The sequence below is a fragment of the Tetrao urogallus genome, assembly GCF_951394365.1.
Source record: "Tetrao urogallus genome assembly, chromosome: 6".
NCBI classification, from domain to species: domain Eukaryota; kingdom Metazoa; phylum Chordata; class Aves; order Galliformes; family Phasianidae; genus Tetrao; species Tetrao urogallus.
Genome location: NC_136819.1, coordinates 17,217,390 through 17,289,187, shown reverse-complemented (window position 1 = coordinate 17,289,187; position 71,798 = coordinate 17,217,390). Strand labels below are relative to the sequence as shown.

Sequence of the window (71,798 nt, the reverse complement as noted above, 5' to 3'; positions counted from 1 at the left end):
ATACAAACCTCAAATTTTATCCAGTTACATTAATTGTCATGATTTATACAGTTATTGTGCAAGACTTGTGGTCATTTACATCTTTCAGTACAACTGCCATTAGATTTAATATTAACTTCTAATTAAATTTCCCATCCATTACACAGCTGTGAAACATGAACAAGACTAAGACTATTCCCTTCAGAGAGCCTTCTTCACCCCATGCAGATGTGAAGACTGCATTGCAGGGGCACTGGTGATGATAATTCCACACCAATTCATGTTGCTTTGGTAGATTATGGTGGAACGTAACTGACAAAGAAAAATCTTGAGAACAAATAAAACAAAACAGGATTGAAGCTTGCAAGCCAATAGGAAATGGTCACCAACTTTCTGGCCAGGTAAAGTGGCTTCCACAAGTATTCAGAAAAGTCCAAAATGAAAACGATTGAGTAAAAAGGTCAGCAGAGCATAACTCCATTAACAGTGCCAATAAATTGGTGCCTGTGATTAAATCAAGCTCGAAAAAGCAGAAGTCATCCTGACAAAACCAAAATCAAATACAGAAATGTGGTGGTGTTTTTTATCTACTCGCTATAATCTGTGTTCTAAGTTCGCAATAGAATATAAGCATGGTAATGCCCCCAAAAACCTGTGCAATCAAGTTACTCATTGGATTATTAAGGAATTGAGACGAGTAAAAAAGACAACAGCATGGCTTGAGGTGCAGAATTACAGAAGTAAAGAAAAATTGCTGTGTGGCATAGAGCTCAGCTGAGACCTGTCACATAAATATGCAAACAAGATACGCACTTTGTCTAAAGCACAAGGAAAATTAGTGATAAAGAAACAGACAAGGACTGCCAAATAACTTTTAAATAGTGCAATAATGCAAAAATACACTTCTGAGCTTGTTGTACCATTGTCCCAGATTCTCTCCTGTATTATTAGGGAGAGGAAACTAGAAAAAAAAAAAACCTGACAAAACAAGAGGAAAAAGTAAATAGGATGACTACTTGGCACTTTTTAGATAACAAAACATTATAGAAAGTATCAAATAACTCCTATGTTCATAGGCATTTTAGAGCCATTTACCTTCCCCAGGCCTTTGCCAGGTGCAGAGAATCACTGTTCATTTTAGCGACAAGTGACTCAATGAAAATTCAGTGCCTCAAAGTAGAGTTTCATTTTCACATATAAAAATTTAAATTGGGAACGAGGGTATTTGTGACTGCGATTTACTAGTTATGTGACAAAGAATCAAACTTAAGCACCATTTTTAGAGAAATACTAAGGGGTAATGAGAAGCACGTAAACATAACTTACTGTTAATTCTCAACTTTAGATACACTGACCAAGGTACTTACACAGGACAAATTACTCTGGTACAAAGCAAGTGGCCACAAAGCCACAGCAACACTCAGAGGAAAATCTGAACTGCTATGCACTTTGATTACCCCACTCAGCCTTTTTTCACCCCCTTTAAAAGGGAGACTCACAGTGATCACGATGCTACATCTGGCCAAAGTTCATCCCCTCAGCTTTTTTATGGAACACGATACATTATAAAACAGGATTTAGAAGATAAAGTTAAAAAGAAGAGTTCACTAAAAAGCAACATGAAAATATTTACCCTAAAGGTGAGCTCAGTCTTATCACACTGAAAACCACAAATGTAATTTTTCCATTCACACTTACTATTGCTCTCAAGGCAACCAGCATGGTGCAACCAGCACAAACCCTCGATCAAATAGAAGAGGTGTGAAGTAGGCACTCCACATGATTAAGTTCAACCACAGTTGAACTTAATTGTGTTCTGAAGTGATTAACACCTGTAAATTTAGTAAGACAGGCTGGTGACATGTTTCAGTGAAAACAGTGTTTCAGTCTCCCTACAGAAAAATGAAGGATTTTGTTCTGGCCCTGCCTAAACCATTCACCAACTGCAGGGTGCAGCCCTCTCCACACTCCCCTTCTAGGAAAGGCAGCTCCATTTTCTTGTGCTTTTCAAAATAGTAGGCTTAGTGGTTACAGAGTCCATATTTTAAAGTGCACTGTCCTTTTAACACACTTTCCCTTCTTAAAAAAGAAAATAAAACTTTCTGATACCAACAGTTTATAAAAATAATAGCTGCAATACTCCTCTAAAATTGCAACTTAAAATCAAGTTGGAATAGCAAGGATTCAAATATGAACAATTAAAAACATTCTTTCGGCAGAGAATTGCCAAGCAAAGCCTTACATATTGCCTTGCAAGCCTCTCCCAGCAGCACCTCACAGAAAATCCATTCTATTTCTTCCAGCTGACAACCTCAAAAAACAGAGGTCTAAATAAGTCCATCCTTCCCACCAGTCACCTACATAAGTGCAGGTGTGGATGTTGGTGCAGCTTTTCCATCAGCTCTTCCTCTGTTGGTTCTTCCAAAACATCTCTACAAAGAGAAAGCATGGGTTGTTAGGGACAACAAAGGGAACTTCTCAGCAGTTGTTGCATCTCAGTGTCCACACTGCGAGAACACGTGCTCGTTTCATTCTTGAAAAGTGGAATTAAAATTACAATAAGTTGATGCTCCCTAAAGATGCATCTACTTGCCAGTGATCCATCCTTTACAGATGTGTCATGGAAACCAGCAGCTGTTTTCCCATAAGGAGCAGGGAAACAATTTCCTGCACATAGTGCAATACAACTGAAGGTCAGTAAGTTTGTTTTCCTGAAAAAGCTCCCAAATGAGAACATGTTCCCAACACTACTATTGAATATCCAATGTGCACCAGAAGTTCTACGTGTTCATGATCATCGAGTATCAGCCCACCACCCACAGTTTCACAATAAGCCAAGAATGTGCATCAGTTTCCTCATCTTCAATTTCTTCTCCCCCTCAGCACAGCTCCCCCTACTTCCAATCCCTCTTCTCCCACCACAGTCTTGGCAGAAAGCATATAAAGGTTAGGCTCACAAGTCAGCTTAAAACAAGTCCAACTAGAGCACGTACTGAGATTCACCAAGGTAAAAGATGATACAGTTTACTTCTGAGGAAGGAAATTAAGAGAAGTCTTGTACCATCTCACAACGAGCACCAAGAGAGAAACAGAATAATCTAAATCAATCACCATGCCCAATTTAATTTACCTGAACATTAGTTCTACTGTCCTCTGGTATTCAATATCTGAGAGAGACTCCCGATGACAGCGACGGTCCCACTTGTGAATAAAGTTCTGGAAGACAAAAGCAATGCAAAAAAACTGACACCATAACACATCTTCATAGTGAATCAGCTGTAATGGACAAACATTCACATCCAACAAAATGCGGTCAGGCTTGTGACAAAGTTTCAAAATAAAGAAATGCACAATTGTCTGGGGAAAAGAAAATGCTTCCTGAACATCTGGGGGAAAAAGGACAGGGAAAAAAGATCAAGTAGACATGCAAAACCAAACCAAATTTCCCAGAAGGTTTTCTGGGCTCTTTTCATTTCCCATGAAGATCATAACCTTTTATCAGGATTTAACATCAAATAATACTCCTTCTTACCTCTAGAAGTAAAGCTATGAAGAGATTAACCCATATGACAGAGGAGATCAACCACCAGGCTACAAAATAGATCTTTGCCCACCTGCAGATCAGATTAAAGGAAATAAATGAGTCTGTGGGTCTATGATAAAGTAGACAGCAAATAAACTCAGCCTGGAAGTAACCAAAGCCAGAATGAAATCACATTTTTCCTTCAAAGATTATACTACTAATGTAAAAGAAGATCTGGATCTAACAACAATCTTGACTTTTCATTCAGTTAGCCTAACAGATTTTGTTCCCCAACTTAACATACCTAAAGAAACCACGAAAAGAGGGGGGGGGGAGGGGGGGGGGAAAAAAAACAGACTAGGAAAGGATGTTATGGATCACAGAAAGATCTACCTAGGATGGTATGGTATCCTTTGAGTGGCCAACAGCAGCAGGGAATGGAACAATTGCAAAAACACAGCAAAATACCTACAAGGCTACCCCTTAAGTACTCTTCATCTCCAACCACTTGCACTTCAGAAATTTATTGAGCTAGAGGTGGATTCTGTTCATTTCAGATCCCAACAGACTTCTCTCATGACTTCTCCAATCATCACCAGACCACATTTAATACTTAACACACCTAACAGCTTGTAAAAAAATGCTCCATCTTAACCACATGCTGGGTGAAGAATCGCTTCCTTCTGCTTGATTCAAACTGCAATATTTGATATGTGGATGAAACCATGACTCCACAGAAATCAAACAGCAAAACTCCCAGGTTACTGCATTGAAATGTGACCAGTCAAGGATTGCTGCAGCAAGCCAACTCAGAGGCTATCCTGCTAACTCAAAATTCCCACAAAACAGTGCAATACAAATGAAAGATATGCCCAAGATTCTAAGCCTACCAAAAGTTATTTACCCACAGAGTAAATACAAAAGCAACCTCAAATAAGTTACTGTGATTCACTTACATCTCTTCTGCACAATTGACTCTACAGCGAGAGCCACCCAGCGAATGTATGTTGCAAACCTGTTTATAATTCACTTTTTTTGGAACAAGAGAACTATCAAACCAGTTTAGAATACCTTCTAAACATGATCATAGTTTTTGCAGCAGCAAGTCATTGAGTTACACAGTTAATAGTTTTTCCTACAAGCCTGGAATTACCCAAAAGAAAAGTAAGAAGCACCTCTCTTTATAAGATTATAGGAACTGTGCTATCTGTGCAATTCTCATTTGTTTACAAGCCAAATTGATACGACACTGTATCAGTTTTATTACTGCTACTTACGGACTTGAGTATCTCGAAAATGCTTCCAAAAAGACTTGCCAGTTGTTCACTACCATCACATCCCAAAGAGTCACTAACGCTGCCTAAAGAGAATGAGGAAAAGAGAAGCTGAGCAAATGCATCACATACTTCAAAGCCTCGGAAAAAGAAGGACACCATCAGGCAGAGAGAGAAGGAGAGCTAAGACTGACTCACAGCAAAGTCATCAAAGTTGTTTGGCCAATATTCCAGTTGCTCATAGGTCCCACACTGCAAAGTGCCATTGTTATACGTTGTATTAACAAGACTGTAAGAGAATGATAGTCTGATATGAGCATAGCTATCTACATACTATACCTCAAAAACAAGATTCCTGTGAGTACCTTGTAGAAATTTAAAAATCTCATTTGGGCAGAAAACAGAGGAAATCGTTAAACTAAGCATTAAAGCTACAGCAGGTTAAAAATTTTGAGCTACAGGTGAGCTTTCTGCAATTCCAATACAGTAAGAAAAACTGACAGAGTAACAAATGAAAAAAGTCTGTGTGATTAATGCAAAGACAGCTTCAAACACAAGGATAAAATAAAAACTCAACTATCCAGTACTACTTTGAATAGTAATATTACCTGACATTTCCCAGAGGAACCACAGCACCTTTAAACAGCATTATGCCAGTTATAGCAAATGCATAGAAAACCACCTGGAAGGAATACATTTAAGCATTAGTTTTGAATATTTCTGTCACTAAATAAGAAAACAGTGCAATTAATACAGAATTCACCTTAGCATCGCAGGCAAAGGGCAACAGTCAAGAAAAATGCCTGAACTTTTTGAAATAAAAATACTTAATACCTATACTTTTTATATATTATATATATATTTTTATATATAATATATTTTTATATATTATATATATATATATAAAATTGTTGCTCTTACTTTTTAAAATCCCATTTAACTTTCAGTTAAATATAAGTAAGGAGCCCTATGTTTTACAACCGCTTAAGACAAGATGAGTTTATAGACTGAGGTGTCTTTAGTCACATCTCTGTGTTTTGCTAGAAAACTAAAGTGGAGAAGTCCACAAAGAGAAGGAAGACTGCACGGCTCTTTTTAGACATTACTGGAGTTAAGTTGAAGCTGTCGTTCCACAGCCTACCAGAAGATGGGGCATATGGCCTTGCAATGAAGTTGACTTTTGTCTTTGATATTTTATCTAAGCACATGGATCATCTGAGAAAGTAGCTAATGAGTTATATTACTTCACCAGCACAAGCTTCAGGAGAAAATTTGTTAAAACTTTTAGCATCAGCTGATAATATACCCAGACGTCAACACGACAGAAGCTCAGTGGCAGCTCCTAGTGCCTCAAGTAAAAGCAAGTGAAATTAATGGAAGTGGCAAATGCTATGGCACAACTGCCTCATGATTAGTGAAAAATTACAGTTCACACTCCTGGCATGATGGACATTTTTGCAGTGGATAAGAACCACTTCATAAGCATTACGTCTTACATGCATGAGTAGGGACACCAGACTGAAACACTAAGGGATAACCACTAAAGAAGAACTTGACTCTGTAAGTACAAGCTCCCGCCATTGTAATTATGACTGTCAGGAATCAAAGGATCTTCCAGCAGAACATTAAGGCCAAGTACAGCCGTAGCAGTAGCAGCATAGCTTTGGGATCCTGCAGTAAAGCACAACAGAGCTCACCCAAAGACTGCAACTCCACAGGGCTCTGACATTTGGCAACTCAGCTCCTGAAATATACTTTGACCTCTCATAAAAACACAGAATGGCTTGGGTTGGAAGGGACCTCAAGGATCATCATCTCCAACCCCCTTGCCACAAGCAGGGCCACCAACCTCCCCATTTAATACTAGACCAACAGGCTGCCCAGCGCCCCATCCAACCTGGCCTTGAACACCTCCAGGACGGGGCATCCACAACCTCTTTGGCAGCCTGTTCCAGCACCTCACCACTCTCCCTGTGAAGAACTTCCCCCTGACATCCAACCTAAATCTTCTCTCCTCCAACTTAAAACCAGTTCCCCTTGTCCTGCCTCTATCTACCCTTGTAAAGAGTCTTCACCCTTTTCTAGTCTCCCTTTAGATACTGGAAAAAAATATATATATATATTAAAAAAAAAAAAAAAACTATAAAAGCTAACATCTCAGTTGGCACACTCCTGAAGCATCTCTCAGTTTTATGCATAGGTCCCAACAGGATATATGACTTGCATAGCAGAATGAAGCTGTTACTAATTTATCTTTGCACAAGACAACATTATTTTAAATTGCAACATAAGCCTCTCCAGGACACAACTGAAGATAAAAACCAAGATTAGCAATGACAGTAATTATTCTAGGATAAAATGAGTGACAAGCCAGTTTTTATTTTGATATACAAAAAAACTTCTAAGACAATACCTAACATACAGCAAATCCTTGGTCTTTAACCATTAAATTTAAGTATCTTAACAAAATAAAACTAAAATATTATAAAAATAATGCCCCACAAACTCATTTGCTCTGCCAGGAAGACAGTTGCAAATCCAGAAACTCAGGAGTTAGGAAATGCAGCCATGAACATCATGTGCTGTGACACAACCTTTAATCACACATTACACACATCACACACTCTTTGAGCATGACAGCATGGACTTTCACAAATCCCCATGTCCAAACACACAATATCTCAAGATCTTTCCAACTCAAAGTGATTTTAAAGTTGTTATGCTATCTAATTTTAAGATAAGCAGATCAGTGTAAGGAAAACCAGGCTGCTTCTAGAAAACAGGCGATTTTTTCAAACTGAAGTATCCAACCTGAGACAAGTACTTCAGAAAAGTCTTAAATAACCTTTTTAAGTGTGATCCTAAGAGACACTGGTAGCTGAAGTTGAGGCACACTTTGTGCAGGCCAGAACAAAACAGCAGCTCGTTACAATACTGAAGAACTGCCTGATTTCAGTGAAATGTTAGAAGTCACAGAAACTGACATCCAAAGGCCCTGGTTTACTTCCTCACTGCCCTTTTTACAGATACCAGCGTAATAAAGAGAATGTGCTTGACACTTCTGCATCATGACTTACCACCAGGATTCCTGCAAAGGCTCTCAAGTTTTTTACCAGGTCCAGCAACGTAGTAACAACCAAAGACATGAACTGAAACAAAGCAGAATTTTATACATATTACATTTATCATGCCACCAACCTGCACAAAATTATTTTTACTAGACGGAAAACTGAGATCTGTCTGAATGCAGACAATCCTTAAAGCGATAACTGCGTGATTTATGAACAGAGCCATGCTCCTTTCCATAAAGGGATATCAAGCTAAATTTTAGGTATGCTCAGACACAGTGACCTAAAGGGCTAGGTGTAAGACCAGAATATGGAGGAAACAAGTTTAAGCGTCCCACAGCTCCAGAGAGATTGACATGGAAGCATTTCTAGTCTACAATTCCCACCCACTGACGCTCTGATGACATCAGGTAGATATTTATGCTTTATTAAACTACAATACAAGTCCCACTCCTGATGGGAATTCAGACGTAGCTTTCAAGCCAATCTAAGTGCAGGATTATAACCGTCAAAGTGATTTCAGATCACGGGTGCTCTGGCGTAACTATTCATAACTGGAAAGTGAAGAGAGGAACTCCTCCCAAACAAGCTTCTGCAGGATCAAAATGCCCAGCAGCACCCAGTGAGAGCCTATCAGCTCCTGAGTACAAAGTTCCCCAAGGACTTCATATCAAGTCACTAGCTGAGGCTGAAGCCCAACACAAGCTGTGCAAGAATTTCTGGATGCGTTTCTCTACCCATTTTATAATGTCAGCATCAGCTACAGCAACATCAACAGGACTTCCCTTCCACATCAGTAAAGAAAACCAGCTAAAGAGGGTTTGTGAGGTGCTGTGCAATTGTCTGGACACTTAAAGTGCAGACTGAAGAATTACACTCCCATTCAGGTGAGACAGAAGGAAAAGCTAGTGCACAGCACTGGGTGAGCCTTTCACAAAATTTGTAATTTGATCAAAGATATCAGAAGAGTGGAGGAATAAACAACCTTCATATTACCTTCATATTAGGAATGATCCGCAGGAACCTGAACACAATTAACATGTTCACCAGTCGCACCATATCCCACAGGGATAGCAGGCCCACAAACTCTGGTCTCCTAGGAAAGAAATAACATATCAGAGAAACAGCCCAAAAAGATATTAATGAAGTTACTGAGCCCTGGCTGAAGTTAGTCTTCAAAGAAAGTATAAAGCTGACAGATTGCCCAGTCAACATTCTTTCTTATGTATGTATTCTATAGACAGTATCTATACACTTCAAATCTCAGCTCGAGCATTAGCTGACTTTTACACAGGCACGCTGGGTGTCCTTGCTACAAGCGTGGGCAGGTGGTGGGGGGAAGGAAAGATAGCAGTGACAAAACTCCTTGGTAACAGATGCTAGATCACAATTTGCATCATAAACATTCAAGTTTAGCCTTAAAATCATCTAAGACAGCACCGCACAGAACACATTCTAGAATAATAGTAAAAACCTCAGTCTTGTCTTTAAGATGTTACTTGATCTGCAGATGTAACTGCAATTGTGATTAAAGGATGTATCACAGAACATGATGTTAGTGCCATCCGGAACCTTCTGGGCCGTAATCTGTTTGTGGTGATGGAGAAAATAACTGGTGCTTCAAGATACTGTTAGAGTGCAAACAGCTGTCCACATTCAAGAATCACCCTTGAAAGTAAGACTTACAAAGTCCTCCAAATGTTCTTTGCTTTTCTCTTCTGATATGGCGTACATGTATTTTAAAAATGGAAACAATCACTTCCATGGTTTTAATGATGAAAAAAGATTAAGATAATTATCCAAGAACCATTTGGACTTAAAAAATATGCATACAGAAAAAAAAGTCAGGAGACCTGTGCTTTCTGTTCCAGTACACATGAACAGCACCATGGCAATTTCTCTACTAAACTTTGCAACATGAAGTTTAGTGACTACAAAAGGGAAAACTTCTACTAAGTTTGGTGAGTTATGCACTGGGCTGATAATTACAGCAGAACACCACAAGTGTGCATGAACATGCACGTATATTCCCCTGATCCAACCCAGACACCTAAGACAGTGTAATGGTTCAAGGAGATTACTTACCAACCAGGATGAGGAAATCCATATTCAGCAAAAGTTGCAATCTCCAAAACCTTCAGACAGAGAGAAAGGAAAAAGAGTAAAAAACCTTTTTAAACTTGGTAATTTTGAGGTTTAAATATTACTTACCTTTCTCAACAGAAAATATGTTCAATAGCTTTAAGCCACTAGTATGACTCTACTTATATACTCTGGTATTGCTATATTTGACAATACATCCAAATTAAGGTGACACATAGAAAGATACTGAGTGAATTACACTGTGTAAGTTAGGTTTCAGGTTTTACCAAACAGATTTAATATCCTGCCACTTTATTATTCAATAAGTGATGCTTAACTACATTACAGACATCCTTGTGAGCAGAATGCTTCCAAATAACATTAAAAAGGCTGCCTGTAAGAAGCTCAACTTTTCCAGCAATTTCTCCAGGAAAGGGACATTCAAGGTAACATTCCAAAGCACTCATGCCACTGCAAAACACAACACTGGCTCAAGCTGTTCAACTCAGCACATCAGTGCTCAACTAGGAGCAATCCTACTGGCATCCTGCTAGATCTTGCAGCTTAATATCACCCTAAACAACAAATCCAGGAATACAGAAGTTAACAACAAAACAAACTTACCAGCAAAATTGTAGTTAGAAGTCCATCAAACCTATTGCTCGGGTATGATAAATATCTTTTCAAGCCCATTGCCAAGATTTTCAACAACATTTCCATCAGATAGTATATGATGAAGAAGCAGTTGATAGTCTTCAGACCGTACAAATGATAATAAAAATTAGAATTAACCACATTAAGGGAACAGCAATATCCACAGAAATACTGTTGCTTCTTACCCCCAAGAAGAAGTCATCTCTTTCAGAAGGCTGCTTATCTGCATCCAACACCAAAACCACCTTAAATAACAACAAATCTTCCATGAATCCATTGTTTTACTGCTGAATTTTACAACAAGAAAAAAACTGTTTTTCTCTCTTACGTACACAGATAGAAACAATGTTTGCAAGGGCAACAACATTTCCCAAGTAGCCAAAGTAGGGATGGCCAAAGGCGAACTGCATTTTCCGCATGAAATGGGATCGGTACTCTGGACTGGGAGGATGCTGAAAAGGACACAACAATTACACTGAAAGGCAACACAAGGATTTTAATAACAATGCAGGGAAAAATAGCCCAGTTTCAGATTTAAGAAACATACCTTTTCAATGCAAAACTTTTCAAGTCCATTTTTATTAAGAAAGCGCTTTCAAGCTTTAGCTATTATTAGCAAGAGATCATCTCCAAAGAGCAAAAGCGTTGGTGATCACAGCACAATACAAGAAAGGGAAAAAATCCAACCTCTCCAATGCCTCAAGCATGTAAATTAACCAGTCTATTAATTGCATATATTCCTTCCACCACTCCCATCATTCGTCTCCCTCAAAGAGAGGTAAAGATCTTAGTTCCACATAAATACAGAACTGTTCAAAACCATACTACCTTATGACAGTCTGTAAATAGTGATGAGGTACATACGTACTTGTTTAATGGCATCCTTGTCTAGCTCTTCAAAGAGCCACTGGAACTGGGCAGCTGACAGCTGGTCACAGGAGCATATTTTGAGTGACTTCACATGAAAGAGAAAGCCAGATCAACATCTGCATTAAGTGCACCTTCAGGAAGTACCACCACTCTCAGACTGGATTTGTGTACTTAACAAACAGTGCAGCCTGACATAATCACAGAGCAGAGTGCTGTTTTCAGGCAACTCTGTTTACACAGCCCCTATCCCAGACAACGTCAGAAAGCAACATGTGTATCTTCACAATGGATCCAGCCAACTGCTGGCACACCATTACCAACAGCTCTATGTTGACCCCTTCTCTTGGCATTAGTTCATAACATCTATCTCCAAGACCTGCTGCAATTTGGTCCTTAAAAAGCAATAATATTTTTGGAGCAGTTTTTCCTGATACCATACGTGTAACTTTTGCATTTGTATCTCCTGTTGAGCTAATTGCTCTACCTAAAAACTGCAGCGCAAACAGCAACATTAAGGCCTTAGATAAGCAAAACAATTCTTCCTATAGCCTGACATAAGTATGGATTGCTTCCTCTAAGTTTTCAATTACATACACCCCCCCATGTTCAAATGGTAAAGATACACCAAGCTGTAGGTAGCAGCTCCAGACCACAGTGAGAGAGATTTTATTTTCAGAGATAAACCAAAGCAAATCAGAATTTTGGCTCTGCAAAACAAAGTCTTCACCTACACCACCTATCAGTGAATGCCTTCTTCTTCAAACCAACCACAGGAGTGGCAGTCTTAGTTTGGAATCATTGGAACTAAAGCTGTTACTAGGCAAAGACCAGCACATAAGCAGACACTGATCTGGACTCAGCTCACGCTCATAAAGAAAGTAGGACACAAACAGCTGAAGACTACTGCTCCTAAATCATTGCTGTGATTTAAAAAAAAAAAAAAAAAAAAAAAAAAAAAAAAATCAGTTTCCATAACTGTCCCAGCAAGAGGGTTTGACAGCCTCCAAGGATTAAGAAGATCCAGCTCTTACCATCATGATTGCTTGCCTGCTGCGAGAATCCATTTCAACTTTCTGCAGCACTTGAAGCAAGGCTCCAGCACTAACATATGACCTATCCAAAAGAAGATGAGCTTAGAGGATGGGTCCTGAAAGAGACATCTTGCCACTGAGACAATCAATAGTTCTGGTTTTGTTTTCTTCTTTTAAAGCCAATAAAATTACAAGCAGCAATGAAAAGAAAATATCCCATAAAGTCCCAGACAACTCACTATAAAATCCCACTTGAAGAATAGAATAAAAAAAATAAGCAAAACTGTTGTTTTTCAACGAGAGATCTTCAGTTCACACTAGTTCTGTTTCTGAAGAAGCAAACTTGCTTCTTGGTGATACGAAGTAAAACATTCAAAGGTAGGCCAATAGTCATGTACAAAGAAGAATGGAACTCATCCAGCTGGTGAAGGGGATCTCTGGCTACACAGCACCCCTTCTCAGGAAGCAGCCAAGGCCCAAGAGATGCTCCCCCCTTCAGCAGTTGGCCCTTACATGAGCCCAGGATGGCTCCACCCTGGGCCCTCTCCTTCTGGTTGCACAGGGAGCACAGGTGCCAACAATTTGCCAGTGTCCCCTGGGCCAGCCATACCTCTTCACCAGCTCAAGCCATGACCCTATCAGTTTCCTGCATACACTGAAACAAGAGCTGAAAATTTGGTCTTTTCTGCTGGGTGCACTACTGCCTCAATATCCACCACTCACTGTTCTGCATTAGCAGGAGTCTCTTTTAGGGAAGAAAGCACTTCAAATGCAGCCCGGATTCCCAGACGTCTTCTGAAGAGGGAGGACTGAACGGATTTCTGCACAAGAAAGACACCACACGTTAAGATAATAGGAGGCAGTCTGCTTAACACTGGGAAATTCAACCAGATCGTGGAATCATCTGAGTTGGAAGGGATCTGCAGAGATTACCTAGCCCAACTCCCCTGTTATGAACAAGGATAAATGGTATGATAAACAAAACAGATGACACAAATGTCAGTTGGCAAAGCCAACTGCAAGCTTCACAGAAGGCCTTGTCTATCTAACTCAATCTGTTTCCAAGAAGTCAAAATACTGCTTTCTTTCCCTTCCTGCCAAAGTCCTCATCATCAGCTTCTAGATTTGACTGTTAAGATACCAGAAAGACACTCCCACAGTTTAAGGGGAATTGTTGAAGGATCAAAGGTTGAAATCAGCAAAGTCCAGTCCTACCAGAAGGACTTGCAGACCAACAGGAAAACCCAGCTCAGATTGCACACTGATCCTCTGGCACTCTTGCAGTCTTATGACTGGAGAAGAGACTTCCTAGCTCTCACTCCTTACAAGAACTCTGTACAAAGGAAGGAAGAAACCAAGCAGACAAGGCTCTAGACTTCAAGTAAACAAAGTTTACTTACACAATAGGAAAATGCTGCTCATTCTAAGCCAGGGAAGCCATCACCACACTGGTACACAAAACAAAAACACTCACCAAAACACAGCCTTAACCCACAGCCCAGCAGTTCAGCTGTGAGACAAACTACATTTGTGTAACACAGCCCCTACCTTATCCAGCCATTTACTGGAAGTAGTAAAATGAAAGTTCATCTTTGCTTATGCTCTCCCTTCTTTTTAAAATACGCTTGCCTCAGCTCACTGCTCTCATACTGCTAAACTATTCTACCTCAGCGAGAAACCAAAAGAACTTACATCTGTTTCCTACTAAGGAAATCCAGAGCATTTCCATCTGGTGTACCTAATACACAACACACTAAACAGAACACACTACACAGCTTGTCAATGAAGGAGAAAGAACCTGTAGAGCTCAGTTTCATCACCACCACAGCTAAGCTCCTTCCACAATTTGTGGAATCAACTACAGTTACTTTGTCAGCTTTTACTTCTCTTATAGACACCAAGGTCAGCAAGTTGTTTTTAGTGAGGGCTTCTCATACTGTGCTACTCTGAGAAGTTAAATGCTGGGCTTTGCAACAACAGCTATTGAAAAAGTACAGTCCTTGTTCACCGTTTCATTGTTGTTCTCACTCTCGTTTTTCTCATATGCTAGTCACAGCTGCACATCTAAAGCATACATAAACACATGATTTTCTCACCCAAAAGGCATCAAGCTACAATAGCACACATGGGTAAAAATACATACATCCGTTTTATGAACCTTTCTCATCTTAAAACTGTACTTACTATTGGATTGGCATACTTCAATACACAGATAAATCCATAAACACCCAGGATTTCACAGCCATAAGGTTACAGTAGAACACAGATGTTGGCAAAGTTTTACTCACCAGAAGGTACCCACGAAACTGGTTGTAGATTATTGCTGTAAGTAGGTTCATCAGAAATAAGTTACCTTTTGAAGAAAAAAAGTGACCAGAATTAGTGGGATAGATGCTTGTTTCTCAAAGATGCATTGCATTTCTCTGATTCTAGGCCAACAACTATTTAAATCTAAACATTTTCACGTTGTACAGCATACAACACAACACTCAAACTTCTCTCACACCAACCAAGAAAAGAATCAGCTTCGACAGTAATCAAGAGACATTTCAATCATGTCCCAAATGAGAGGCAGCCATTAGTTTTCAAAAGACAAAAAAAATGAGATTCACAAACTTCACAAAACTTTCCCTCCTAAGATGGAAAAAACGTCAGTGTATCACAAGAGCACTGCAAAGAAGTTTCATATATGCATATAGCAAATCACACATAGGAATTCAAAAGACCACCTACTTGAATTTCTCCTCTAAAACTAAAGATTAACATTGTACATGCAGTTGTGTATCTGTTCTCTAATGATAAGTTACAAAAAAAAAAAATTGAACTATTTAATAAGAGCCTTTTGTGAAACTTATCTTGCAAGACAGAACATGGTCAAAAAATAACGATTTTTTAAAAAGCCATAAAGGAAAACTTGTGATGAAACTCTCTGAGAAAAATAAACCCCTTTCCAGCTGCATGCATCAATGTCAAAGCTACACTCCATTTAAGTTAACGAAGACAAGCAACGACTTACCTAATACAGTGAAGAGTATGAAGAAGATGGAATATGCTCGGTTCTTAGAATAAGCTGGAATCATTACTGCAACAGATTTAATTTAAAAATATATATATTATTAATTTCATATTTAAGAGGATAAAAAAAAATAAAGGAGATCTCTGTCAATTTTGGACAATTGGTAAAAGCTCTTATACAGCTCCACTGCAGAGCTGTGTATATAAATTAAAGCACAGAAATACAAAAAATCCTGAGTAACTTCATGCACAAATCATCTTTGCAGAACCTTCCTAAGAGCTTCCAGCTGCAAGAACAATTACAGCAATCTGACAATATTTCACTGTTCATTGATTAATACAGACAAGAGTTATTTCTGAAACAGAGTGCTCACCATCAGGGTTATTTGCTGTAGTCAGCAGGACCAGCAGTGATGTCAGGGAATCTGGCAAATTTCGAAAGTAACCCACCCATTCCTTATCCTGTTGACCATCCTAGTGAAAAAATGCTCACTGTTATCAGAGAAGCACTTAGAATCACTAAGACTGACTTACCAAGAAAATGATACATACACAGATAGTTTTAGTCAATAATCCATTCCTTATGCACACAATTAGATCTGCCACGTGGAAGAAAACACAAGACAAGCATAAAAACCAGGACAACGTAGTGGTCCTGCAGGAATACCACTTATTCACAGTCAATAAAGAACATAAGGGAAAACAGCAAGCTGAGAGAGACAGGAGGCTCCAAACAAAAGTTCCATCCATCACCTCAAATCCGGTGAGGACCATAAAGACATGAGCAGACAGCATGGGGATCTAAAGCTGCCCTTGATTGATAGAAAAAGCCAAATGAGAGACGTCAAGGGTACCAGAGCAAGAAGAACTCTAAACACGACCTAAATAAAACATATCACAGACTGTTCCCATATTCAATCCGAATTCACATAAAAATCAAGCAGAAAACTGGAGCTGCTTACTTTTTATTCTAGCTATACAATGCTGTATCCACTTGTTTTTCTCCCAAGTTCAAGTAGAGACAGCTACAAAAGATGCAGAGTGCAAACAGTACTAACGTGAATCACACACTACAGAATAAACAGCCATTAACTCTGCTGAGAAGAATGGAAAACTGCACCTCTAGGGCATATATGCAAGGCAATGTGCAAATCCAGAGGCCAGAATTTTATTACTAACGCATCCTGTGAGCACCCTGCCTGGTTAGCTAAAATTAGTATGTATGGGTATCAGGTCAGAGAATCTAAAAAGAAAAAATAAATAGCTCTTTTTTTTTTTTTTTTTTTTTTTTTAAACTTAAGTGTATTTTGAAGTGCCTGGTGCAGGTATATAAAATGTATTCCCCTCTGCTGGGAAAGATTACAACTGAAATTATAGGTGACATGGAAATACAATACAGAGATATTGGATTCAACTAAGAAAAGGGAAAAATAGAGCTCTATTTGTAATTCCAGAAATTCTGTAACAGGAATTCAAGGAATTTGCTGATCGTAACAAAGACCAGAAGCTCAAGAACAAACTGCAGGAGGAATGAAGGCTCAGTAAAGATTAAGGGAAGAACTAAGATTACTGCAAAAAGTACATAACAAGTCTTAGTGATCATACAAACAAGGCTGTGGAAGGCCTTATAGATGGAAAGGAGTGCAGTACAAAGAAGGATACATAAAGATACAGGAAGCTTAGGAGAGAGGACACCCCAAAAGCACTTGAACATAAAAGTGACTTTAATCACACTTCAAATAAGCTTTCGGGAAGTGAGAAGAGAAACAAAAAATAAAAAGGAAGCCACAAAAATCAGAAGCCAAAACATCAGAAAAATGCAGGCAAAAACCTACCAAGGCAAGGCCAGGGATACCAGTACTGCAGATAGCTTAACATTGCAGTAAACTTAACTAAAATCTAGATAAGGAAAGAAAAAAGAAAAAAAAGAAATGTGAGATAATAGAAACAGAAAGCACCAGGATTAAGAGCTATGGACACAGAACAGCACAGGTGGTTTCAACAAAAGCAGAAAAGTAAGGTAAAAGATTGACTGGAGAACTGTAAGAAGCTGCTCTACTAGCAGACTTCAAGCTTCTCACTTGTGAGAAAAGCATCAGCACCAAGAAGTATGGGACCATAAAAAAAAAAAAGTATTCTGTGCAACTTACATCTCTCTAAATAGACTTCAAACTCATCCCAGTGGGTCTCTCCCAGGGAAATAAGTTTCACCAGTTTGATTAGAAAACCAGACATGCAGCTACACGAGTAAGCAGAAAAGCAGTGAGATCTACACATCAATACAGCTGGTTACCTTTGTTCGAGCAAACAGCAGCATGGCAAACATGGTGAAGAGAGACAGATGAACAGCGAGTAGTAGAACAACACTATTGGAAAGAACACATCATGTGCATTAATATCAACGTCATCCTTCATGTCCTTTGCTAGAGATACACAAATAGCCAAGGATATTTTTTAATAAACTACATGGAGCTAACAGAAGACCATCCAAGCTTTGATTCGTAAGAATCACACTTCTTCAGAACTCCTTAGCATGAGCTTAGGCAGTTCTAAGGTCAAAGAGATCCTAGCATGTTTTTCTAAAACTATTTAGAAATGAAAAGCCTGAAGTAAAGCATCCTGAAAAGAACACAGAGTACCTTGCTGTGTGGTATTCATGGAAGAGGGACACCTTTGTGCCCTTCCCATACCGCCCTGAGAGGAAACATTACAGCAATATGGCACAGCCCTTTGCCCAGCTGATGACTCAGCTCTTCCCTTACAAAAGGGCTGGACTCAACAGAATAAGAAAAGGGAAAAAAAAAAAAAAAAAAAAAAAAAAAGAAAACCACTCGATCAGCATCAAAAAAATCCTCCTTGTCACATCACATGCATTCTTGAGAACTCTTACAGAATACAGGAGCCACAGAATTATTACAGCTTCCCATCCATCACTACTTGATCTCAGAGACCATTTCAAGAAAGCTACTGAGGCATCACGCTCCAAAGGGTTGCTACAGACTTGCTGTGAAGGGATGCTTTCTGTGCTGTTACCTACCTTGCCATTTCAGGCAATGTGCTGTTGATACTTTTTAATGTTTTCTTCATCATCGAAGAATTCTGAAGGAGAAAGAAAGGACGAAGAATTCTTCTTATTCTTACAGTCTGCAAAAAACAAAACAGTGGATCAGATGCTGAGCTCCCACGAAGTATTTGTGGTCTTAAGTACATGTTTGTCAAAACAGATCTAAATATATATATATAAACTAGGAGGAAAAAAAAAAAAAAAAAAAAAAAAAAAAAAAATCAGTGCAGCATAAAAGGCTGTTCTCAGAAGCTAAATCTCTCCCACCAAAGTCAAAAAAGGCCTAAAGGAAACTTTACAGACCTCCTTTTAAAAGAAAAACTGTTTATAATTAATGGTCTGGTGAGGCTATTGAAATTTCAACTTGCATTTTTAAAAGAAACCTAACTTTACTGCTGGGTAAACATGACAAACAGGTCAAGCGATTGCATTTCTGCATTTTTTTTGCCAAGATCCATTTCAAGAAGTGAATCAATAACAAGCTGCTTTCATTAAAAATAGACACACATCTTGAAATTAGGGTTTGGTTTCAGTTTTCAGCTTTTTTTAACGTATCACGGTCTGCTTATTACACAGCAACTTCTGCCTCTGACAAGGCTTAGATGCAATTGTTCTGATATTCCTTAACATACCCAAAAGCAATTAAGCTGTCTACATCTCAGTATTTTTACCATATTAGCATTTTCTTAATGCTGACTGCAAGCGAGCAACAATAAATTTGATCCAATGTGACCCATCTCACCCCTCCCCTTAGCTCTCCAAGGCATCACACAGCCCCTGCTGTGCATCCCTCTGCAGCTTCTCCTCCTTGCCTCACTGCCCAGACACACTGCACAGTTTCTGCAGAAAGCAGCAAGCACGTCTTACCTCTGTGCAGAAAAAGCTCAGCGACACAACCCAATCAGTAAGGGAAATAATTAACGTCAGGATATAAGCCATCAGCCATTTATTTTTCCAAAATTCTTCCCATCCAATTAAGTAACTCTGAGGGAGGAAAAAAAAAAAAAAAAAAAAAGCAGCACAATAACTTAAAACAAATTCCAGCACCCTAATGAAGTCAGCACTGATTGCTTTTCAAGTATCTCCAGGTTTACAATTGTGCTCTTTATAAAGAGCTCCCTGAAATCTAAGAATTTTCCTACAAGTCTTTAACTGACACAGGTGCACACAGGCCACACGTGGCAAGAAGTTCATTCAGCGAAGTCATTCCGAAACAAGGATCCAAAGAACAGCTCTGTTTATTACAAAGCCCAACTTCTACCGTCTCAAACAAGCAGCCAAGCCAAAGCCATTCACTCAGAGGCAGGTGGAAGCGCTGCTCACCTTCACAGACACATCAATTATGAAGACCAGGAAGCACAGCAGCTCAATGCTTTCGGTCAGGCCACACGGAGGATCCCACGCAGGAAGGCGGTACCGCACATCTGATGTGACAGTAAGCGAGGATGGGGTTTCAATGAAAGCCAACGCCAGGATTATGGTAATGGTGAAGCTCAAAATCCTGCTCGGGTAGAAATGAAAGCACTCGCAATGCAGCACCTGAATAGCATGATTTACATGAACTGCAGTAAGGTTGTAGTAACAACAACGCATTACAACAGCAACCGCTGACATTCATATAGCCCTAGGTGGGGTGGTTTTGAAGCTAACAACAACAAACAGCCCTGCTAGTATTTAATAAGGTTAGAAATTGATATTCAGAGAACACACACACACTGCTGGGCATCGTACCAATAATCCATCATGCAGCAGTCCTATGACTGTTCCAGAGAGCCATAGACTTTGTGAAATGATGAGTTGGAAGGGACCCTTAGAGCCTATCTGGTCCAACTCCCCTGCAACAGACAGGGACACCTACAGATAGATGAGGGTGCTCAGAGTCCCGTCCTGCCTGACTCTGAGCATCTCCAGGGATGGTGCATCAATCACCTCTCTGAGCAACCTGTGTGCCAGTGCTGCACCACCTTTATTGTGAAAAACTACTTCCTTACATTCAGTCTAAATTTCCCCCCTTGTAGTTCATAACCATTTCCCTTTGTCCTATCACAACAGACCCTGTTAAAAAGCTCATGCTCTTCTTCACCACATTTTTGTTCACCTTGCTGCTTTCCACTCCTATCTCATCTACATGTACTCATTGTTTGCTTCCTACAGTGTGTTCTAAAGCATAAAAGGACAATTATTTAAGTATTCTTAAAAAAAAAAAGAAAAAAAAACTAAGACTTACTCCTGACCCAAAAAGCACAAACAATAACAAGTTCTCACCACTGGCAAATTCTTGAATAATACCAGCGATACAGCCACAGGGATTTAGAGTCCACACGGTGATTTATAGATCGATACTGTAGGGAGAAAGCAAAACAAAGATCACTGAACCATTACACATGGTCTGCATCACAGACAAAAATAAGGTTACAAAAATAAACCATACCTTCATCAACAAGGCTTGAGACAAACCCAATTTCACAAGAAGATAAAGAAATTACTGCATGAGTTATTATTAAACTAGCACTCACCAATGACTATGCCTTGACTACAGCCAATGTGGGCGCAATGGGAAAGATTCTACTGAGGTTTTCTCAACCTAAAGATCGCTCTGTTATTGGATAACCAATGTGGCAGCACTGCCCTTGCTACATGTAACAGCAGCTGGAGCAGCTCACAACTCAAGGTTCCACCTGCTTGCCAAAGAGGCCCATACACTTGGTTCACTCTCCAGCACTCCTTCCATTCTCGGATCTTTTGCTTCGTCCCTCTAAAAAGCCGTATGATGCACACAACTGTGAAAATAAGAAGCTTCAACCTGCACCTCTACACAGGGGGAATGGAGACTTCCACGCACTGTCAGTGCTGCTCAAGCAAACAGTTCCAGCTTCTCCATTGAAACCAACCTCAAAGTTTGCCAGCTCTGAGGCTCTGTAACCATGTTTTGAGGCAAATCACAGTTCTGCCCAGATGCTAGCTTAAAATTAAAAAAAAAAAAAAAGGGCGCATCCACCCACAAAGCAGCACAGTCAGCGCCTGCTGGGCAAACGGGAAGAGAAGGCGCTATTTCAACATAATTGCATTGGAAAAAGAAAACAAAACAAAACACGTTTCTTCTGGGCAGAAGCGCACTGGAACTGAGGTACCGCAGGGATCTGGGGTTCCGAGCCGGCTTTGCGGAGCACGGCAGCGCCAGGTGACAGCACCGTGTCGCACAGCCGGGTCGGACTTACTTGTATCGCGTCCTCAATAAACACCACGGCCTGGTCGATGCGGAGGTCCTCGGCAGCTCCGGCAGCTGCAAAGTTAGAAAGAAAGAAAGAATGACTCGCCGCACGCCGCGGGGCTAAGAGCCAACAGCAGCCGCACCGCACCGCTCCTCCTCATAAAGGACACAGAGGTCGACCCAAGCCGGACCCGAGACGCGGCACTCTTGGAAGCCTCCGCGACGGCGGAAGCAACCCGCGCTGAGCCGGGGCAGCGCGGGGCGGCAGGCCGCCTCCGCCACGCACTCACCGCCCCCTGCCGCCCGCCAGCTCCGCGGGGGCAGCAGCGGCTCCGTCTCGGCGGCAGCTCCCGCCTCCATCAGCGCGGCTCGCCGCTGGCCGGACCGGCCGGGGGGCAGCCGCCCTGACACCACGTGACCGGCACTGCGCCGGGCAGAGGCGGAGCGCGGGCGCGGACCGGTACCGCCCCTGAGCTGCGGGAACGAGCGGCGCGGGGCCGGGGCGTTGTTGTGCGAATGGCCGCAGCCTTTAAAGGTCACCCGGTCCAACTCCCCTGTAACGACGGGGGTCTGGCTAGATCGTTTCCCGAAAGCAAACGCTGAAGGAGGAACGAAGGGCTGAATCGCATTGAGTTTATTGAAAGGTGAATTGAGAGGAGGTTCCTTATAGTGACTGCGGAATGAGAGAGAAGAAAGTACTCAGGGAGTAGTTGTTGGGGACAGGCAGATAGCAGCGGATCTTGCGACCCTGCCCGTGGCAGGGGGCTGAAACTGGATGACCTTGGAGGTCCTTTTTAACCCAGACCATTCGATGATTCGATCATTCATTCTGCGAGCTTTGGTTTCTCGCTGGCTTCTCGATGATAGCAGATTCGTGTCGTCTTCAGCAGTTGCCAAATATCCGAGTCTAAAATGAAAAAAAGAAGCCAGACAGTGTTTAGGAAAAGATTGGTAATGCGAAGTGTCCTTTTAAACGTCCACTGAAGCTGAAGTGGGCTGAACTTTCCTGGTGGTGAGCATTCGGATTTCCTGGGAAAACACAGCAAATTGCCACTAGCCAAAGAAAGGGCAACACGGGGGTCTGGGTGCTCAGAGCCATTTTGGGAAAGACCCAAAGCTTGGGAGCCAGAACCAGTTCCTCACAGTGAAGTCCTGACTTGGGTCCTCAGGTATCGGATAATCTCTGAATCTGCCCTGAAGATTTTCATTAGCCTTTGCAAGGTTTATTTCCTCTGAAACGCCTGTTGAGACCTTGGCTTTGCAGTCACAGATTTGGCCAACATCAGACAAGGCGTTTAAAGTGCTTGTTCATTATGCAGCACATACACTTTTCCTCTGGAGTGTGCACGACACCATCATTTCCTTCTCAAACCAAGCTTAAAGTGGTCAGATTTAGAAGTAGCACAAACTTCCTTCACTTAACATTCTTGCATTTTGAATCTCATGTAATATTTTGCAAGTGGGGAAGGGGAACTCACCAGCAGTAGTGCAAGAGCCTGTTTGTCTGTGACAGAAGCCTGCACACACTTCTTCAAACTGCTTTCCATCACATTCATAGCAGGTGTTGTGATGAATGGCGATACTGCATCCATATATTCATCAACAGATCCAAAGAGAAACCTTTCTGCTATTTTCTGGAGGAGTTCACAGGGTGAAGCTGCAGCTGAAATAGAAGTATAAACGAGCCAAGCTGGAGAACATGAAAATTAACCCATCTCATTGAAACAAACTATTCTGGAACACAAAAATAAAATATGCACATGCATATGTTCATATGGTGTATTTTGCTGCTGAAGTGCTTCCAGCCTCTGAACTCTTCACCGTGCAGGCAGTGTAATGGGGACAGTTGGACATGGTGTGTCATAGTGCTGTATTCTGTGGGAAGCCCAGCATCCCTCACCCCCTGGCAGTGCCATCTCTGCCTTGTTTGCTCAGAAGTCCTCAGTCCTGATGGAAAATAGAGGTACATGATAAGAACAGCTGAAGAGCAAATAAGAAACAATTAGGAAGAGTGATCCTTTGACTGTAAATTATGTTTTCATTAGGAAGAATGATCCTTTGACTGTAAATTATGTTTTCACATTGTGAAGAGCTGTACAGATCGTTTAGAGGTTGATTAAAGCCAATGGTACTTACCAGGATGGCAGAACACTGCCAGCATGGCCAGCACTATCAGCAGTGCCAGTTTCATCCTGGAGGTGTTCTCCTGCTGTATGCTGATAATTAACCTGAAAGACAACTGGACTCACTGTAGAGCCATGCAGACAGAGCACTGCTATATATCATACGTTTGGGTCTGATCCTCCCACTGGATGACGTGACCAGTCATGTCATTTTGTTGGCCTTGTATCCTGCTGGACTGGGTAACAAGTGCCAATGAAGTCTCTGGAAGCTCTGCATCTGCCCTTGCTGCTTGGAGAAGCCTCAGGGTGGGGTCCCAGGAGCAGCAGACACAAACCTCATGCTTCCTCACCTCAAAGCAGGAGCAGTGCCCCCAGCTTTCTGACCAGCATCTTCCCCTTCCTTCCCACCCACCGCTCGCTCAAGGACTGGAGTACTTTGGAGATAAAAAGAAGATGAGCAGATGCCTTGCAGCTGTGTGAGAGTGCTGACCTGCTTGAGGAGTAGCTGAGCGAGTAGGATGAGCTGCAAGAAATGCTGAAACTTCTCTAAGGAAGTGTTTTTCTCAGAGTAACGCTCCTGCAGACCGTCAGCTTTGCCACATTTCCTCACTTTTTGTTTGTCCATTTGTGCCATTCTGCACTGCCAACAGCTTCAATATTACGTCTCTAAAAAACAAAGACTGTACGATATTGAAATCCTCCCAAAGGGTCCTTGTGTGGATCAAACCCACAATGCAAACATTTCTCTGGCGAGCAACAGAAATCCAGATTTGGTCTCATTTGAGATTTGATCTCATTTGAGACTTCAAGGTTTGTTGTTCTTTTCGTGCAGTGATCCAAATGGCAATGATAGTTGTTTCAGGATTGGTTTTAGAGTGACAGGAGATCATTAGCAAGTGCTTTCAAACCCCGCTTCCAAGCATTGTGAGTGCTACTGTAAATAGTTGCCTTGGATTAAATTTCCTACTCGGTTTTCTCTCTATGAATGAAATAAATGCCTGATAAAGGGTGAGAGTATCTCGAAGCCTCCACGGAAGAGTGGAACCCTTTGTGCTCAGCATTCATATTCACAAACAGGCAACCTTTCCTGAGAACGGTCACGCTTACTTTTGGGAGAATGGAAGTGGCAGATCCAAAAATTTAACTCAGATATCCCGAGATGCATGCGCTGTCACCTCTTGTGGGACTGTTTCCTTCCACATTTCATTCTCACTCTGCAGACTTGTGGGATAATTACAGACTACCTCTGGGTTTGGGATTAAGAGGGGAAGAAGAGCTGGTGATGACTTTTTGTTCGGACCGAGTGTTTGCTTGTTTCCCTGTCCACTGTCCTCCATTCATCACATTAGTGTATAAAGACACTGGTGGCAAAATGATCTCTCCCTGCTAGAAATGGATGAGGAGTGTGGAGAACACTGAAGTGGATTGAAAGAGCGCACGGATCATGTTGTGAATTTTCCTATGAATGCAAGTTCTGTGTGACCCAATTACCAATTCTTAAGACATATCAGTATTTTTGAAACTGTATCTTTTATCTCTTGCTTTTCTCTGAATTGTTCACATTCATGTTTTTGCTTTTGATTTCAAAGAAGAAACATTTATTTCTGGTGCACAGCAGAGCAAAACTATTTTTCATATTCCTCAAATAGGCAGAATTGCATTCAGTTTCATTGATATGGAAGGAATTGTATTTGACTGATTCCTTGGTGGACCAAGAAATACACAGACACATCCTTCACTTTTTCTGAGCTGGGGTACTTGTTCAACTCATCAGTAGCAGCAAAAATGATAGACTGTATAGGCTGTATACTGAAATTCAGTGTTTGTTTGTAGGCAGTTCTCTCATCTGCTCTTAGTTTCTATTACTAGAGCCATATTTTGTTATAGTAACTGGCCAAGCTGGCAGAGATCTGGATTCAAGTAGCACCACTTGTCTTCAGAAAGGCCAGCTGTGATCCTTCAGCAAGACATCAGCAACTTGGACTTCAAAGAGCTTCACTTGAGGACTTGTCTATGTGTGCTGTTTAATGTATAATAACTCTATACATTAATTTTGTTATTTATTCCTTACCGAAACAAATGGCATCTTGTCCTAACAGCAGAAAGGAGGAAAAAAAAAAAAGAAAAAAAAAAAACCAAAAAAAAAAACCTTTATTTATAAAAACAGAAGAGAGAGATCATTTTAAAACACTGTCTGAATTTTATTTACAGCTTGGATTTTACCTCTAAAGAAATAAGATCTAAAATACACTGGAAGGTGACTGGGTTCTGTACTCAGCGCACAGAGTTGAGGAATTGCCACCATTCTGGTTCTCTCCATTTTGTTATATGTATTTGTTACTTTCCCACAGGCTTTGGACATGAGCAACTGCAAGCTGTGGGAGTGTTATCAGCAAGTGGATCAAATATTTGGTGGTTTAAGCTTCTGTTCGGATTTGTTTCTGAAACAGAAAGAGCAGTGAATGTAGCATACTCACTTCAAAAAAATAACATAAAAACATGTACAAATCCTTAAAAATATGCAACCATAGAAAAAAAGCCAAATTTATGTGAGCTATGCATTGAACTCATAACCTCTGGCAGGACTTTTGTGAGGAAAAAGGCTTGGTCTCACACCCATGGGTGCTCAGTACACACCGTGAGATGGTGGGCAAACACTAACAAAGACCAAATGTGTCAGGCTGAAGTCTTGCTGGCCATTATCTGTAAGTTTTCTTTTTCATCCTGGCTCTGTTCCTACAAACACACCTGCATGAAGCAAGGTGCTTCTTCCATGGGGGAAGTTGGTGTCTCCACAAAATTGCACAAGAGGAGAGTTATTAATTTTAACAACATTGCAAATATTGAATATTCTAGAGGTCTGATTGGAAGTGTATCCAAGCAAACGTTCCTTTTGACCAAAGCTACTGATCTGATTGTTTCTACCTCTCACTTCCTAGCTAAGACAACAGTGGGCATGCCACGCCTACAGGCTGTAGTATCATGTAGGCTGTATGTACTCCTTCCACCGTAGTATCAGCTGTGGCTGTTAACAAGATGCTTGAGGGGTCCATCCCACCTGGGAATGGGGACTTGGCTTCATAAATGATTCTCTGGAGTTCATTCATCCTAAGAATGCACTTCTGGCTTTAACATTAAAGTCTCTGCAACCACTGGGCAGGGAATGTGGAGACATGCCCAAACATTCTTGCTGTGATCATCATTTGGGTTGGATATTATGAAAAATTTCTTCTCAGTAAGAATGATGAGACATTGCAGCAGGCTGCCCAGGGAGGTGGTGGAGTCATCGTCCCTGGAAGTGTTCAACAACTGTGTGGATGTGGCACTGAGGAACATGGTTTGGTGGCATGGTGGTGATGGTTTGGGGTTGGGCTAGATGATCTTAGAGGTCTTTTCCAACCAAAGTGGTTCTGCAGTTAATAAAACGTCTGCCTCACCTGTCTTAAATTGCATTTGCATGATTACAAACTCGTTTGCTGACAGCTCTTCTTCCCCACTGCCTCAACTTTAGTTAGGGAATGCTTAAGTTAAAATATCTGGATGCTCTTTGTCCAGAACTTGGCACAAAGCTGCACGGTTATAAATGTTTGTTATTTGTGAGAATAATAAAAAGAATTAATTACCAGCAGATTGACAAGGGCCTTTAAATGCTCAGGAGAAAGCTTATCAATACATTTCTTTAGCTCAGCCAAAGCAGCTGAAGTCATCTCATCAACATTGTACCGAGAAATTGGCCCAGCGTACAGCTGTTCTACAGAGCCTTCAAGAAGTGTCTGAAGAAGACTAGGGACAACCTCATGAGAAGATCCAGCACCTGGAGTATGAAATACAAACGGGAATATAACAAAACTTTCACTTGTACACATTCAGCTTCTCCATGAATATCAAACCCTACCTGTAATAATCAGTTTTCCATCCTCCCTCTGAAGCTGTCAGCATTTTTAGATGAAAATAAACTGAAAATGTTCTACTCTCTTAATCTCTCCTTTCTTCAGGTCCAAATCTTGTAGCATTCTGATGTTGGTACTACACAGCTGCCTGTAAAGCCTGATTTTGCTTTTAAGGTTGCCATACTGTTATTCCAAAACCTCATTGCAGGGCTGCTCATACCATCTGATCTCCTTTCTGTATCTCTCCGTATAAGCTGTCTTTATTAAGTTATTGAGCTTTGATTAAAAAAAAAAAAATCATCAGTATTTTGTCACCCTTCTAGTAAATTTCTTGGGGGTTTTCCCTTTCGTTATCATTTCTGTTAATTTATGAGACTTAATGTGAGAATCACATTAATTAAAATCCATATTCTTTACCTGCTGTCATTAGGTTCTTTAGCTGATGTAATAACTTAGGCTGTTATATCAACGTACATCACATTCCTGGTTAGCCTGCTCTTTCTCTTATTCCAATTCCACATTATTAAGCTTTTGCTTAATGACCTCAGAAGGATTAAGTAGGCTGTTACTCCAGCCAACACCACCTCACACTGAATTGGATTATCTGTTTTCATTTGCATTTTTACCTCCCAAATTTGCTTTTTTCCCCACATTTGTTTTCTGTTGTCTGACACTTTGGCATCAGTTATTAGGCATCAAATTCTGTACCCTTGTGTCAAGGAACCAAGCCTAGAGGTAACAATAGGTAATGGTTACCCATCATTAAAAACAAAGTTGTATTGGGTTCGTTTTGCCTAATGTTGAGTCCCCACATCTGATCTGGTCTCTAGAACCAGCAGGACAGAGCATCTAATCTAGTGCAGATATACTGTTGTTGATTCTGGATCAATCCATCCGTTCAAAGGTGAGCCCAGAGTGAGTGTTCAAATACTGGCCATCACATTGCAGAGCACATATATCACATTGAGAACCCACCCGATATTTTTAATTGGCAAGACTTACCAAGTGAGCTGCAGCAAAGCATGGTGATGAGGAGCACAGTAGCAGTCAGCTTCATGGCAGTGAGAGCCATTTTCTTGTACATTGTGCATTAAGCTGCGAATGCCAGAGAGCTACCTTTATAGCTTAGTGCAAAAACCTGGGGTATATATGTGGGGAATGGTCCCAACAGGTCATGCAGCTGTGCTAAGATTGGATCCAGGCCATGATTGTGAAGTGGATAGAAGAAAAATGTGGGTGACCTCTGCATTCATTAATTGCTGCCGTTGGTCTTGGAGCAGTGAACATACTGCTCTGTCAGTGAGAGTTCACGCTGACATTACATGTGAGATGTATGGCTTTGGAAGCGCAGCACAGGGTTGTTCTCTGCAATGTCAGCATCCAATACACTTCATCTACTCATTTCATTTGAGGCACTTTTTGAGCTCAAATGCCAGCCCTCTGATATGGCGTCATGCACACTGCCACTTCCCTTGCGTAATTATTTTATTATTATCATTTACTTTACTTCTATTCTGTAGCATCCCTTCTCGTAGTGTCTTGGCCTAATGTGCACCACAGTCTGCAGTCTGGCAATACACATATTAAAAAGAGAAAGCTGATACACATGAGTGAAAATGGCTACAAACCAAGGAAGCACATTTTTGATAGCTTCTTCTACACAGCTTTTCAGGTGCTCTACAGTCAAACATACACCTTCACCATTAACGCATGAGATCGCTTCCATCTGAACTGGCAGCTGAATCAGATTTGCTGATTAACTTTGGGATAATATCACCTTGCCTGTCTTACGTTAAAAACAAGTGAAGCACACTCTTGAGGTAAAAATTAAAGGACTGTTGGCCAGCTGAAGCAACAGTCAGCAGAGCCAGCTAATTATTGAGTTACAGACCTAATTCTGCTAGCTGGCAGCTAGTTAGGGTTGCTAGGCTTCTTTCTATTCCTTCCTCATAGGGAAACCTCAACAAATTTTCATTATTCCCATACCTCAGTTAACAAGTTGGTTTAACAGCTTCCAAAACATATTGGTGCTACATCAGTTTTTTTCACATAGCTGTACAATAGAGCATAGATGGAGGACAGCTGTTAGTGATGCTTGGTGGAAGCTTCTTGTCCTATCCACGTTTGTACACAGAAGTGCTGAATTTGCCATGGAGTCATCCTATTTATTTGTCTGGATTTTTTCAAGAAGGTGGCTGGACCAAATTTATCTCAGTGGTTCTCCCAGGCTTAACATTTCATTGGGAACTTTCTGCAATATTTTGCAATACCACATCATCTCTCCTCAATGACAGCTGTAAATGTGAATACCTATGTATTTGAGAGAAGCAAATCCTAGTAAGGATGACCCAAAGCCAGTCATCATCATATCATTTGATAAAGAAAACTGATCAGCAAAGACTGTAACTGTTTTTATTTTATTCTTGTGAGAAACCTAAATGGTTTGAAGATAGGGTTGCAGATCCTAGATAACACAGTTGGCTCTATTCTGTTAGCGTGTGAAAGTTCATGTCCAAGAAATGGAGAAAAATGGGAAGGTGGAAGTTCAGGGTCAGTCAGCATTTGGAGTCATGACAAAGGAGGGTCTTGGAATCATTCCTGCTCTTCACAGTGTTTTAGCAAGTTATCCTATAAAAGAGTAAGAACAGTGTATCCAGGCATAGCACAAGGTAAAAATAGGTAGGGAAAATGCAGTTCCCCATCCTGTTTCGTTAGAATCATCACAAAAGTTTCACTTCAACTGCCTTCTTCCTTTGCATCTCTAAGGTCTACTGCTCTAAATCTCCTCCAAAATGTCCCCCTTCTGGGCACAATGCCAGGTAGGGAAGTTTCTCAGCCCCAACCAGCAGGGCTTGGTTTCTCCAGCATGCACTCAACAGTAGGGAGTGGAAGGCTGCTAGAGGAACTTCACCCTTTCCAGCTTTCAGCTGGGACAGTGAAGGTCTTCTACAGCCCTTTCAAATCAATTATGATGCTGACATCTCAGGAGAGAAGGATGGAAATGAAGGTGTACATTCAAAATTACTTTTGTCCTCATTAGACTAGTATTTAGGTCTAGCTCCGAGAAAAATAAATGAACAAAACCGTGCTCAGAAAGAATCAAATTACCATCAACTCTACTTTTGCCTCCTTCAACTCTTCTGAGTGATCCTCTGCACACAACTTCAGCTGAGTGGCAGCAGTTCTGACCGAAGGAGAAGACCCCACATAGGGCTCAATGAACTCCAGGTATTGATCCAAAGGATCAAAGAGAGCTGACAGCACAAACTGACGCAGAACATCGCAAGCAGCAGATGCTGAAAAGGAAAAACATGAGAACAGACAGCAATCAGTGACAGAGCCAAAGGACGTTGTGCAGTTTCCAACAGCTATGTCTTTAGACCCAATGTAATTGGTTGAAATATGTTTCTTCAGGGTGATCACTTCCTGGTAGACACATGAAAATAAGAGTCCAAGTGTAAGTGAGGCTAACCAGAAAAGCTGTGTACCTTCATGGCTGGAGAATTCATCCATGTCAACAATTAGAGCTCACCTAAACAAGGAACCCATCGCTGTCAGACTGCAGCTATCAGCCCACAGCAACTCAGACACCAAAAAACACAAAATCTGTTCAGACTCCTGGTTTTAGGATGGTTGCAGAGGAGAAATAGTGCTTCATGTTTAACTGTTTCCCAGGTTGAAAGCAGAAACTGATGGAAGTCATACTTACGAGAGCAGCTGTAAGACGCCAGGGCAACCAGCAGAAAAACAACAGTCAGCTTCATGGTGGCTTCTGGCTGCACACAGCACAGCACAGCAGCCCAGCAGCTTTGGAGTCTTCCTGCAGAGCTGACATTTATACAGGAAGCAGCAGGCTGTGCTCCTCCTTTGACAATGATGTCAGTCAAGCAGCCTTACCTTCACAGCAATGGTGTATTTGTTTACCGACAAAAGATGCCAATACCACTTTTCATCCATTCGTGAGTGGCATGTGGTTTGTTTTTTTTTTTTTATTGAGCAACACACAGGGAAATAGCTTTCCCTGCCGTAGTGAACAAATCAAGGGGTTCCTCCTTCTCTCCATAGAAGCAGACAGTTCTCTTAAACAAAGTGACATGTCCATTGCTGGTCTCTTCAGGGCACAGGCTGCCCAGAACAGCTGCAGGTGCCCCATCCCTGGAGATGGTCAAGACTAGTATGTATGGGGCCCTGGGTGGCCTGATCTGGAGGGGCTGTCTCTAATCCCTCCCCACGGAGAGGATTAGACTAGATAATCTTTAAATTCCTTTTCAACCCTAATTGCCATGCACCTCCATGGATGCATAACTTCTGAAATGGATCATGGTCAAGAAGTTGGTCCATACACTGGGATGATCTGCACCTACAGCCCCAAGCAGTTGAGCTGAGAGCCAGCACTCTGATGGAGCTCAGAGAAGGAACAATAGGGCTCCCAGCTCAGCTTTATTGAGGATGAAGAGCCCAGCCAAGGATGGTCAGGATCATCAGGGCCCCAAGGCCTGATTAAGTACCTCACCCTCAGCTCTAAAGTAAGTTCAGATGTCTGCCTCGGGTGGAGGCATCTGTACTGTAAGCTGCTGAAATTAACTGTGAGGAATACCACTATAACTCATCTCAATGGTTTGTGGTATTGGTACATGTATGGTATGTGGTAATTGTTAAAAAGTATGTTATTTCATATACTTCTCATTCCATTCATCCACTTCTAGGAAAAGAAATCAGAATAAAAGCTTGTAGACATATGCTTGCCAAGATTCACAGTTCTGCACATGGTAAGGGCTGGACAAGTTTCATTTCATTCACGAAATGCATTTTGTGTCAGAAAAACACTGTATTTTTAAATCTGAAAATATAGTAGAGAATGTAGAGCTGGAAATATATTGTTAGCATAGCAAAAAAGTACGGGCTTGTTGTATGTATCTTAGTACTTAGTTTGGAGACAGATACTTACTGTGAGAAAAATATCAAGGTTGGTAAGAAAAGGATAACACTTAAATGAGTCTCGTGTTAATGGAGCTTGATCTGTAGCTCAGCTTCTTCACTCAACTGCAAAACAGATGCACAGAAGTAACTTAGTTTGGGCTAACCCCATTTTAGCACATGACGGTTTTCTGAAGACTGGGGTTTTCTTGCCTGTGGTCACCACACAGATGGCATTGCAGTCCCAGCAAAAGCTCTACAGGGAGATTAGTTTCTTCCTCTGATTTAAAAGTCACTTGGAAACATATTTTATACTGTCAGCAATAAATGTTCATTTTGACCACCTGCAGTCTTTACGCCAAGCTTGTCTTTCCCAATGGCATTTTCATTGCTAGTAGAAAGTCATGGCTTAGCTGTCTGCTGGGTGTAATCATGCCAAAGACCCATGAGTTCAGCAAAATAGTTGCTCTATGTTGTATGAATATGAGTGAATGCTGCTATGCACAGGCAGAATAGGTAATTTGGGTGAGTTGTTTATAACCATTGCAGAACCTGACCCAGTGCATCTGTACATGATAACTGAAATGCTAAAAGCCTTTTATATGCTACAAAACAGTGCTTTGCAGCCATAGTCTATCATACATTATCTTTGGCTTTGCATTTTTACTCGAGGCAAATGTATCACTTCATCTTATGAAATAAGAACGTAGGGGATGGAAGAACACCTTTCATTGTTTACAGGCCTGCAGTGCCTTTCTGTGAGCTGTCATCATCTCCTTCACTTGAACAGTGAGCAGCGTAGCCTGAATGTCCCAAATGGGACCCCTGCCCCAGGAACGTGGCACTGGCCTAGAGCAACACCAGACAGACAGCAGCAGGAGCTGAGAAGAGAGTAGGTGGGCATTTACGAGAAAGAAGAGCATTGAAGCCACTGAAACAGGAGACATGGAGGTCTGCTGCTCTGCTGAAAGAATTATCTGCTGTGGGAAATGCCAGAGTAAGCAAAAGCAAGCAGCGAATGCTACTTTGTTTAGATCTCTTTCCACTGTTGGAGGTTGGACAAACTGTAAAGCAGGCAGATAAACATCTAAATCAGAATTTGAAAGTTAAGAATCCAAACACTGAAAGATTCAATTAAGTCTAACAACAACTAAGTCTAGAATCAAGCCTGGTTGTGCCCACTGACATATGTAATTCCTCTTTGTGGGTCTTTCTTGTCTTAACAGGACTGTGGTACAAGCATTGGTCAGAGTAGGCCAGAGTAAAGACATGGGAGAGCCAAATCCTCATTTGTGCAGCACTTCCCACACTGTCTGAAACAGCAGTATGGGATGGAGAAAATGCAGTAAGAGAAAAGCTTAAACTTCCTGCAGGACACAAGCAAAGACTTAAAACCACCTTCTTAGCAAGCATTCTAAGTTACAGGGCTCAATAAATGCAACACTCAAGGCAAGAAACAGCAGAATTTGGTTTGGCCTGCTCCGAAAGGATTGTTTCATTTGTTTGTTGTTCTAGCCGTCAGTTTGTAGTGCAGTGCAAACAGTTACTGTGGAGGACAGGCAGCCACCTGCACCAAAAGGTAGCTGCAGGTGGAGAAAGCTCTTGGCACCTGGAATTGGAAATTTACAAGAAGAAATTAGAGATGCTGATTTCACCTGCACGCAGCATTTCTCTCCACTGCCATTTCAGCTTGGGAAGATGACAGTCCACATTTAGATCTTCAGGAAATACTTTCACACTCAAGACTACCGACCCCTCAAAGGATACAGCCACTGCTGCAATGCTCTCTCTTCCTGAGAGCTATACACTTCACAGCACACCTTTCATACCCAGCTGGCTTCCAGAGTGGCTCCATTTTCTTCACAGTTGCAATCTCTTCAAGTTTGGCCACCAGCTGCTGTTTTTGTACCCACAAAGTAGCAGGCTACACTGGCCAGAGCCATTCTCCTTAGTCAGCCCCTCTTCCTACAAAGGAGGCCAAGAAAGGCATTAGCCACAATGAACACACAACCAGATTTATTCTAATTCTAAGGAGAAAGCATATTCAGATATTTAATATAGGAAAGGGAATGCCAGAGTAAATACTAAGTGTAAAGAGATAGAGGGGAAGGGTAAGGCTTTGGCTGGGACACCAAGCTCTCATACACACCTAAAAGTGATTTTGACTAGTGCTAGCTCCTTAAACTTAGCTTTTCAGCACCTCTGAACCCAAGTGGGAAACAGGTATGGATCCTGGCTCAGGATCCCACCTGTAAACAGACATGAAATAAATGCTTTGACATGTCAGTGTTATCTTCTGCACTGAGGGGTCCTAGTTCCTAAACCAGTCCTGTTCTGCTGAGCAGATATGGCAAGAAAGGTAAAGGCAAGAAAGGTAAAAGCCCCTCTCCTTCCCCTCTGCTCAGTTGTTCTAAGCAAAACTGAATTGCAATCGCTTATCTCAAAAGAGCTAGCTGCTTTCTCTACTTACTTGTAGAAGTTTGCAAGAGGTCACACACTGCTTACCTTCAACGATGAGTCTGAAGTATCTGAGGGAAGCAAAACTCAGGTGATTTTGATGAAGTTAGTGCTATAAGAGTAAAAATGGCTCAGTAATAATCCTTTGCTTACTTTGGGTTCTTGTCAAGGTCAGAACTGCATCATTGTCAAGACAGAATGGTAAAAAAAAAAAAAAAAAAAAAAAAAAAATCAGTGAAGATACTATCTTTCTTACAAAGTTTAAGTGGTCTGTGAAGACTGGAAGTGACTTTTCTCTTTGCCAATAATTTGCTTTCTTAACTTTTTGTTTGGCTTTTTAAATTGCCAGTATCCCTTGTTCACAAAGGTGTCTGTAACATTCAGTGTGGCTAGAAAGAACATTAACAGCTGCCCAACCCACTCTTTTGGATTTGTCAGACAAGTAATAAACTGATAGGTAATGGGAAATATTCCAGTATCTCAAGGGCACTTACATTCCTTAGACTCTGGGAGATTTAGGCTGACATTGTCCTCAAATCCTGAGCCTGCCCCTCAGTCCTGTGATGGAGAATATCACCTTACCCTTCCTGTGTTACATCTCCTGTGCAATCCTCTCCACAGATATGACTTACCTGCCTCTACAAACTAACAGGATCACAGGCTTGAGATATGTATTGCTGTGAATTACAGGAATGCATTTCTGGGAATCTATCATCATACCAAACAGTCTTCTTTCCAGTTCCCAGAAACAAAACAACAGTAAACTGCTCAGCAAATTCCACATGTTTATCAAAGCACGAGTCTTTTCTGCTGTATGAGGAATTTCTTCACAGACAACATGCGTTTATCTCAAGGAAACAGTGCAAAACACAACCCAGAGGGACAGGTTCCAAAACACTGTACTTTTTATAAATAAAAAAAAAAAGCCATGATGAGTCCAGACAAGAACCAGAGATGACTTCAGTTTTATCAAGCTGTCAGACATTCAGATAGCATTCAACTGTTTGTCATTTCAGTAAGCACTCCTCATTCTAAGATGATAGTACAAAATTCAATCTACTGAACATTTATCAAAGCACAATCATTTCACAGAACGCACTCATCAATAGCAAATACAAAACTGACAGATGTTATAAGTATAAAAACACATTTTAAAGATATCTATTTGAAGGACAGCTAAAGCACAAGGAAATACTCCTTACACGTTACATAATCTCCAGGGGTATTTTTTTTTTTTTTCAGCGACCAAGCTGTATGTACAGTGCTCTCAGTCTACTGACTGAGGTTGCAGCCATGAATACTCACCCTCTTTAAAATCAAGCCCCCCCAAAAAAAGATGATTCTGAGGTAAGAACCAATATATTTTGCCTACTTTGCAGAGGACAGATTTCCACAGCAACCTATAGAAATTTATGTAACTGTTTCCTTGAAAAATGTCACTGCCCTACTGGGACTTCTGTTCTCTCTATACAGAAACTTGTAGACTAGAACACCAAGAGATCTTGGAGCTGAAATTCTGAGCTCATATTTTGCCGTTATGAGGAAACTGTTTTGACATTGCTTTACTGAACAAGAAGTGCAAAGTGAAGGCTTAAAAATAAAACCAGCTTTGATGCTGACTAAGTGAAATATCTAAGGGGAGAAAAGAGCAAGACAAGGATTAAAGCTAAATAAAAACATTCTTTTAATCCAATCTGCCACAAACATGGAATTTAAATTAGAGAAAAAATACCCGAACCTTTGTATAATTTATTTGAGAGGCTGCCAGAAGTACAAAGATTACTTATGCTAGTCTGGGTGTTCCTGGAGACATGGTTAACTCCAGAGTCACCTCTCTCTCTAACAGCAGAAGAAAGGTCATTAAAATCCTCAGAATATTTCCTCCTGAGCTGCAGTAACATCATCATCAATATAGCTCATGCACATAAATGCATTTGGTGTTGACGTAGAGCATACTAATGAAAACCAAACCAAATTATTTTGCAATTTGCAGGAGATGAAGACCATGGCTGCTAAGATCTTTATTCTTAAGGACATCAGTAGTGCTTTGGACTTGACTCAAGATGCGTGCAGTGGTCATTAGCTGTACAATATTCTGGGTTCAGCCACAGAGAGGCAGGAACAGCACTAACGTACCTTTCTCTACTGCATGCATCAGCTGCCAGGCCTGCTTGGCTGAAGAAAACAATCACACTTGCTTGAGATGATGCAAAGATTTAGACTTACAGGTCATGAGAATGCATCTTAAAGCTGAAGGAAACAGGAGATGCCCTGTTCAGAAGCAAGATCTCCCCAAAGCCTGCAACTTCGCTCAGTGGTAAGAAAACAAGGCTCCAAAATAGAAAATGCAAGAGACCCAGTCAGAGTTGACATTTATTCAGTGCCGGTGCCTAAAGATTTAGGGATACTGAATAGTAACTCTCTTCTCATTTAGAGAGAGAAAAATGCATATTATTGCTCCACAGGAGACAGCTACTGTCCACCTCAGTACTTTTTCAGGCTGTATGGCAGACCTAGAACCGATTTGGCACCTGGAAACGGCGGGGAGTTCCACACAGCAGAGCTGGTGCGCTTGAAGTAGCGTGGTTTGCTTTTGTAAAAGATGTCCTCCAACTTGGGGCTTACGATTGTCCCAAAGAGTGCATCAACATTGGGAGGGTTGTAGTATTGGCGAATTACTGCTTGGCTAAGCTGATTCCCTGCAGAAACAAAAGATTAGAGTTACCATTACTTTCTGTCACTGAAATTGCTATGTAGACCGTATGCTGTGTGTCCCTGCTCCCTTTGTTTCTAATCACACAAATACTGCACCATGAAAAACTCTCGTAACATGTGACATTTTAAAGCACTTTGATTATGCCTAAAGCTTTAGCACAGTTTCCCTGATTGGGAGAGAATGCACTGAGTTCTGGCCAGGAAGGGACAAGGTTTCTCAGCTTTTCTTCCTACAGGTACAGTCAGCTTCCACACTAACTTCTTAGTCTCCCTAGGATAGGCGGAATAGCAGAAAATAATGAAAGTATTTCAGAAGCAGAACAACAGCCAGCTTCTGTAGACTACACAGTCAAGCACACTTCAAGGTACAATTCAGAGCAGCAGTTGACAATTCTTACACTTACACTGGCAAAATGACACTAGCAGCAGTGTTAAGGTGGTTTAAAAGAGCATTATTCCCCAGTGCTGCTCCACGAAGCTCCCAGTTGACAGAAAAGGATAAATCTTATAACCACCGTTATCCCCCGGAACAAAGCTGCATCAGGGATAGCTGGAGTCTTTCAGGACAGATTTTAACCTGCTAACACGTACCACTGGCCCAGGCAGGGATGGGTTTGCGAGGCTGGCTTTCATCATCAGTAGAGTCATCACTGTTCAGATCCATTCCATAGTTATTTGGATTTATCTTGGGGGGCTTTGGATCTTTATGGTACTGCGGAGTCATCTGGTATGAATTGCAGGCAGGTGAATTCTAGAAGATGAACATATTGTCAGATGTTAGATGCAGTAGTATTGCTACATTTCCAAGTTGTCATGAGATGCTTGTAGCTTACAGTATCTCGGTGTTCTCCCTTGCTGTACCACATGATTTAGAAACCTAAAATTTGACAATTCTGAAGTTTTAGTCAAAGAACTTCACCCAAATTATAAAGTTTTGACCCCATTTTGACTTTGTACTGCCTTCTCCTGTTTAATTAGGCCACTTAAGTGGCTAATTATGACATAGGTAAGCCAGCAATACGCTCATCCTAATACAGATACAACAGTTTCCCTCAAAATCAGGAACTTTAAATAGAGTTGTCACATCCTCAAAGCTGGAGCTAAGTGATGTCCTGTAAGTACTTCGCAGCTTAACACCCTGGCATTTAATAGCATTAAACAAAATATTATCTTGTACAGGAAATGACCACCTCAGAATAAACTCTATTATAATTTTGATGGGAACAGCAAGACTGAGAAAAATGCAAGTTGAGAAAAAAAAAAAAACTTGAAACAGCAAATTTCACCAACCATGAAACTTAAAGTCAGTTCTTAATGAGAAAGACAAGCAAGAGCTAGAAACAGTTTTGCTCCCCCCAGCGTGCTTTTTTTCATGGCTCTGTATACATTACTGTTAGTTTACATTTTGTTTGCTTTGCATTTAAAGATTAAAATATATAGCTTTGCAAGGAGATAAAGACCCATGTATTTATTTGTCTTTCACGTTCACTGTGTACATTCATCCCCAACATAATCTCACATTTCACTGGCAGTGCAGCACAAATGCAATACTATTCCACACACTCTGCTGCCATCCTGTGGCTGGTTCCAGTTTTGAGATTAAATACAACTATCTCAGTGTATCTACTGCCTCCAAGGTTCAGTATTTTAAGCAAGTTTAGAGAAGGCAAGGTAACATAAACAGCCACTGCCTTATTCTGACAGCTAGAAAAATCCTAGAAAATATTTGCTGCTTCCCTTCCCTCCTTGTCAGTACCCCAAAGCATTTAAGTACTCAAGGCCACCAGGAGCTGACCTCAGGTAACTAAGGAAAAAGTTTACAGCATCCCTTCATTACTAAAAGGGAATTAAGACAAAAAAAGGAGGAACTATGGCTCATAGTAACAGTGTGCCAGTGCTGGAATCAAAGTTCTCTGAAGCGATCCCTTACAGAAATTTCACCAGAGAGCAGTTACCTCTTTGTTTTCTAGATGCTGTGTTTGGGCTACATCTTTAGCTTTTTGTTCCTCTGGTAGTTTCTTCTGTTCTTGCTCCTGCCTCTTCATCTCTGCTAGCAACTGCTCTTCCTTCTGGCAAGCCGATGTCAAAAGTGAATTTAAGTTTACCTTATTAACTACTAACCCATGGGGTTAACTCAAGGATCCACAATTTTGACATACAAAAAAAAAATATCTAAAGATCCCATCCAGAACAAGCCAAAAGAAATCTGACCTTACACATTCTTAGTCCTTCCTACTGAATGTAAAGGAAACAGAGAGACTGCTAACTCAAACGGTACAGGGCGAGACAAATCCCACCTAATCTCAGACAAGTTGTACTGGGTTTACCACCTTCATGAAGCTAAAAGACAGGATGAGAACCTTCCTGGGTACATAGGGATCAGCACTAAGGAATTCAGCTCCTGTAGGAGCAGCAGATATCCTGTCCTATCTGGATATCTGCTGCCAGTGAACAATGAACCATGAACAAAGATGCTTGTTTAGTTGATCTATGTGAGAATTACTGTTGCAGAACTCTACAGTCTGTACTTCTGTTTTGTCTGAAAGTATACAACATAAAATTGGGATGTTGTTTCTGAAAAAACCTGGGATCATTATTTGATATCAAGCACAGTACAGTACACCTGGGCAAAGCACAAGAAGAGCCAAAAACTTCAGTATGTGTTAGCAGCAGAGTAAGAAGAAAGGACAGATATCCAGACAAAAAGGACATCTTCTGTTCACACTGAAGTGGACAGAGAAGCAACTGGACCAAAAGCACTTTAGGTTAGCTCAAGATCAGAAGCAGAGTAGTTCACTCATCAGGGTTCTTAACTTCATAGCCCAACCACTCCAAACAGTAAGGGGCTACAGAAGTCAGAGCTGCATCTACTTACTTTTTTCTCCGTCTCCTTCTGGAGCTGCTCTTTAGCAGCCAATACTTCCTTCTGCAGGCGAGCTGCCTTCTCTTGCTGTTCACGTTGCCTGAGAACCAAGGCAATGAACTATTACACTCAAAACTATAAATGGGTATCTTTAACATCCACAGAGACTGCTGCAAACCCCGCCTATTCAGGGCACTTCTACACCGAACTCAGAACTACTTAACAGTAAAGTAACCCACAATTGTCAGAAGTGCCCAGTGCAAAATAGCTCATCAGTGCTTAGGCCTGCATTTCTACTGCTTTTAAAAGGCCCAGCACAGAACGTGGTACATAAATGGATATTATCTTACTTTTCTGCCTGAATCCTCTCCTGCTCCTTCTTCCTCTCCAGCTCTCTCTCTGCAGCCAGTTGTTTTTCTCTCTCCTGTTCTGCCTGCCTCTGCTCAGCAATTTTCCTGGCACGTTCCTGCTCCTCTTCTTTCTTCTTCTGCATTAGCTCTTTGTGCCGACGTTCCTCCTCCTCCTGTTAAGCAGAAGGCAACTAATTACTCCCCGTTGTATAAGAATAGGCTTCAGAAGAAATAATCAGGATCATCTCATCTGACATAAGTTTTTGGCATATATCACAACACAGCAATGAAACAAAAAGCTACAGCCCCACTGCCTTCCTGCATTTCAGCTATTTTCACACTATCCTTTCTCTACCACCACGTATCCTAAATGGCCCAATAGCCACCATGCTCCAATAGACAAGGTTAACTAATTTATAAATGAAGGTCTTCAGTAAGAAGAAGACATGCAGGTTACAAACATCACTAGCAGTTCACAGCATAGTGCTGGAAGCACAGTGCTGTGGAGAGCTTTGAAAACAGTCTCTTCACCCCAGTTTTCACTGAGGTGGCTCATCTCAGCATTCCTTGCTTACGAAGACCACAGCAAACCGCAGTTATTTTAACTGTATGCTGGACAATAAGATGGGCTCCAGCACAAACCTGCTGCAGTGCTTTTTGCTTTCTGGCCTCTTCATCCTGCCTGCGCCGGGCCTCCGCTTCTTCCATTTTCTTGGCAGCTGCTCTCTTTTTTATCTTCTCTTCTGCCAGTCTCTCTTCCCGCACCTAAAGTGCACACAGCTGGATGAAGACTTACGTTTCAGGCTGGACAACGTTCTGTGCGTGAACTACTGTGGCAGTATGTCTTAAGAATACAAAGCCCCCATCCTCTTATGATACAGACTTACTTTTTTTTTTTTTGCCACTAGGAGTCAGTAAGGTCTATGCTCTATTTTAAAAGGCAATCTTCTTAGAATCATAGAATGGTTTGGGTTGGAAAGGACCTTTAAGATCATCTAGTTCCAACTCCCTGCAATAAGCAGGGGCACCTCCCACTAGACCAGGGTGCTCAAAGCCCCCTCCAGCCTGGCCTTGAATGCTTCCAAGGAGACGGTATTCGCAACTTCATCCTCTTCTGCATCTGTGCAGGAAGATACAAATTCTATTCTGGAAGTAGAAATCTAATACTATAAAAGCCATAAGAATTTATTCTAAGAAGCAGGAAATCAATAAGGCAGATGGAAATGCTGAAAGCAAAGACGAAGGACTGTTATGGTCACATACGTGAACCGCCTGAAGATCTCAGATACCAGAAAAGGTGTGGAGATAATATGCTTATTTTCACATCTTTATCTGTTAATCAGATCAGAGAACAACTTCAAATAGATAAAATGATTAGGTTGGCTTTATCTATTTGAAGTCGTTTTCCTATCCATCTAATAAAGCCCTATTAAACCACATTTAAATTCATACCTCTAGAAAATAAAGTTTTACCTGCCACTTGCTGTAACCAAGAAAAAGGGAGTCACTGAGTATCACTAGAGTAATGTTTCTAGAAACATCTTTATTTAAATGGCCATTTTTGAATTTCAGCAGCCTTCATTCCTCCTTCTGGAAGGCACACTCACATAGCATCACCTGCTTCAATATTGATTATTCTTACCAGTAAGCTCTCAGTAGGATGCTCCTTACCTTCTCTGTCTTCTCATCAAACAGAGCTAGCTTCTGCTCAATGCGCCTTTTCCTCTCTTCCTCCAATTGCTCTGCCCGCTCCCGAGCTTGCAGCACTTTACGCAGGCGTTCTTCACGCCTCCTGCAGGACACAGCCCAATGTTGTCAGTGCACCCAGCTAGGTGAGTTCCTACCATAGACCTCAAAAAGACTCCAATAAGGCAGACACACATCTAGGGCTGTGTTATAGCCGATGAATTAAGCAAACTGTTTAAAAATTGGCAATATTTTTAAGCTCCACGGCAGAGAGCTCGAAGCAAAAAGCTAAAGCACTCAACTAAAAATGTTAAGTTTCTTAGTAGCATTTTGGATAGATACTGTGAGATCCAATACTGTTTTTAGAGTGAGAGCAAACCAACAAGAATTTCTGCTGCATGGAGTCTACAAGATAAATGGCCTTGACACAGGACACAACAGGCCCAGAGAGAACAGTGCAGATGAGGCAGAACGCTTATACTCACAACTTTGCCTCTTCCAGTCGCCGTTTCTTTTCTTCCTCCACTTTTTGTTTTCTCAACTGCTCAGCCTCTTCCTTCTTTCTCAAAGCCTGCAGTTTTTGTCTCTCCTTTTCCTAAGATGAATTGAAATGTGACTATACCATATGACAGAGTTCCTTTCCACCTTAGCCTACCCAGATTGAGGTAAAGACCCAGATATAACACCATGGTAATAAGCCTGAAACAGACCTCAGGTCTGTGGTCATGGACATCTGGGAACAGATGCAATGGACACAATGCAACAGCGTTAATCCTTGAGAGCACGAGAAGAAGCTGAGATGTTAAAACAGAAGCATCAGTTCTTAATGTCCAGACAGCTTTCAGAGTTTGCAGACAGACAACACTGTGATTTAACTGGTAAAGAGAACCAAAAAAGCAGTGCTAATGCTTGGCAACAATATTAACTTCCTGCAGCAAGTGATGGGAACAGATGGTACTCTAGGAAACACATTGCTTACTTCAGCTCAGAGCTCTCACTGGCTTCTTTGCTTCCCACAAAGCTTTATCTCTTGGTAAACCACCACCATTTAAACAGAGTGCTTGCAGCTTGTTTGCAACCACGTTTGCTGCACAGTTGGCCCTGTACAGCACCTACCCAGAAACACAGGGGATTTTTCCCATTTTACTGAACAATCCAGCTAACTCAACCTGAAGTATACTGTCAATTACAAGAGCAAGAGCCACCACCACTACAGTCATAGCAAAAGCATTAAGATACACTAATTTAACACCAGACTGTATACTGCAAATGCCTAATTACGACACCTCTAGCCTCAGTTCAAGTACCGTACTGATAAGCAAGGTCAAATATTCAAATGATTGGTTACTTCGTGCTGAGCTCCACATTGAGACTGGTAGTTATTAGTCTCCAACTGATGAATTTAAAATTTACAATTGTATCTTACTGTTCTTGTGTTACTTAGTGGTGTTTAGGCCCCATATGGAGAAAGTCCTAAGGTGGAAGTTGCCTGCACTGGAACAAAACCTGAAATAAAACTTCCAACGAAATCACAGCAACAAAGGATTAGTAGGAAAGACTCTTTTCTCATCACATCAGCTCCTTTGCCAACACAAACACTAATGTCAGTAGGAACACCAGTCAGATAAAAGACTGATTATTTTGCTACTTCCTAATGATAGGCTTCTGGCACAAGACTCTCTAAGCATCACAACCACGAGAGCTTTAAACAACACATGGAAGTTTAGGTGTTAGGTTGCCAAGATACAAGACAGGCACAAGAAGATTGGTTTCTGCAGTATACCCTCCTCTCCTTCTCCAGCCTTCCTGAAAGCAAAAACAAGCCCTAGAACTACCTTATTCTGGAGGCAAGTTATTGAGCATAAGTAGTAAGAGCAATCGGTGCTTGCCATGCTAGTTTCTAGCTCATCTTTCAGTGCATCAATGAAGCTTTGCTCCTGTCCTCACTAATGCTGTTAGAGTGCCCAAACAGTTCTACAGAAATAGAGCACAGGAAACCAACTCCATCTGAAAATGGAGAATCAGAACATCTTAAGTCCACTCAAAATCCTTCTATTTGGCATGCAGGAGCTTCTCCTATTGATGCTACAAGCTTCACAGTGATAATGCACAGTTAACAGCATCCACCTGCAAACAGGAAAAGCATGCAATCCATTTCTGCTAATAGCTGGTTGCTGCAATTACACTCCCTTGATATTTGTACTAGATCTTGTACAGATACCAGCATACTTGTCTTGCTGACACAGCAGTCTTCAATTCAAGATAGGCTCATGTTTCTTCCTACAAGGAGCTCCAAAGATCTGATAGACCTCAGAATATCAGCAGCTTAGATTTAAGAGGGACTTGCAAAGATCTCACTCATCAGAAGAGTCCTAGAAGTGAAACTTAAAATCTACAGGCTTCAACTATATGCACTGAAACTGCAGTATTCAGAATCCTCTTGGAAATAACTGGGAAATGAAAACCACTTTCTCTTCCCCTGTTAGTTGCTAAAACCACAGAGAAATGCTATAGAAATAAAGATTAGAGCCTGAGTTAGAAATCTTCAGGAAGTTGACTACTCACAACTTTACTTAGTTCATCTAAACAGGAAGCTTGAAATTGTTCCTTAGTTTAACACGGGTGGGAAGGTTTGTTTTGTGTCTGTGCTTTAACCTGGACACTCTTTAGGCCATCTTCTAGTAGCTTCGACAGTCGTGCCTTACCTTGGGATCATGTTGGAGAGGAGTGTTGTACTTGATAAAAGACTTTATTACTCCATTTCTCCCCACAGAGGTTGGGGTCATGAGGAGCTGATTCTTTTGCACAGTGTGCAAAAATGTTTTGAAAGGCCGTACAACCTAGGAGAACCATGAAAAAAATTATGTGCAGGAGTCTCAGTAAGAAACAGTTCCTGCTGAAGTACATCAGGGTTAAAAGGATCTTACTTTGCTGGCTGGACATGGAGGAGATGGAGTCTTTTTTCTCTGAGGAGAAAGCCCTCCATCTTCTGCTTGCTGGGTGTCATAGCGTTGATCCACAGCTCTCTTGTAACTTGTCTTTCTCCTGTGAGAAAAACATGCAACTTACCACACACTGCAAACACCTGTTTGTCTCAAATTCAAGTTATTTTTTTTAAAGTCATAAAACTATCGTAGATTAAAAGGTGGTGGAGTATATTCAAATAGTTATCCAGTAAAAATTCCTAATGTGGTAGAAGATAAAAAAAATAAATCATCTTTTTGTAGAGAGAGAAAACTTATTACAAAAGTTTCATATTCACAAGTCACTGAAGCCATTCGTAATGCAACAGAAAGTACAAAAAGACAACAGAGCAGCAAGGTCCCAGGCTGCAGCAAGTGAGAATCCACTCAGATGTCACAGCAGTGGGCACAGAAATAAGAGAAAGTAATTGCTTACCTTCAGAAGGCTTGTAAGGCCCTCAGTTAAGCAGGGATCTCCAGATGATATCCCCTTGCCACCACTGGCAAGCCTTAAATGAGGTCTGGGAAGCGGTGGATCCTGGCTCCACCTCTTCCAGTCACTCAGATGCATTCCATGTAGCTGAACCCCCCTGGGTTGGCCCTGCCTTCCCACCAGGTGTTCAATCACTGGTTCAAGCCATGACTTAGCATTGCCACTACACCATTTAACAGTGTTTCTGTGTTGAACTTATTTTGAACAAGAGACTGGATTACAGATCACCACAAGCACTTTCCAATCTAAATGATTCTATAAATATACCTGGCACTTTGGGGCGGTTCCTGGGTCTTCTCACTCTTACTTAAGTCACATTCTGAAAGAAAAAAGCATTAAACTGTTAGTTCTGGCCAAACAACCCCTTCCAAGACAGCTTTGAAAGCACATAACAAATTTAATAGCTCTCTCCAGGCAAAATAGGAAAAAAAACCCACCTGCCATGCATTACACATAGCAGGACCTTTCCTGCTTTCAAAAATAACCAGTGTCATACAAACCTAGAAACAGAAAATAAAGCTTCTCCCTCAACCTGAGAACACATAACTTTATATCTTCATTATATCACAGACCATTTCCATGCACTTCACAGGGTGGAAATGACAAGTTCAGCACAGAGTTTCCTAACTGTTAATCTCTTGAAACAAATCCTTGTCTTCCAAATTGGGCATTCAAATTGACTAGCCAGTCTTTCAAGCTTTCCAGCCTCCCAAAGTCATAACTATTTAGAATAGTGCCACGGAAAGCCTCTGGCAGTTACCGTTGTTGCTCGTCTCCTGCTGTTGTTCATTTCTTTTGACAGTCTGAGAGCGAAGTGACATCCGCAGGCCTTGGAAATCCTGTAGGAAAAACAGATGGGTCTCAGTGCAATCCTTGCACAGGAACAAACTATTCATAAAATCACAGAATCATTAAGGTTGGAGAATATCTCTAAGATATCTGTCTAGTCCAAATATCCACCTACCACCAACGTTGCCCTCTAACCCATGTCCCTCAGTACTACATCTATACATTTCTTGAACACCTCCAGGGACAGTGACACAGCCGCCTTCCTGGGCAGCCTGTGCCAGAGCATCACCACTCTTTCAGAGAAGTTCTTCCTGATATCCGACCTGAACCTCCACTCAGACAACTTGAGGCCATTCCCTCTCATCCTATTGCTAGTTACCTGGGAGAAGAGGCCAACCCCTACCTCACCACAACCTCCACAGCTTGTGGAGGGCAATGAGGCCTCCCCTGAACCTCCTCTTCTCTAGAGAAAACAATCCCAGTTGCCTCAGCTGCTCCTCATAAGATGTGTTCTGGTCCCCTCACCAACTTCATTGCCATTCCCTGGACCCTGAAATCATGTCATACCAGCACAGACCCTACCTGAAATATAACCAGGGAGTACAATACTACTACAGAGTACTGGTACCAGCATCCAGAGTGAAGTCCTAACCACCAGCTATGAAAAATACAGCTTTAGATGCCATCTTGGAAAATCCCTTGATGCCATCAGTAGAAGCACAGACGTTAATGCACAGCGTGAATATCAGCAGTGGGGAACTGACTACTTAAACTGAACAAACTGAGCCTATTAAGGACAAAAAGCATTCCCACTTTGAAATCTGTTTATGCTTGCTGGAGTTCTGGCAAAGAATCAGACAATGCTCGACTTAGCAATGCTGAAAGATTAAGATGGCAAAAACAAACAGCTCATTTCCTAGATTTATGTATTTCCATTATGAATACGATACACACTGCTGTCTGCCTTCCTTGGCGTTACAGATACACATTTACTGCTGTTGTGATAATGGTGCAATATGTCTGTGAGAACAGGTAATGGCATTCAAAATCTACACTGTAACTAGCAATACAAATATTAATTCCACTTCTCAAATCTACTTTGGCTATCAGGTAGGCTGTCAGCAACAAAGGATTTAGGAAGAAAAGTTAAAATGAAGCCTGGAAACTTTATACTCAACAAATGCTTCTTTAGAGTTTCATCTTAAGGCTAGGTATAGGAAGCATCTTGGGGGCCAGCAGAAGCACAAAGATCTGATTAATCTGATAGCAGAACTGAGAAAAAGCTGATCTCTACATAACAGCACGTATAAAGGTATTATCTTTGACTACAGGAGCACATAAAGACATTTTATTTTCTGCAAAGAGTGCTGAGTATTGATGCTTTCACGCTGCTTACAGCTCACAAAGAAGATTGCCAGGAACCAAACCCAGTCTGCTAAGAAAAGAGCAGGCAGATAGATAAGGTAAACTGGTGACAGCTTAAGAACGGAACAATGTAGCAATTGGACCAACCAATACAATGGGAAGGGCATTACAACAGAGATGTGATGACAGAAGCACCGCACAGTTAGAAAGGTGCTATAAAGGAAGGGAAGAAGATTGCTCACCTGTATCAAAAGATTCCAGGTTCGAGGGGAAAAGCTGCACCAAGGGAGGATCTCCAAGCAGAGATCCTTCCCTAGTGGCAGTCAGCCCTTAAATGAGGTCTAAGAGAGGTGCAGCCAGGCTCTACCCCTTCTCGTCACACAGCTGAACTGCCTTCACCTGTGCTCCCAGGGCTGACTGGGTCCTTTCCTCAGGAGCTTTATCAGTGGTTCAGGCTGTGACACAATGGTTCCCATACAAAGGGGTTATAAAATCACACTCTCGTCAGCAGTAGTATAAAATAAAACATGAGGATTAAGGATAGATCAACTATACCATATGACTAGATTGCATTTGTAAGTTCATCAGGGTAGAGAAGCAAAAGATACAGATACTGCACTCGCAGATCTGCAAAGCAGTCAGTTCCTTTTTTTTCTTCTTCATATTGCCAATGTAACCTTTTTGCACAACTGAAACTCAGTCAAGCTAAAATCCACAGGCACTACAAGAACTGAATTTACTTGAACTTTTGCAGATCTACCGAAAAGTACATGCATAAAAGCACATGTAAACCTATCCTTGCTTACAAAAATTCTAATGCCACAGAGCTGCGCTCCATTAATTCAGCCTTTGCCTATTGAAAATGATTCTCAACAAAACACTGACATAATCTTGGGATTTCTTCCTCATAAGGGCAGTGTGAGCTGTGGAGGGATATGTTTTGACCTGAGTGATATTTACAAATTTCTGTCGTCGTCTTAAGACAAACTGACAACCTTTCAGTAATCTGTAGGACTAGTGAAAAGGTCAGAAGAGCTTTAGAAATACAGGAATAGCAGCAGTGTACCAACTCTGCCCAACTAAAAAAACTTTTCTGAATTATAAGAAGTTTATTTAACAGTCTGATATGAATTCAGGATTGAATTCTCATAAAAATAAAGGGCTATGAAACCACAAAAAGAAAGCAGGTCTCCACTCTGAATGCCAGCAATACCAAGGACTGAATTCAGTGCTCAGAATCATAGAATGGTTTGAATTGAAAAGGACCTTTAAGATCATCTAGTTCCAGCCCCCTGCTATAGGCAGGGACACCTCTCTCCACAGCAGGTTGCTCACAGCCCCATCCAGCCCGGCCTTGAATGCTTTCATGGAGGCGGCATCCACAACCTTGCTGGGCAACCACCCTTACAGTAAAGAATTTCTTCCCAATATCTAGTCTAAATCTATCCTCTTCCAGTTTTAAGCTATTACCCCTCGTCCTGTCACCACGTGCCCTTCAAAGAAGTCCCTCCCCAGCTTTCCTGTAGGTGCCCTTCAGGTACTGGAAGACCAGAATGAGGTCTCCCTGGAGCTCTCCCTTCTCCAGGCTGAAGTAGCCTAGTACTCTCAGCCTGTCCTCAAAGAGGTCAGCCTGTACCTCAAAGAGGTAAAGCAAGAGGTGCTTTAGCCCTCTGATCACCTCTGTGGCCCTCCTCTGGACCTGCTCCAACAACGTAAATGATGCTTGAATGCAATCAATCACTCACATCACTAAAATGCTTGCATTTAAATATTCTTATGTAAGCTGACAGATAATGCTATTTTCCAAACTAGCCTTGGCTGGGAAGCATCCAAGCTTGTAACACCATATAGAAATAAGCTTCAAGTCACATGCACTCATTTTCTGAGCAAAAACTTCAGTGTTTTTAATTTTGACAATTCTGGAAAACCAATCAAAACAGAATGAGACTTTTCTCCAGTCTGTTCACCAGAACTGTGTAGGCTATGTATAGGGTCATGCACGTGGCTGAGCTGAATGCCCTATGTCTTCTTTATTCAAGTGGTCTGAATCTGACTGTATGTGGTCACAACTCCCTGATTTCCCAGCAATGTATGAGAGATACATCCAATATATTTTGGTCATGAGTCCACACAAACAGAAATGCTTTTAAATCCTTGTCAAAACTTACCAGCTTTGGAGGGGTACGAGGTACAGGAGGAGGTCTAGAAAAAGAATTAGAAAGATAGCCACATTTAATAACATTGAGGAAACTATGAAATGACTTGTTATCCACAAGCATTTTACATCAAGAATTCAACTGGAGGGGAAAAAAAAAAAAAAAGAGCATGATATTAAGGATAAAAAAAATATCTTGGAAGTAGTCTCACCCAGTGTTGACAACTGTTTCTTCATCTTCTGGCACCTCTTCAGAACCCGAGCCTAGAGGAAAAGAAAAAAGGGTGCCAAAACTATAATGTAAGGCACAAGCCAAGACTCTTTGTGAGATTCTCTCAAGACTTGTCTGCTCTGCCTCCTGGGTTACGTCCTGCAATTCAAATGCATGCCACTACAAGCAAAGGCAGCTTAATATCCCCAAGTAGCACTAGAAAAAAAGCATTGCCCGCAATTTTAATACAAGAGAACTGTTTTCAATTGCAGGTGAGTTAAAAGTGATATTCAACGTGTTTACATTAAGAGTGGCTAGGCTTGGGCCCAGATTCATCTTGCAGGGCCGCGTTCAGGTGCTAGCAGTAGCAGAAACCAGCATTATTTACAGTCACAGTGCTGCTCCCTGTTACACATTCCAGCTAGCTCAGTGGTAGTTAGCTTTTAAATACCAACACAGGCTGGAAACTGCTGTTAATAATTAATAAGACGGATATGCCGCCTCAGACTGAGGGGGGTAAATGCAGACAGACATTACAGAAGTATGAAGTCTGCTCCTAAATTTCTACCCCAGCGTTACCAAAGGAAACGCAAATATGTGCTGGATGCACAGGACACGACCCATCGGACACGGTGGATACCATGCAGCCAATTAATACCTATGCAGTGTGCTCAGACATTAAACTCAGCTCGAGTGGAGCTGCCTGAACCTCAGTTTCTCTCCTTACACCTGGAAATTTTGACTGGACAAGAGATCTGTCAAGTCAAACAGTGCAGAAGGAGAGAAATGAAGTCCTCTTTAAGGTTCCCAGGGAATCCAGACAACACAGACCAATCATTTAAACTGGGGAGAAAAAGCTGCTTTGTATCCTTCAAAGTTAGTGTGTTAGGGACCTAAAAGCCATTGACTGAAGAATGATCCTGGGATGGAACAAAGTATTCAGACAGTTTTAAGGGAAGTGATCTTGTTTTGTAGTAAGTGCTGACCCTGGTAGTTTACCTTGTTTTGCAAGGACTTGTTTTGCAAGCAGACGTTCATCCTTTGCAGAAACCCGCTTGCATTGCAAACTAAGCATAGAAGATTGTTTTAATAAATTTACAAAGATCAGTCCCAAAATTCCTTCTCAAAAGAGGGGCTCCAGAAGAGATTATATCATCTAATTCACAATAGCTACCTTGTTTTCTTTAAAACAAGACAGAGCCCAGACTCCTCCTAAAGGACTACTAGCAACAAAAAAACCCATTTACCAGATGCCACTTCAACTTTGCCAGCTATCACCACAGAAACTCAGATGTTAATCATGTTCTCTGACGTGAAATACAAGGCTGAATTTATATGCTATCAACCATTAGTTAACAGTTATCTGGGTTCCTCCGCTCACAGAGGTATCTAGAAAGTCAGTTAGAACACTGGCATTTAATGAAAGGTTGTCTAAGCTAGAAAGATCTAAGATCTGGCTAAGCTGCTGCACCCAAACTAAAGAACCAGTTCCACTAACATCATCTTTCTTCAGAAGCTGTGTATGATTGCACAACATACTACAAGGAGTTTGCAGTAAGAACAGCCATTGACCGATCGCCTCTCTTGCATTATTTCAAGTAGCCAACCATATCTTGTTCAGCTGAGGGTCAAGCTCACACAGTGCTTTTGATTCTCTGTTCTCTAGGTTGGCTTACCCATTTCTATTAACTTTTCCAGGCACAGAATCCAACCATGCAGGATGGTTGGCCACCATGGTGTTTATTCCTGCCCACTGCAAACACCAGACCCGTGGTCTCATGCAATACACTGACAAAATGAGCAAAAACAGAGCAAAGCACGTATCCAGTGGCCTTCAAACTTACCATTCACAGAACTGGAGGACACAGATAACTTTTGGGGTGCCTTACGCTTGATCACTGTCCTGGCGATAGATTTCCGAATAGCGCTTTCCCTCTTGCGGGCCAGTGAGTATTTCTCTGCCAGTGAGGTTCTACGAATCGTGGAAGGTTTGCCCATCAAGCTTCTGCGCACAGAGCGACGGCTTAGCCTAGAACCTGTAGGGGTTTCTGGGCTATCTGTTGTATGCTGAGGTTCTTTATCATCCCTCTCATTATGCTTTTGCACCTGAGCAGAGTCATCTACCTCTTCCAGCCCAGGCTCTTCACTTAAAACAACTGTAGTATTAGCTGCATTTGCTGTCTTCTTAAACGCACTCTTGTGCTCTCCTGAACCTTTTGCCTCTGGGGTATGAGGGACCTTGAGCTCAGATGCAGAAGGCAAATGCTGCGATTCTGCAGCACTGCTCTCCTCGGGAGACTTGTCATCTGAGCTTAGGGGGAGGTTCGTGGAGCGGTTCTCCGCTGGTTCAGGTGCACACTTCTGGAACTGAAACTCAGCAGAAACACGATCGCAGACACTGATTTCTACAACGGGAACTACCCTTTCACCTAGATGTTCAGGAAGGACCTCTGAGCAGTCGGCAGGCGCTATAACCTGGGATCTTGTCAACCGCTGAGAGGCAGTTTGGCTTGAGAGTTCTTGGGCCTCGGTGCTGACTGGTGCTGAGTCTTCTTTATTTTGGAGTCGCTGAGAATATCGCTTGGAGGACACTGCTTTGAGGTTGTTAGTCCTCCTTCTAGATAATCTAACAATAGAGACGGCACGTTAGCATAGCGCTGGATTCAGCAACAGCCCAGAACCACGGAAGCCACCCCCCGGCAGATCGGAAAGTTGCTATATAAAGCAAACAGAAGGCATAAAACGGCCGCAAGTTCCAATTATTAACTCGCAGGTAGGGCGCGCTTTCATCCGGGCACCTCCGCGCTATGGCGCGCTCCAGCCGCTAGGCTACGAGCGCCCCGAGCCAGCGCACAGGCAGGCCTTTAACGGCAGCACGGCGGGGGCTGCTGCGGCGGGACCCCTAGCTCTCAGAACGGTTCGCAGCACGACGGCCCCGCGGCAGGGCGCCGCGCCTCGCCTCACGGCCGGGCCCACGGCCTACCTCCTCCTGCCCAGCTCCAGACTCTCGCCCCGCAGCGCGGACGGCCGCTTCCTCCTCTTCCGGTTCTTCTGCGATGGCGTCTTGGGCATCAGCTCCGGCTGGTCACTGTAGTGGCTGCGGGCAGGGGCAGAGCTCAGCGCGGGTTCGTCGGTTGGGAGCGGAGGGGCGCGCGGCGGGGGGGACGGTTACCTGCCGAACATCCTGGCCGCCTCCTCGCGGATCTCTTCCAGCCACACCATGTCGACGTCGTCCACCTGCCGCAGGAGCTCCGCCAGCCGTTGGTTGCACGCCGCGGGCAGCCGCGCCAGGCCCGCTGCCATCGCCATCGCTCCGGCTTACCTCAGCCCCAACCGCCCCCTGCGCGCGCGCTGCCCGGCCCTCACCCCACTCCCCTCACTGTCGCCGCCGCGCGCGCAGCAGCTCTGCCCGCCTGGAATTCAAATCTAACGCTCACCTCCCACTCTGCCATCGTGACGGCCGCGCTGGCCTATCGCCGCCGCGCTCTCCGCCGCCCGCCCTCCTCATTGGTCAGGAGACGAGCGCGGCGCTCTCAAAAGTTGCTTCTCTTCTGCTCGCCCGCCTCTGTGGTTGTGGAGGACTTGGAAGGTGGGGCTTGGGGCAGAGGGCCAATAGGCAACTGGATTTTAATAGCAGGGAAGTGATGGACGCGGAAGGCAGCCAGTAGCGAGGAGGGCTCCGCTGGTGGAGCACAGTGATTGGTAGAAGCCGCGATATTTGGGACCAGGAGTGGAAGGGGGAAAGAGCCGTGGTGGTGAGCCTTTCCTGGGTGAGAGGTGGTGAGGAGAGTCTTGGTATCTTAGCAGCTGGTCCTACGGGCTTGGGAAAGCCACCAGGGAGGTCCTCTGGGTTTGCATCTGTCTTAGGACTGTGGCTGTGCTTATTTGTACTCTGCTGCGAGGCACGAAGTGGGCTTCGGTCATCCTCTGTATCCTGGAAGGTTTTCATTTTGTCTCCTGTGTTTCAGATAAGGTCATGGCGGCAGCCGACGGTCCCACGCAACTCCTGGAAGTGTGCGGGCAGAGACTGTCCCGATTCCTTCACGATGCTGAGCACAAACACTTGGCCTGGCTGCGGGAGGTGGAGGAGCAGGGCCTGAGGATGCTGGATAGGTAGGGGTTGCCCTCCAGGGAGCCTCCCAGGATGCTCTCGAACACGGAGAGCACAAAGCTGTGTGTGCTCCTGCCCGCTGGTGGCGCAGCCCTGGTGTAAGCCTAGGGAAAGAGCGTTGTTCAGCTGAGTGATGGATTTAATGTGGCTGTGTTTCGCAGCTTCATTTAGGCATTAGTGCCAGCTGGTGTTACACCTCAATTGCTTCTCCCCTGTTGCTCTTAATGGGTGAACATTGATATGGCTGGGTGGCGGGCAGTTAGCAGTAGAAGGCAGCCTCTGCTTTCTGCATTTCAGCATTAACTTCAGAGCTGAACCTGGCCTGATGCCCAAAACGCCATCCCAGAGGAGACGGCCTAGGAAGAGGCAGTCTTCAGCTCTGAAAGATGAGAATGAGCCAACCAGGAGGAGGTGGGTGAGTCTGGCTCTGCTGCATGTGGCATTTAACAGTGAAATGAAATTTTAACTGTTTCTGCATATGCGTACCCAGAATAGCTGCTTGTTTTTTGATTTAGTAAATATTAAATTTAAAATGGTGTGTCAAGGTCAGTCAACACTTTGATTCTTGTGAAAATTTAGTGGAGGGTTAGTTGTCCCTTTGTGTTCTTTCTGTTCGTTTAAAAACAATAAATATCTTTTTCTACTTTCTTGTTTGCTTGAGTTTTCTTCTCATTTAATTTCATGTTTTTTTCAGCACAGCTTTCAACCTGAGGTTGCTCCCGTGTTCACTCATCTGAGAATGTAGCCTGCTAGAAGGAATGTGCAAAAGTGTCATGCCTATTGTGTTATTTAAGTTAGCAGATAGAAAGGACTGAGAGGGGTTTGGGATGAAACATGTAGAAGTTCCAAGTGATTTGGTATATAACCATCCTTACTGGATTTGTTTTTCAAGATTAACCCTAAATAGATGGAACCTAAAACTGTGCATCTTATCTACTGCAAGTAGACTGCAGAAGAAATGTAGCTTGTATTGTGCTTTTTACCTCATGCTCTTAACAGCTTTCTGTGTAGACAGTGCCACTGTTCTGTCACGCAGCCTGCCCCTTTGCTGCTGCCCAAGAGAGTTTCTGCAGCTTGAAGATGGAAGCAACAGTAGTGATGGCAAGCTGCCAAACTTCATTTTCTTATTTCCCTTTCCTGTACCAGTGAAGATATTCACTGGAAAGTAAGCCAAATCTCATTAAGTAGAAGAGGTAAGGAGGTGGATAAATGGAGGAATGCCTTTCTTCGTGACAACTGTTGTCTGCAAATGGATGCAAAGAAGGGTTTGTTTGGGGAGTGATTTGGTTTTGATGCTAATTAACTTCCTTGATATACCTTCATGGTGGCCAACTGCATCTGCTTTCATTTTGTGGTTGGGACAAGGTGGTTAATAACTCTCTTTTCAGAGAAGCATATGCTGTGATCTGAGGGTAGGCGTGCTGATAATTGCTTTCATGTGCCCTAACCCAGTAACTGGATATACAGTAATAAACTGTGTGGTAAGGCCCTTAACTTTTGATAACCATGATGAAAAACACCACAGGCAAGTTAGAACTGAAAGACTGACATAAACTAGACATGGAGGATGGAGAGAACAGCAAGAATAGTAAGGAAGCGTGGGAAGTTCATGAATGTATGTGCTGAAGGAGGGCAGGAGGAGAAAATACTGCAAATCTAAACACGGAGAGTTCTGAAGCCATACTGTTAGTTTTCAGGTAGCAGCTAGATAGCAGCTTGATTGCTTCCATAAAGATGACAAATCTTGCATGTGTTTTTTCCTAATTTAAATTTAGCTTTGAGAAAGATCTGCTGATGTGGCAATGTCTGAAAGGTTGGATGATCATCTGTCAACAGGAAGTTCATGTCAGAGTTAAGCACATTAATCCTGCAGGCTCAGGCCATTGTTTCCATTGCTATGGTTCCCTCAGTACATATTTTAGAAACCACTTATTAGCATGCTGATGAATTTCCCAATTAATAGTCTTGTTTTTGTGAACTTTAGCAGGAAGTGATGCTTATTGCTAGAGGTCAGAATGAGAAATTAAGAGAACAAAACTGGAAGGAATGCAGAGGGAATCAATCTGAGGGCTAGTTGTGAGTGTTCTTCCACCAGGAACTGTAAAGCCTTGCTCATTTAACTAGTTTATGGTGCCTTGGGTTTTTGTAGCTCTGTTTTCTTGCTGTTAGCCACTTCTACCTTGGCTCTCAACTTTGTTTCATGTCTCAAACACTGAGGTTGTCTTCTGGTTTTGCCCACTTAATCTTCTTGACTTGTTGATCAAGTAAATGGCTTCGTTATCTCTTGTTAAATTAGCTAATGCAAAGCATTTCAAAGCTGAATTTTCACTGTGGAACTTCCCCAAACCAAAAATCTAAAATTCCCTCCCGTGTGGGTGTCTGCGCTTCACTTGGGGCAGGGAGTGGGTTGTACCAGTATGATTTTACTGTCCCCTGACATTAAGTCCAGCTGGGGCTGTGGGTTAATATCCACAAAGAATTGCAAGTGTCCTGGTACCTCAGCTGCTGCTGGTTGTGTTTTTAGATGCAGCCTTTAGTTGCAAGTAAATTTAGTATGCCTGGCTAAATCTGCTAGAGCGTGTGAGAGATTGCAAGGTTTTTTTCTCCTGCATTTAGCCAATGACAAAAGGTGTGTTGTAAGGGGAAGTGGATGTAGGGAGGAAGGCTGTAGGTTTGCTGCAAAATTTGTCTTTGTTTTGTTTTGAAACGGTTTAGGAGTGGGAGATTTCTGCATTGTTTCATTTGTTCTTATTTAAGGTTGTCCAGAAGGAGAAGCAGTGTCAAGCTAGCATCTTCCAGGCCAAGTTCCCAAAGACGCTGCAGCAAAGAGCATCCCCAGAATCCTAGCTGTCAGGTGAGGTCTGAGACCAACACTGAAATGGAGCTTCCAGCACTGCCTGAGAAATTGCCAGCAGAAGCACAAAGTTCCATGGTGGAAGTGGATTGCAATGACTGCCCTCAGGCTGAGTTACCTCCACAGCAAGACAGTGCTGATTGTGGTGATGCAGACTGTGAGGCTGTTCCAGCAGAGCAGGCGTCCCTGGAGGGTGCAATCAATGAACTGCATGAGGTGCCTGCTGTCAGTGCAGTCCCTCATGACCAGACAGCAGTAGAGGAGGAAGAGACCATTGAACAAAAAGCAAGTACATCCACTCCCAAGGCTACTAGAAATAGACATCCTGCCATTCCCCAAAGAGATCTGTCTTCTCAAAGCCTAGAGAAGGTGCTTCTCCAGGACTCCAACAACAAAATGACCATAGTGACATCCAAAACACGACGCTCTGGACGCCGAAGCTGTGTGGGTGGCACCCACAAAAGCCATAGGACCTCCTTGGCTGAAAAATATTCTCTGGCCAGCAAAAGAGAGAGCATGATCCGGAGATCTATCAGCAGGGCCATTGCAAAAAAGGCAGCAGCACAAGAATCTTCCTCTGCCTCCAGCAGAGTGAGCTGTAAGTTTTCTGTTATTGAGTGCGTTCTTTTGGTTAAGTCAGCTTCTCAGCTCTGCTGTAAAGTTGCTCATCCATATTAACTGCAGTTCCTCCTAGTTTCCACAGCAGTAGGTTTTGTGGCTTCTATCCATTTAGGGTGCAATCCTCGGGTCCTCATCTGCTGTCAGGGTGAGCCTCAGGCTCTGTTCTACTGTGGAAGGAGTATAAGGTGGGGCACAGGTACCAGAAACTGAGTCACAGAAGTTGCAGATGACTTAAAAACAAAACAAAACAAAAAGCAAATAAATGCAGAATAGAAGGGAAAATACATCCTCATGGATCCATTCTAGGTATTTGTGTGGTTTGGTAGCTTATTGCCTTGAGGCTACTGCATTTCCTGCAGAAGGTCTTTTAGTATGAGTGTCTTTTGTGGATTCTTTTGAGAAACTGGAAGAAGATGAATGTGTCTGCTCTCTGAAATTGGCAGAGGAACTCAAATGCTTTCTGGGTGAAGATGAAGCTCATGGACAAAGAACTAAATAGCACAGTCATCTGAGGAAATAAGATTCAAAAGTCCAGCACCATGTTTTTCATATCCCTTGTTCTCGCTGCTCCTGACAAGGCCAGAAGGCTTTCAGATTTGGGCTTTCTAAAAATCATTGTTTCTGAAACCAGATTGGCTTCTAATAAAGCACTAATGCCTTTGGTATTTAGTTTTGTCAGCTTTGAGTCACACTGTATCTAGGCATTTGTTAAAACACTTTCATCTAAGTGATGTTGGGAGGGGAAACAGAATCAGCCCAAATCGACCAAATCTCTGCATAAAATTGTGCAGGGAGGCAGAAACTGAAATCAATTGACTGGGAAATGATATCTCTGTCACACAGGCATGAGTATGTTTGTGCAGCTGGAGCAGTCTGCAGACAGAGGAGCTGCTGCTCCAGTTCTCTGCCTTCCCAGCCTACACCAGTTTGTCAGTGACACTCGAGGGAGGTGGTAGTGCTCATGTGGAAAGCTGAGATGAGCAATCAGCGTGTTCCCTGGGAGAAGTCTGCACAGAGACCTGAGTTCTACCACTCACGCATTGCCACTGTTGGAAAGCCTCAGACTGAAATCCCCAAGATGGCTTTTGTTATGCTATTTTTTTTTTTTTTCTTTCCCCTCTAGGTCAAAGCTCCTTAGAGGTTTTTGTGGAAGAAGATGTGACCAATAACTTGAGGTGAGGCTACCATTTTAGCAGGCAGGAACCACAAAAAACCACACAAAAAAAAAAAACCTGCAAAGAATACAGAAGCTATAGGGGTTGCTTCTGTATTGCAGGACTGTGGTTTTGTAATTGACTGTTCCAGGTGATGTCATCACCTGGAGTTTGTTGAGATTTCCAAGCTTCTGTTGTTCAGACACAGCCCCATCCTTTTCAGAAGCTTGTTCATGCTAACAGTGAGGTTGATCACTGCATTAATGCAGGATCCAGCCCTATGCCTCAAGCTCTGAGAGCCTGCTAGCGATGGCTCTGTCTGTTATCATGTGAATCATGTCCTGCAGCCATTGGCTTTAACCAGCTTCTGGATGCCAGGGGATGCTGGAGGTTAGTCAGCTTGTCTGATTTGAAAGGTGAACAGGTAAGATGCTCTCTGGCTGAGGTGCGCAGAACTTTGTTACCTCCTACATGGAAGTACTACAGGAAAAGGGGAGAACAAAGCTCACTGTATTATTCAGCAGTGTAATTAAGCAGTCCATCAGAGGAATTTACAGTTCCATCTCTGTGTGGCCTGGCTCAAACAAGTTCCTGCCTTTATCTGGATATACTTAACACTTGCCTGCCTTTTCCTTGGGTACCATATGCTAGCTTCATCGTATTTGCATTCCCTATAATTCACCTTTCTGAATGCTGTCCTGGTAGAGGTGCACCAAGGACAAAGCAGTGTTTCTCTTACTTCAGAGAACTGAAATAATCAAGATGCTTACTTTTTTGCAGAACTGGACTGGAACTGAACTCCCCAAGTGAAAAGGTGAGTTCTGATGGATGACCTGCTGATCTTCTGCAGAGCAGCTGGAAGCATTATGACTGGATGTGAGGAGTGCAGCCCAGGATTGATTACATCACATCGCTTCAAGCTTAGCAAAAGCATTGCTGAGTTGGATAGTACAGCCTTTCTAATGCTTGGGCAGCTTGTTATGCCTGTCGGCCACAGCTCCTGGTGGATGGGCACCTTTTGTGCCTTGCTAAGGCCTCTTTAAGATGGAGCTTTCATAGGCTGTTGGACAGATTCCCAGGAGTCTGCAAGCTTTTGCCTGTCATCTGGGCATGGTGATTGACTGTGTATATTCTTAGCAAGTCTTTGTTGCCTGGCTGATTTGAATTACAGGATTCAGAAGGGCAGTTCAAGTTAATGTGCTTTATTTTACCAGAGAGGCTGTGTACACGACAAGCTCACGTAAGTCTTCAATGCTAGCAAGACAAAGAAACTCAGCCTATCCTTTGAACTGGCAAAAATATCTTGTGTGATTGTACTGTAAACCAGCTTATCTGAAAATTAGCCCAGCAGAGAAAGGAGCTGGCTCTGCCTCCAACCAGTTCACTGGTGCCATTGGGAAGCTGCAGAAGGATGAGTGGGCGGCTGGTTCTACTGTGGGTGATGGTAGCTTAGCAGGTAGGGAAGGGCACATCCTGTGTGTGTGTGTGCAGGCAGCCTGTATGCTGCTTCAATGACTTGGTTATACTCCTGAGAATATACTACCAATGGTATTTAAAGTGTATCATTAGACTGTAATCTTAGATACTTTAAAGGGATTTCTTTCATTCAAGAATAGAATATCTGTAGTTGGAACTTGTCTCCGAAGTGTATAGAAGCTCTCCTTTATTCCAGAGGCACTTTATTTGACCTAAAGTCAAATCAAAGTGTCCTACTGTTGATGAGGAAAACGCTGGGCAACAGTCATCTTACCAGCCTTGGTGGGAGTTTCATGAGCAGGGCCCTGTGTTACTGAATTGAATCAGCATGTATCTGTCTAGCACGACTCTGGTTGGGTGGAAGAATCCCTAGGCTAGCAGTAGGCTTGCAGTTGGGAGTGACTGGGTTGTTTTTCTTCTTTTTTCAGGATTGAAGGTTTGTTGCAGTCTTGTTCCTCAGGGCTAAGCTAATGTTTGTTTCCCTTTCCTTTAGGCTCCTGAAAACTTGCTCACTTCAAGCAAAAGTGAAAAAGATGTCAGCCCTCCTGCACAGCACTTGTCTCCTGAGCAGCAGACAGAGAATAATGAAGGTAATGTTGAGGTAGTCTTGTATTTCTTGTATGAAGCCACAGAGGAACACAGACTAAGGATTCTACATGAGGTATGCGGGAAATCTGGGATTTGTGCTGAAACAAAACTACACTTGACCAGTCAATATAGGTTTACCTGAAAAAACTGTTATCTCCTGAGGGGGTGAGGCATGCAGTTAGATAAGCAAGGACATCTTGTAAATCCTTGCGAAGGTTTGTATCCAAGCCTTGAGACAAACATGGTTTAGTCAAACTTCAGTCTTCATAATGAATACGTGGGAACACTTGAGACAACACTCAGATTTGTTCTCTTCTACGTATAATACTCTGCTAAAGTACCTTGACAACCTTGTCATCTTTGGTCTTGCATTCGGTGAGGATTTAAACATCTTACTTATTTACTGTGCCTCAAAGCAAGGACATGGAGATATTTAGAGTGTCTTCTGTGGGATCTGTAGGATTTCACAGCAGCTGTAGCTGGAATGGAATTAAGAGTACCTGCGGTCTTTCTGGTGAGACAGGTTGTGCCTAATCAGAAGGCTCTGTACAAGATGCATTCTTTGATAGTTGTGTACAGTATTCAAGGTAGCCGTCTTGGCTTCTGCGTTTGCAGTTTGGTTATGTGCCATGGGGCTTTGAACTGGAGTAAGAGCCCTGCAGAATGCCTTGAATGTGGTGTTGACTACAGGTTTCTTCACAGGAAGCTGTGTAAATCCCAAGAGTGAAGCCCAGAACAAGAACCAAGAACAAGCCCACTGTGCCAAGTCCCAAGAGAATCCTTCCCGCCTATGGTATGAGACCTTTGCAAGAGAGGAATGAGCCTATGGTCTGGGAGGAGTTAGGCTCGGCCTTTTTAAATAATTTAAAAAGCTTAGGGTGTTTCCCTTCCTGTCCCCTCCCCAGAGGAGTCTTGAAATCTTGTGTTGTGGGAGCTCTGTGTGGTTTCTCTGGCCTTTTTTGCTCCCTGAGCCAGACTTGGATCCCAGATGGATTAATTCATGCACAAATCAGCAAAGATTACTGAAACAGCGCTGTTACCTCACAGCTTAAATGCAGCTCTGAGTGGTTCATGAAGGGGTGGTCTGGGAGTAGTTTCAGACAGCAACCCAAGCAGGTGACCTACCTATTTATTTTTATCTTGTGCAAGTGTCTGGAATGCCTGACTTATTTTCTCGCTGCTTATATTACTGATGTTTTATGTGAGATGTGAACTGCTTTTAGCTTTGTCCTTAGTCTGTCCTGTTAAGTTTTGCTGGGGTGGATTTGCTGTGGGTGATGGGTGGGAAGGGAGAGTAGCAGTAACCTCTGTTCTCATGTGGGTGCTTAACTATGTTACCCATATGTGATGGGTCAGAATCTGCAGCTTTCCTTGGAACTGTTGCTGGACTGGACCCCAGCTGTGCAGTAAGGTGGTCCCCCTGTTTCCCACTGAAATTAGTGGGTGCACATTGGGGGATTTCTGACAAGGGTCATGTTTCTGTGAATGTCCAAAGTGTTTATAAAGCAAATGAAACCCTGCCAGTGAGGTGGATGGGAATGGCTAGTTGCTAACACGTGTGGATTGTGTCTGTCTTTTGTTGTTGATACCAGATATGATATACATTTGCTTTCTGGGAATTAGAGTGAGGAATGAGAATGGGAGTGATGTTGTGTATCACTCCTCTGAAATTTGGGTGTTCCCTTACCAAGCTGTCAGGTGCCTTTCTTGTCCATAATTAATGACTAGATGGTGCTCCTGCTCCATAGTTGACTGATTCCTAAGAGGCCCAACTGGTGGTAGTGAGTAGGGAGAGGGATCTGTGAAATAGTAAGTAAATGTTCCTGTTAATAGTTGAGGAGCTTAATGCAGACTTCACGTCCCTCTTGCTAATACCAACAGGACAAGAAGCTATAAGCAAGCAATGGGTGCTGTATGGAACCGCCAGCATCCAGGAGGTGGTGCCCACTCCCCTCTGGATGACAAGCACATGAATTCTGCAAACCTGACTCCACCTTCTGCTTCTCCAGCTAGCAAGGTGAGTCTTTGCCATGGCCTCTCACTGCCTTCCTTTCCCTAGCAGGTGGTAATTTCCTTCTATCTTTTCCTCTCAGGTGGTTAGACCATTGAAAAACTTCCTTCAGGCTGTGCAGAGAAACCAGCTACTTACAACCTCTGGGTCCACAGGACATGGAGGTGTCATAAAGAATTTCATCAAATGCAATACTCCTACCCGACCTAATCTTAAGGTGCATCAGAATTCCACTTCCCCTCACAGAGATGGAGGAGAGGATCAAATCTGGGGGAGTGGCAGGATGACTGTTTAGAAAAGCACAAATATATTCCTGGTTCTGTTGGCTGCCATGGATCAGTGTAGGTCTTAACAGCAAATTGTCCTCATGATTCTACCTCAGCCTCCCCAGTGGAGGGAAACTGTTTGGACAGTTGAAGCAAGGCAAGGCCACAAACACTGTTATTAGCCAGGGTTTTGTGTTTAGTACCAGTCATCAATCTGTCCTCAGATGCAGAGAAATCTCACTGCTTTGCCTATAGTCAGCAGAAACACTTTATGTTCTAGAACTGTTCAATTGTGGTAAAATGGGAAGCGTCTCATTTCGCAATGGGAATCTGCCTTTGTGTCACATAATTGGCTGCTTCAGGGCTGAAAGACAGACTGTGGGGTCATGCAGTGGGTTTCCTAGCGTGTACTTGAAAGGAGCTGCAGCTAACAGGGGTGATGCAGGCTTCTGGTATTTCCTACAAACATTCATTGTGTGTCTTTTCTCTACAGGGAGACTTTGTTGTAAGTAATGACACATTTAACTGTGGGGTTGGAGGACTATAGTGGTTATGCTTCTTGTCTCACAACACTAACAGCTCTTTCTTCTTGCATTGGCATCCACACAACTCTTCTATCCAAAAATGTAAATTGATCATGGTGGTGGTGAGGTGGCAGGATCTCCTGTGCAGGTGTATTCTGCCAGAGCTGGGAACTGCTAAGAAACCTTTTGGCCTCTAAGCATGGCTTTATTTGCACTCTGTCTCCCTCCTTCTTCCACTTGCTCACATAGGTAACACTGACCTGGGCACGAAATGTTTACTACAGGCAGTCACCTACAGCTGCAGAGTGCTGGGTAACTTCTCTTACCTGAAATGTATTCTGAACAGCTGAAAGACTTAAGTGTTTCCCTGCCATCCCCATGACTCTTCTGCTCTGAGAAGGTGGTGCAGTTCAATAAGTGCTGCTGCCAAATCTGTATTGTTTCTTATCTACTATTCACTTTCCATCCCTGTGTGTGGGCGAACAAGATAGGGACTTCTTTGTTTAGCAGGCAGCTTAGCCTCTAGCTGCTACTGCACAAGCAGCCTGAGGGTAGAAACAGGACCCAGCAATTGGTATAGTCTGAACTCATCTCCCTTTAGGAGAAGGAGCGACAGAGACTGGAAAGCCTCAGGAAGAAACAGGAGGCTGAGGAACAAAGGAAGAAGAAAGTGGAGGAAGAAAAGAGACGGAGACAGGCAGAAATGAAGCAGTGAGTTGAGTCCCTTACATCCTGCTCCTTCCCTGGTTCAGTGCAGAGTTGCCTTGAAGTCTTTCTTTTCTTTTTTTTTTTCCTGCCAGGCAGGCAGTGTTGCTATACCATGCTTTGTGCATCCCGCCCAGAAGGAACATTTAGATGATGATCCCTGGGCTCATACCTGAAGCAGGGCTGCTCATGGCTTGCTGCAGTAGTAACTGCATCGGTGCAAAGCACCTGCTGATTTCTGGTGGCCTAAATCCACATGTGAGCTGAGGTTAAGCTCAGACAAAGCAGTTTGAGCAAAATAGTTTTCTCATGATCCGTGGCAGGTTGCTGCTGTGTTAGAAAATGAGCCACAAAGTCAAGTTACTACCGTAGATCCTTGTTCCCTTGTCAACCTCTGTGTTAGAGCAAACAAAGCTAACAGGCCCCTCTTGCACACACATTACTCAGGAAGAGGGAAGAACGACTGAGGAAAGCACTGCAGGCTCGAGAGCGAGTGGAACAAATGGAAGAAGAGAAGAAAAAACGGATGGAACAGAAGATTTTACAGAGTGATGAAAAGGTTAGAAGCCTGACTAAGCTTTGAGCCATTCAGAATAATGAAATTATCACAGTGAGCTGTGAGATCAAGCGGGTGCAAACAGGCCACTGGCATGATGTGTGCAAGCACAGGGCTGCTGCTCACGGTGACTAATCAGGTGGTGGGAAAGTCTGCATCTAAAATAGGTTTTGAAATTCTCTGTCTAACAAGGAGAGGCTTTTGTTCTCCATACCTCTGCGATTCTACACGTTCCTGTTCTGACATGCAGTGTCTGTAGTGCTCTGTGTTCAAGGAATGTGGCCGCATCCCTTGACTGTCCTGTGAACAGACCCAGCAGTGAGACAGTGTCATCTAGTTGTTTGTACCGCATTACAGACAGTGAAACCACAGTGGTTGCAGAAGCATGGCAGGAAGGAAACGCTACCAAGTGAGCAAGGAATGCTCGTGATTAGTAGATGTGGCAGCAACAACTGTGTGTGTTTCATTTTGTGTCTGTTTTTAAGGCTTTGTCTCCTCCCTTTTTTTAAGGACAGATAGAAAAGAAGTATGCCAGCATCAGCCATTGATGACTATATTTGAACTGCTTTTGTACAACAGTACAGGCTCTTCAGAAATGAGGGAGTCTGTGTTAAGCTAACCTGGATGGAGCTCCAGGAAAATATATGGTTGCTCACTTTAAGGAGTGGGCTAGACTGACTTTTGGAAAAGCTCAGCCCTAGAAAAAGAAGGAATAATGCAGTGACTAGGACAGCTCTGGCAAAAACACAGTATCTGGGGCTCAGGTTTCAGGTCCTCAATTCATACTGCAGTACTGCAGCTCAGCTGCAGCATACAGCATTTTGAGATAAAACACAAGATGCTAGATGTCCTTGTTCTGCACAGAATCACATACAGGGTGAAAGCTTGTATTTTGTATATCTGTAACAGCTTCTGTGCTCTTCTTTCAGCACTCCAGGTGGTGGGTTTATCATCACATGACCTGTAGTAAGTGATGGACTTGCACAAGGTTGGTGCTAAATACAGTGCACGTGTGCCTGGTGCTGGGTTCTCAGTCTTATTAGAACAAGACTGAATGCCAGTCTTCATACTTAAGAAGCTCTCCCTATCCTCCCTACCCTCCATTTGGTAAATGAGGGGTGGTGGAGCAGATGCATGGGGCTTTTTCAGGTGCGTCTCTCACAGGTGCGGGAAGAAAAAGTGTCTGAGGAACGGAGCAAGAAAAAGCTATCAAAGAAACCTTGGGAAAGTGATGTGCGGAAGCAGAAAATACTGAAGTTGGTAAGAACAGCTCTAGATCCCTCCTGCACATAGAAAAGGAAAGGAATCCATGCACTGATCTGCCTGGTTGCACGGGGAGCAGTTACTGCCAGGAGCCATGGGGATTTGCGGAAATCGAAGTATCTGCTGCAAGGTTTCTGTCTAGACAGTTAATGCTGGATTTGAGCACCTGGGAACCTGTGGAGACAGAAAGGAAATACTGCCCAACTGGTAGTGGGTAGGCTGTGGAAGATAAGAAAAGGATTTAATGAGTATGATTTGTCTCAAAGCACCCATTTCATATCCACACCATCTTTTCCGGAGGGTTACAGATCTGTTTGTTCTTCAGGAGGAATGTGAACTTGAGCAGCAAGAACTACTGCAGAGAAGGAGAGAAGTTGAAGTGGAAGAAAAAGGAAGAGTTTTGGAACTGAAAAATCTTGTAGAGCAGCAACAGGTGGAACAAACGAAGGAGAGGTATTAGCCTGTTTCTATTCTGGAGAGGGGGCCTTAGCAACAAGCATGGTGCAGCAATAAATATAAACAGTATTTCTGCAATTGGGAATCTGATGTGAGTGTCAGGTGATTCCAAAGGTTTGGGGTGCTAAAGCAAGAGCCTGTAAGAAAGCTAGGAGGGAAGGGTGGAAACATGCTTTTCTGTGTGACTAAACTATAATTTTGTTTCCCAGGGATCTCAAGCAGCGGGGGAAAGAGAAGGTCCCCTATTCACAGATGGAGTCCATGGTGTTTACTGATAAAAACACAACGGTGAGGCATTACAGTGGCTTGTGACGAATTCTGTTGTAAAGTAGTAAGGCATAGAACGTGCAGACATTTTTTTTTTTTTTTTTTAAAGTGGGACTTGCTTTCCAAGTCCTTTGTTACTTCTTTGTGTTTCAAGGTTAACTATTAGTCAAAGCTGCTTGTTGCAAAATATCATAGTAATATTTTATTTCCACTTTAAATAATCCCTCACTCATCTGCCTTCTGCAGCATTTAAAACAGTTTAAAACATAATCAAACTCCCAAATGGTACCACTCTTGAGGATAAATTCTTTCTTCTTTTTTGTTCTGACTGAGCTTAGTTTAGAAGTTGTTAGCCCTGGAGCTCCTATTTTTGCTATGTAAATTTAATGAAAGTTTGAATTCCAGCATATAACCAGCAACTGGGCTGGTTACTATACTGGGGCATGGTGAAGCTTCTCCAGGTAAGAAAGAAGCTGAATCTAATTTAGAGTGGCTACAGCTCTTCCTCTTGTGTTAGCTTCTCCCCTGTTAAGGAGGTGGCAGATGAAACACCTGGATCAAGTGGTGTGGGTTGAAAAGGAGCTGAAGTACTGCAATGCTTTCCTCTTTGTTAGAAGGAAGGAAGCCCAGAACATCTGCACCAGCTGCTTGGGCAGTAGAAGAGAGGCAAGCAACCAGAATGCACTGCAGTGACCTCTAATAACTAGCTGAAAGTGATAAGAGTGCAGGCTCTAGAGGCTTCACTGATCTGAATCTGAGCCAAGACAGCTGTCACTTTATCTGTGTGATTCTTAATTTCTTCCCCCTCACCCTGCTGAAGACAAAGGAATAGAGAATTTCTTCAGAAAATAAATTCCAGATATAGCCTGCTTGTTTTGCTTGGGTGAACATTAATGAATAGCTTAATTCTTACATCTTGACAGAAGGGACATGGTCTGCAGGAGCCCCAGCAGCAGCTGGCTGAAGAGAAGAAAATCGAGCAACCAGAATCTTTTACTGCTGCCTCCAGCACGTGGCTGAGCAAAACTGTGAAGGTGAGCTTCAGTTCCAGTGGAGCCCTTGAAATGGATCTGTGGTATCTGATTTGCTCTTATGTTTTGTTGTTAACCTGCTGACTTATTACTTGGCTGTGACGAAGAAGGTGACCAGGAGATGAAATCCTCAAAATAGACTGTTGAGGTTTAACTGAAGTTGTGTAGAGTGAGGATGGAGAAGTTTTTCTTATCTGGTACTTAGCTGAGAGTTCAGCACAGGAGAAGGTGAACGAAAAGCAATTGTTTTCTCCTTGAAAAGATGCTGAAAATGACCACAGGATGGCAGCACACCATGAGGTGTCAGTTTAGCTTGCAGAGCCTTCAGCTACACGGTAGCAGCACTGATTCAGGCTTGCCTGTGAAGTCTATTTAGCTACTTAAATCTCCAGATGCTTGTTTGAACTTGAACTGTTTACTCCTGAAGTCTGGAGGGGTGGAGAAAAAGCTGCTAAAAGACTCAGTCAGCCCTGAGTGTCCCTTCTGACTGTAAATGCCTCTTTCTGACTGGTTTCCTGTGGCTGACTTTATTATGTATGTCAGTTGTAGAGAGTGAAAATCGGATCTACTGTCAAATATGTGTATGGGTTTGAGCTATAGAACAATGTGCAAAAAAAAAAAAAGCCAGAAGAGGCTTACAAAGTCACAGAATACAGTGACTGGTTTTGTATTTATACAGAGTAAATAAGCACATCTGTATTTCCTTGTTCCTGTACTTGGATTAAATGTGAAGATCACTGCAAAAAGAATAGTGGAGGTTAAGGGTCCTCTGGAGGTAGCTGGTCCAACACCTCTGTTCAAGCAGGATCATGTAAAGCAACTTACATTGGACTGTTTTCAGACAGGTTTTCCTTATCTCTAAGAAAGTTGTCTTCTCTGGACAACCACAGTAAAAAAGCATTTCCTGGTGTTCAGCCAACTGCCTGAAATTCAGTTTAGGCTGCTCCCATTGCCTTTTGTACTATTGCTGGGCACTAAAAAAGAGTACTTGATTCCACCTTCTTTGCACCACACCTCTGTGATCCTAACATAACTACAGCCCTGCAACTGTAGCACTGTTTTATCACTGTTTTATCAGGTTTATTCCTCCTACTGTGCTTTCCACTGTACAGACACTTCTGAGAGGTATGCCAGTAGTTTGTGGCAGTATCTCCATAATGATGCCTTTCCTGGCTTGTCTTCTGGTCAGTACTTCTAGGCATTTCTGCACTACATGCAACTGTCAGGTCTTCCAGACATTCCCTGTTCTTCACCACAAAGGCAGCATGTTCCTCCAGGCTTTGTCTTGTGTTATTCTGACCTGCAGCTTCAGAGTGAAATGGAGCCCTAGCTCCATGCTCACCAGATGCTGGCAGGCAGTTCTCCACAACTAGAAAGCTGCAGGTTGAGCAAGCAGCTGTTTGAGTTCTGCAGTTTGCATTTCCTGCTCTGGTATACAGTTCTGGGCTTGGCTTTCATCAAGTCATGGTTTCAAAACAGATCTGGGAGGAAAAAAAAAAAAAAAAAAGCCAGAAGGATTTGAGCACTTCTGGAAATTTCAACCCAAATAACCTGTCAAAAAAGAGTATTACAAGTGTTTCAGTTCTTGTGTAGGTGAAAAATTTCCCGTACACAGTTGAGTAACCTTTCTGCTCTCCTGTTTCTTGAACTAGGAATGAAAGTAAATGTGTATATGAAGAATCTGCTCTAGAAGGTCTGGTGTCAGTTCTTGTTTCTGGCTACCAACATGGGGCACTGTAAACCTCCCTCTTAACTCATGCTTTGGGTTAGTGTGAGGGTTCCTACCATAGATACATTAACACCGTATTGCTGTGGGATCTAATCTGGGATCTGAGTACAGCCTGTTTGTCTTGTTAATGCCAGAGCTTTGAGATGCCTGCAAGGGGTCAGACTGGGTAAGCCTGCTCTGGTAAAGCAAACTCTTCTGTCAGGCTGCAAGGTATGTTTGCTGCTCTCATAAATGTTGTCTCTGTGGTTTCAGAAACCTATCTCCTCATCCTGCTTAGCGCCTTCAAAGGGCACAAAAGAATCCAGGTCCCCCAATAACTATGGGATGGATCTGAACAGTGATGACTCCACAGATGATGAGAATGAACCTCGGAAGCCTGTCCCTGCCTGGGCTGATGGTAGGTGCCATGTTTGATTAGTCTTTTAATTCCTTCCCCGGGAAGCAGGACCTCTCCAGATCTGTTCAGTGTGATCTCAGCTTCCTTAAAGTACAGTTCAGGAGTGTGAGACTTCAGCACTGTTGGCAGCTGCTTGGTGAGAGGGGCTGGATCTACTTTCTTGCGAGTGCTGTTGTGTCAAAGTTAAACCAAAGTTCTGTGTGTGTTTGGATTCAAGGGTGTGAGAGAATGGTGCTGGCTCACCAGTTTGAGGCAGTCCCTCCCCCTGTGGTAAACCAAGGTGTGGCAAGTTTGGGGTATTTCTAGTGTGGTGACAAGTGACATAAAACAAATGTTGTTGGCAACCCAGAGATGAATGTGGTGCTTAAAGCTTTGCAGCGAGCAGGAAGACTGTTTATCGCGTTCACTGTGCAGGTTGCAGTGTTTGTTTAGGGGGTGTGGATGAAGAAGAGTAACTGTCTTGTGGGCTCTAATGGAAAGGATACCTTAAGTAGAGCACTGACAACTTACTTGAGTCTGTTTCTCTGATATGGTTGTTTTCATAGGGTCTCAGCTTAATCAAGCCATTCTGCACCAGTACTATCATCCAGTGAATGTTGACCAACTCTTTGGGTTGATAGCAAGCCCTAAGCTGGAAGATATTTTTGGCAAGAGCAAGCCTCGGTATTTCAAACGCACGAGCTCAGCAGTTTGGCATTCCCCACCTGGGCCCAAATCAACTTGTGGCATAGCTTGCAACTTCAAAAACTGAGAAAACAAATGGCTTTTGGATAGTGTGACATATTGGTTTTATTTTCTTAGCATGCAGATTGCTTACCATTTTAAACCTTTTTGTACAAAAATAAAACATTGAATAAAGTCCATCAATGCTTGTTTCTCTCCTTCCTCCTACTAAACTAGGATGATGCTGTAGCTGGTATGCTCTGAGACTGCTGGCTGTGTTTTGTGCAAGTGCAGATGTTTGAAGAGATTATATTGCTCCATTACGTATTTCCTCCAATCACTTGCAGGATCTTACCCAAGAAAGCTGTGAAACTGCTG

At 42.6% G+C, this 71,798-nt stretch overlaps 3 protein-coding genes across 3 annotated transcripts; 1 reads left to right on the top strand and 2 right to left on the bottom strand.

The window, feature by feature from the left end:
• Positions 1–2,332: 2,332 nt before the first annotated feature.
• Positions 2,333–22,131, bottom strand: TPCN2 (two pore segment channel 2; the record flags this gene model as incomplete). The annotated part of the gene is made up of 25 exons (XM_079536663.1): positions 2,333–2,411; positions 3,110–3,195; positions 3,512–3,593; positions 4,780–4,862; positions 4,975–5,065; positions 5,385–5,458; positions 7,854–7,925; positions 8,841–8,940; positions 9,930–9,979; positions 10,551–10,679; positions 10,766–10,825; positions 10,913–11,032; positions 11,449–11,535; positions 12,482–12,563; positions 13,205–13,302; positions 14,770–14,834; positions 15,498–15,563; positions 15,871–15,970; positions 17,790–17,862; positions 18,534–18,640; positions 19,428–19,544; positions 19,884–20,061; positions 20,826–20,902; positions 21,779–21,843; positions 22,062–22,131. The coding sequence occupies 25 exons, from the start codon at positions 22,129–22,131 to the stop codon at positions 2,333–2,335; spliced, it is 2,211 nt and encodes a 736-aa protein (XP_079392789.1).
• A 15,511-nt stretch (positions 22,132–37,642) lies between these two features.
• On the bottom strand, positions 37,643–54,057 carry INCENP (inner centromere protein; the record flags this gene model as incomplete). Its single annotated transcript, XM_079537426.1, has 17 exons — positions 37,643–37,857; positions 38,465–38,624; positions 39,829–39,939; positions 40,749–40,836; positions 41,087–41,259; positions 41,729–41,851; positions 42,758–42,878; positions 43,258–43,367; positions 45,478–45,612; positions 45,700–45,817; positions 46,496–46,547; positions 46,989–47,067; positions 50,551–50,584; positions 50,750–50,801; positions 52,593–53,374; positions 53,732–53,845; positions 53,921–54,057. 17 exons carry the CDS (start codon positions 54,055–54,057, stop codon positions 37,643–37,645), a joined length of 2,604 nt encoding a protein of 867 aa, XP_079393552.1.
• Positions 54,058–54,724: 667 nt separating this feature from the next.
• Positions 54,725–71,508, top strand: LOC306947963 (inner centromere protein B-like; the record flags this gene model as incomplete). The annotated part of the gene is made up of 17 exons (XM_079537425.1): positions 54,725–54,861; positions 55,157–55,270; positions 57,617–58,311; positions 59,458–59,509; positions 60,832–60,944; positions 61,393–61,400; positions 61,458–61,554; positions 62,243–62,345; positions 63,434–63,569; positions 64,955–65,064; positions 65,506–65,617; positions 66,764–66,874; positions 67,203–67,330; positions 67,543–67,621; positions 68,524–68,634; positions 70,613–70,757; positions 71,303–71,508. The coding sequence occupies 17 exons, from the start codon at positions 54,725–54,727 to the stop codon at positions 71,506–71,508; spliced, it is 2,457 nt and encodes an 818-aa protein (XP_079393551.1).
• Positions 71,509–71,798: the final 290 nt, after the last annotated feature.